Source organism: Rhodnius prolixus, unplaced genomic scaffold, assembly GCF_049639745.1.
Source record: "Rhodnius prolixus isolate KJV_2025 unplaced genomic scaffold, Rpr scaffold_3, whole genome shotgun sequence".
NCBI lineage: Eukaryota > Metazoa > Arthropoda > Insecta > Hemiptera > Reduviidae > Rhodnius > Rhodnius prolixus.
Window position 1 is genome coordinate 34,829,817 of NW_027411603.1, and position 72,089 is coordinate 34,901,905.

The window sequence follows — 72,089 nt, forward strand, 5'->3', positions numbered from 1 at the left end:
GAAAACAGGCAATAATACTTACTTTCCTTACATTTATAAAAAGTTACAGAAATTTATTTTATTTATAACATCTTTTGATTTGATGAAAAGTCACTTAAAAATAATAAAAAATTTATCTTGTATTTAAATATTTTTGAAGCAAAAATTCACAAATTCTTTGTACTCGAAGAATCGCCATAAACCACAATATTTATTTGGAAAAAGTGGACTTTTACTCAACTCATTATAACAAATTTGGAATTTTTCTGACATATTTAAATCCCTATTAATATTATACAGGTAATGTGGACGCACATTTCTCTTATTTGATACTATACAGGGAGATAATGCCCTACATTTATCACAGAATTGCCTTAAAAAGAATGTTTCTTGGCGAATTTTTTAAAATAATAGCTTTTGATCCACACATTTGCAATGAGCGAGCAAAATGCAAAAAAAAAAAAAAAAAAAATAGAAAAAGTAGTTCGAGCTATAATTCCAAAAAAGAAGAAGTAAAGTTGCATACTTTGTAAAATCACAAACTTCTCTGTGATTATGATGGAACAGCAATCCTCTTCCTTGTACAGATTTAGTGCGCTACCTTGGGCTCTTTGTAAACAAACGACTCACGTGGAACCCACACAATAGACTTAAAAGACAAGCAATGACGAACATGCGAAACTGCTTTACAGACTTCTTGGACGACGCTTCAAATTGCCCATAGACCTCAAACGCTAAATGTACAGTACTATCCTCAAACCTGTGTGGTCTTACGGACTAGAGCTATGGGGTTCAGTCAAACCTACAAACTTACGGACAGTGCAGACATTTCAGTCAAAACTCCTCCGACAGATAGTTGACGCTCCTTTCTACGGTGACTAACCTCACTCTTCACAACGACCTCAACATTCCCTTCTTACACCAACTCGCCAAGACTAAATATCGAAAATTCCATACCACTCTCTCGACTAGCTCTAATCCTCTCGTACTATCTCTCGCCTCCTCTGACATCCCTAACAATACTCCTCGCCTACTGAATCGCCAATGGCCCCGAGACCTCCTTGAGATCAGAAGACCATCACCATCATAATCGGTTTCCTATAGAGAGTGCTACCTCTGGGTAGTTTCTCTCCTCCTGCTCATCACAAACCAATATATCTCATCCACCTTCTAATTTATTTATTATATATGTTTATACAGATTGTAAATAAGTAAAAACATTTTTAAAAAAGGAGTATTACTTTTTTGAATGACTTTTTAACTGACCGCTGTAATTAAACTGAGATTTTATTACTGGTAACCGAATCCCAAATAGGGAATTGAATCTGATGCTTAATTAATTGCAGTAATTAGTAATATTTGTAGTAATTAGATTTTTGGGCATGTTTAGGCAGATCGTGCGTACCATTTTTAAAGTATTTTGTGTACATTACTTCATAACTTAATTTATTTAATTCACCTGTATGAAAAGGAGGTTTTAATGGCCAATTTTAATTTTAATAAACTGAAAGGTATAAACTTTAAATGGTAAATTTGGAATGACAATTCAGTAAATAATAAACATTATTTTAAAGTAATGAAATAAATGAACTCGACTTCATGTTTTGAAAGTTTGTATAAAAACATTGGCGTTACGAACCTAGTGGCGCCATTTAAAACTGAATTTCGATATAAAAGTTTGCGATAGTTGAATAGTTAGATAAAAGTCATGATAGTTTGTATGTTTGGCAAAGGAATCGTACGGTATGGGAAAGTGCCATGACCAATATAGTTAGCATAAGATATACATATCTATAAACTATACAAACAACAGTTGAAAATATAGTCATTACTAAGTTTAAAGCGGCAGTTGTTCAAAAAAAAAAAAAAAAACACAGAAGGGAAGCGAATGAATGCGGTACTGCATTGTGGACAGAGCGGACTGGTGCAATATTTGCATTAGAAATCCAGCCTAACTCAAAACATACTCTATGTGATTTAAATTTATGAGTTGAAACATACGAATAAATATTATGTGGTACACCATAACTAAGCGCATACAAACAATTCATATAATCTATTTCTTTGTGTGGCAGACTGTAAAGAAAGACAGAAATGTTAACCATCAGATAATAGAGATTATGTTTAATAAGTTACCGACTTGGACAAATCTATTTTGTACTGGCCAACTTTACTGGATAACAATTACCGTCTCATGTTTTTAGAGTTTTCTTTAACAAGTCTTTGTAATAACAGGTGTAATGCACTTGTTTAGGTTATATATATGCATTTTTTTTGCCTCGCTATACATGAACGTGTCTATCATTGATCTTCTTATCTATAAAATTTTGTATTTCTGACACCTAATATGTTACCACCCCAGGCGATTAATAATAATACAGAAGAACTTCATCTGGAGTAACGCTATTACACACAAAACACAAAAATTATAACCTGCATTGCATTCTTGGCAAACTTATTGAGGCTTTTGGTTTGGTTAAACAATGTTATTTGGCTACAGTCTGTGGTTACTGGAGTTTAGTGTGTAGTTGGCCACTTTCGCTTTGTTTTCTTACCATTTCCTAAAGAAGTGACGTACATAATAATGATTGGTGGGAAGTACTCATAATTATTAATTAAGTACTGTGATTAGGCTGTTTTTTAAAACAAAAAAAACTGCAAAATAAAACTCATGTATCTGTATTTTTTAAAACCTTACTACTACGACTATCTCATACTACTAAGACTTTGTCTTACTACTATTTTCCAAGTTCTAACACAAATTAGCTTCAAACTTTAAACATCTGATTGATATGATAATGGAACAAGGAAGCCTTCGAAAAAGAGTATACTAACGAATAATTAAATTGCTCTTTATGAGATTTGCAAAAGAATGCAAGATATCATGTTAAATTCTGAAACCGCAAGCTAAAATCGTACCCGTTGTCAAAAAAACTCAGAAAAAGTTGCTGTTTCTTACCATCCATCTCTTTAATACTTTCATTAATGTAGTCCTCTCGGACTGGAAGACAGGACTGAGCGTGAATAGTGTAAAACAAGCACTCGCTGCAGCTGCAGAGCAGGCGATCAAATTTTTCTAGCTAGAGACGAAGATGCTGAATTGGAGCTTAGAAGCTAGACGCCTGGCTATCAGCAGCATGGGAATTCAGAATTGGATGAGAATATATTATGCAAGGAAGGAAAGCTTTTCAATTATCGAACTAGGAACATAAAAGTGAATCGAATCACATGGATATTTAAATAAGGCTCTTCCCAAATTTACATAAAGTAACACCCCTCTACGAAGCTGAAACTGGGATCCTAACTAAGAAAGAAGGAAATAGGCTGATGGCACAGGTAATTCACGTTATGGCACATTCCTTACTCTGAAATCTGAAGATGTCTTAAAATACCAAAAAAAAAAAAAAATATATACAAACATGCGTTCCAGAAGACTTAATTTCATTCTCTGGACTAGAAGAAGGAAAAGAAGTCCTTGCGAAACATTGATGAAGAGCATCTCTTCAAAGGACGATAGGCGCCTTTGAAAAAGGAATTGAGAGAATAAAGAATCTTAGATTTTTGGGGTTTTGGGATTTGATTCCCTAGGGATTGTTGTCACCCTCAAAATAAAACATTCTGAAATGAAGTTAATGAAGTGTAAAAATCATTTATTTTTATTTTTTTTAAAGAATCGTCTGGAGTAATAAACTAAAACTATCATTGCAATGCAAAAATGTACGCAGCAACTGACTGCATTAACCGTGACAATAAACCATAAATCTAAAAATTAATAGCACTCTTGAGACTGTCTAACAGAGCAAAGCTTTACCTGTGATGCTGATATTTGAAGAACATCTCTATTTCTGTCTGTTTATAAATAATGAAGCGTCAGCTGTAAAGAATCAGAGATGAAATAAATGGTAATTTATAATGAATAAATATATCTGGGAAATTAACTTCATTTATTCTTCCAACAAAACAAATGTCAATGAAACCAAAAAGTTTACTTTCCATTGTAATGAACAGGGTCACGAAGAACAGCGTGCCAACATTTTAAATGTTTTTCAATTGGCCATTGGTTAAAAAAATAAGGTTGCACAGAACTATAATAAATACAGAAAATAGAACTAGTTTTCCTAATTTAGTCCATGATTGCCCATCTAAGAGAGTCATCAAAGTGGGCCTATCCAAGAGAATGGAGGAAGAGGGAAAGGAAAAAAGGAGAGACTTTTGGGGAAATTAGGGAGTAGATACGTTGACTTGCGCGGCTCTAACAGCCACAGCAGTAAAGTTGACTTATAACGCTCCAGGCCAGTGGTCGGCAACGTTTCTTACAAGTGGGTCATTTTTCACAAAATGTTTTGCTGGTGAGTCACATCACTTCTATTTTAGATTACATATTATCACAGAGTACAGAAAATAAGAAAAATATACAGTTGGGATAATCTAATATACTTTAAAAAAAAAGATAATTACAAGTTTATTATCATCAAATCCTAAATTATATTGTAACTTGAAAGAAGTCATCCACATTTTGCGACATATCTCAATACAAGTACACCTTATTTCGTTGGTAAGAATACCTACCGATCGTCGTAATTAAGATATGTTTACTGGGTCACTAAAATTTTTTCAGTAGGTCACTAGGTTGCTGATCTAGCCTCGAATCTTATTCTAATTCTGAATCCTTCCAACTTTTGGTCTTGAGTCTTGCCTTAATTCTTTCGATGCCTACAATCACATTGTACAACCACCCACATTATAATCCACGTTAGAGTTATTCTAATTCTGAATCCTTCCAACTTTTGGTCTTGAGCCTTGCCTTAATTCCTTTGATGCCTACAATTGCATTGTACAACCACCCACATTATAATCCACGTTAGAGTTACTCTAATTCTGAATCCTTCCAACTTTTGGTCTTGAGTCTCGCTTAATTCCTTCGATGCCAACAATTACATTGTAATCAACCAACCACATTATAATCCACGTTAGAGTTATTCTAATTCTGAATCCTTCCAACTTTTGGTCTATGACTTTTGGACTCGCTTACGATGCCTACAATTGCATTGTACAACCACCCACATTATAATCCACGTTACAGTTACTATAATTCTGAATCCTTCCAACTTTTGGTCTTGAGTCTTGCTTCATTACTTCGTTGCCTACAATTACATGCTCAACCTCCCTCTTTATAAAGCACGTTAGAGTTATTCTAATTCTGAATCCTTCCAACTTTTGGACTCGCTTAATTCCTTCGATGCCAACAATTACATTGTAATCAACCAACCACATTATAATCCACGTTAGAGTTATTCTAATTCTGAATCCTTCCAATTTTTGGTCTTGAGTCTCGCTTAATTCCTTCGATGCCAACATATTTCCGACTTCAGTCTTGGAGTTTTCTAAAGTGTTGAATAAAAAAATTGTATGGAATATGTTAGGAATCTGTCTTCGTTCTCGAAACGTAATCAAAAGTTGGACGAAATCTCCAATTTTATTTACTTACCAGTATTTTATTTACTTGCAAGTATTTTACTTACCTAACACGTTATTTGTAATAAAAACGTACTATGATTTTCTACCACAAGAATGTAAAATGCATTGCCTTGTAGTTGACACTCAACGCTCTGAGCTCAGTTTAAGGCAACTGGATTCGAGTTTAAGGCAGCATTACTTTATTCACTGGTAAGTAACTAATCCTTTATCAAAAATGTCATCTATTACTTTAAGTGCGCTGTTAGTAGTTTCATTGTAGTTCTACATTCTCTTTTAGGGCATTACACATAAAGACAAAATGAAAAAAATCACAAATTGAATGTCTAAAAAGAACAATTCCCATATATTAACAGTATAGTTAACATCATCTGTTTGCGTGAATTGTCACATTGAGTTAAAAATTTATTTAACTGTTGAAAGAAATCATTTCTTATTTTTTGGATGACTCTTGTATCCAAGATGTATGTAGTTTAAAGAGTCATGTATAGCTATTTAAAAGGATAAGAGAAGATATGAAATTATCTACCGTAGTGAACATAATTATTTGTCTGTCAGAGAGCCTGGACACCGGGGGCCGCTCAGAATGGAGATCTATCAGAACCCCGTGGCGCTGATAGCTGCTCAGTATCCCTTTATCTTGCCACCAAGTTATGACAACCGTTTCACTTAATATACTCTCGGCTGTGCTGGATGTTACTCTCTGATCTAATTTAATAATTTTTGAAATTTAATTTTATATTTTATTGAATTAAAGAAAAAGAAATTACTATTAAAATTCCTTTATGTAAAATAAATTTTGGCGCTGAGCTGTCAATCTATGATGTTTCTAGTACCTTTAAAGTTTATCCTAAATCTTAAATTTCATATTTTTCTTAGTGTATCTCTCTTTTTTTAAAAAAAACTTCTACCAGGAAAGAAGCGTTGCAATGGTGTCCAATTTTTGGAATTTTAAGTTTATATTGGAAACATTTGTTTAACCTTAAAGTGGAACAGTTTATTTTCAGCAAGCTGCATACAGACTTACAATATATAATTATGATTCTTCAAAAAAATTCAAATTGGTACTTAAAATGTTAAAATATATAACAACTACGTCACAATAATCTAATGAAGTCACAAAATCTAGAAATATTTCAAAATATTGTAGATCCACAAATTGTAAAAAATGGTTTTTAGCCAAATCTTTCTTCTAAGTTACAACTCCAGGATTATCCTTTATCGGTTGTCTCAAATTTATTGCACTCGAAACTTATTTATGCTCAAACAGTTTTGTCGGCCTGCAGCGGTACATTCTGGGGATTCTTTTTGCTGTAGAAGCGGTGATGGTGTACCTTTACTCTATTCAGTAACTGTGCATGTTAAGAGATGGCCAGCTTATTTCACAACTTCTACCTACTTCGCAGGGACGGCAAATTCTTCGTCATAGTGCCATTATCTGTTGCTACCTGGTCCCACCTAGTCCTTCTGTATTCTCTCTCACTTCGCTTTGTAGTGGTCTCTTATTAATGAAAAATGGGAGTTCAGGGTGTACAGAACCCTGTTCTTGAGATAATCGATCTACTAGGTCCTTTTTTTCTATATTGCTCGTTTATATCCCTTAACCCATTGAAGATGGAAAACCCATCCTTGCAGGTTGAGCAGGTGGTTCTAATTTCTTGTGTTAGTGTATCTGTCTGAGGAGTTTATGGTCACCATTAACTCAATGAAGAAAAATTATAGAAATTCTATGGGTATGGACATTACCTTTACTGCATCCTGTATACCGCTGATCATCCAATCCAACCCAACACTTTGATTTATTCTTATGCCGATGATGCGGCTTTCTATCCCATATTTCACATCCCGTAATCGCCATTCGATCCATCCAGCCTAAATTTCATATCCTCGATCTCTAATTTCGCTAATGGAGAAGGATGAATGCAACGAGGCCAAATCAAATTGTATAACCTTTACTATGTAACCCTCCGGCTTATAGAACACACTTCCTCGACAAACGCCTAACTTGGGACCCCATAGCAGACTCAAGGGACATGAATTTATCTTATTTTACCGAATGATCAAAAAATTACTTGACAAACAATCCAAATTGATTCTACTGAACAAAAAGAAACTCAACACATCTCTACTTAGCCCCAATCTGGATATACGAACTTGGAACTGTAAGGTACCACCCAACAATCGAAAAACCCACGCTCCCTCGTTAACGCACCTTTCTACAAGCAATCAGTTAGCAATCAGTCTCAACACATCGACCCAAAAATTTCTTTTGTCCCTTGACCTAGCAAAAACCTCGTTACGCCAAATTTCATTCCAGACTGTCCCCCAACATTCCACACACTTACTTCTAATCCTTCTCTCAAATCTTCCCCGAAGGCTTGAAGCGTCAAGACTTCGCAATCAACTGATTTCATGATAGAAAAGGCACACACTTTGAAATAACTTCAATCCTGGGCTAGCCGATTCATGCTGGCCACCAGTGAAAGGCTCTTATTCATATCTTTCAAGCCATTCTTACTTACTTACTTACTGCCAAAAGGAAGTGAAGTAAATTATAAAAAAGACAGCAAAAATAAAACCTTTATCTCCTTTTTCCTTACATTTCAGCCCGTAGGTCTTTAAAAGTTATTTGAAATTTGTTTCTAGTATTTTCATGGTGAAGTTAGTAGAACGATAATGTATGATGATTGCAGCGAATTTTGCGCATATCTGTGTTGCAATAGCAGAGGTCCAATGTAGGATTCATTGTGTTTAAAGTATATACGAGGCTCGTTTGAAAAGTCCATGCAAAAATAAAAACTACTTAATTTTTTGGGGTAAACCTTTTTTATTTTTCAACATAGTCTCCTTTTAGGCTTATACACTTCGTCCAACGCTGTTCTAGTTTGTTGATCCCTTCCGAATAATAGGATTTGTCCAAGTCTGAAAAATAGCCATTCGTTTCTGCAATCACCTCCTCGTTTGAATAAAATCTTTTTCCCGCCAGCCATTTCTTCATATTAGGGAACAAATAGTAGTCCGAGGGAGCCAAGTCTGGAGAATAGGGAGGATGTGAAACGAGTTGGAACCCTATTTCCATTAATTTTGCGGCCACAACTGCTGAGGTGTGAGCTGGTGCGTTGTCGTGATGGAAAAGGACTTTTTTGTGGGCCAATCGTGGGCGTTTTTCTTGCAGCTCGGTTTTAAAACGGTCCAATAACGATGAATAATATGCACCTGTAATAGTTTTACCCTTTTCCAGATAGTCGATGAGGATTATTCCTTGCGAATCCCAAAAGACAGTCGCCATAATCTTTCCGGCCGAAGGAACGGTCTTCGCCTTTTTTAGCGCAGATTCCCCCTTAGTAACCCATTGTTTAGATTGTTCTTTGGTCTCAGGAGTGTAGTGATGTATCCATGTTTCATCCACAGTGACGAAACGACGCTTAAAGTCCTGCGGATTCTTCTGGAACAGCTGCAAACCGTCCTTGCAACACTTTACACGATTTCGTTTTTGGTCAAGCGTGAGCAATCGCGGCACCCATCTTGCGGATAGCTTTGTCATGTCCAAATGTTGATGCAAAATATTATGTACCCGTTCATTCGAGATGCCCACAGCACTAGCAATCTCACACACCTTCACTCTTCTGTCATCCATCACCATATCATGGATCTTATCAATGATTTCTGGAGTAGTAACCTCAACAGGGCGTCCAGAACGTTCAGCGTCACTTGTGCCCATATGGCCATTCCGAAAATTTTGAAACCACTTATAAACTGTTCTAATCGAAGGTGCAGAGTCACCATAATGTTTATCAAGCTTCTCTTTAGTCTTCTGAGGCGTTTTGCCTTTCATAAAGTAGTGTTTAATCAACACACGAAATTCTTTTTCGTCCATTTTTTGAAAATCACTCGACTTCCTCGATTCAAACGAATGCCAAACACAAAGAAATAGACCGATCTGGCTGTAACTTGGTGTGTGTTCTTCCAAGAGATGCTACTAACTAAACATAACCTCGATACGCGCCACTGGTGCTATCTCTCTGACTTTGCCGGACTTTTCAAACGACCCTCGTACTTCACTTTGTGCAAGAAAATTAACTTACAATCAAGGGGAATATAAGTTAAGAATAGGTAAGCTCTGTATCATTTATGTATCGATTCTGATTGTTAAGTGAAATAATAATTACATAAATCTTTTCTAGTGTCATAATTATCTAACATTGTAATAATGGTAATGTGTAATTTTGCCATAAACCGAGGCATTACAACCGACGCCCACATGTGGAGTAACGATATAGCACCAAGATGGTCGGCCAATGATTTATCTTTGTCACAATATCCTACATGCACGTTGTTAAGAGTAAAAAACTATAAAGTTATCCCATTAAATGACCTGCTCATCTCTATGAAGTACTTAGCAACTAACTATAATTCTAGTATACTTTGTACTTTGCCGATGTAAAAGTTTGTTTTTTTTTAACTTGGTTCTACAAAGCACTTCTTCATTCGTATAAATTCAAAATGTACTGAAGTACATTGTTCAGTTAAGATTGAATAAATGTTGCCTCTTTTCCAATTATACTCGTACTAAAGTGATTGGAAATTCCTCAGTCTTTTAATTTGTTACTTTTCAATAACAATGCATAAATATTGTTATCCTACTCTTCTGTACAGTCCTCCATACCAGTTATACCATGGTTTTACAGCATTTTCCGAAAGCAGTGGATTTTACTGTGCCATGGGTAGGTTGAGATTCAATCACAACTACTCACCTCACCATTTGGTACTTATTGGCATTCAAATAGATCCCATATGCTCCTGTGACAGGGAATCAACATCCGAAGCCAATCATATCATCTTGGCCTGTAGCAAGAACACGAACGGTTAGAGATCAGCTTTGCAAGTCAATTTTACAGACGAACTGTCCCCTTCCGGCCAATTTAAACACTATACTAACTTACCCAAACATTCACCCAGACTTGTATAACTGCTTAAGGACAAATAAAATTAAAATATAATACGCATTCGCGCCACGGTAGCCGAGCAGGTTAAGAGGCGAGACCTCCAAAGCTAATATGCATTGTGGTACTGGCTTCGATTCCCGGTCTTGGCCTTGGATTTTATTTATGGTTAATGAGAAATAGTAAAGTACGTTTGCTTGTCACCTCCGTCCACGACACCCTAGTAAATGGTAGTTGGACGTTAAGCCCCGCCTGAAAAAATAGGCGATTACTTTTAGTTTACTTTTTTTCTAATACGCATTCATGCAACCATACTGTCAATGATTTTAAAACTATACATTTTACTTGACAAACTACCCTCTATTTAAAAACAGACCAATGAATGATGGTTAATTTGAAATAAAATATTGTAGTAACACTTCTCAATTTCCAGAAATTTTGCAAAATTGCTAGTATGCAATTATGCAACAACAACATCAACAAAAATTATTCAACGATCCTGCGATATACAGCGTGAACCAGTAAGTATAGTCAATAGGCCTACTGCGTGTAGTACATCTAAAGTGGAGTTCAATGACGTATTGGCCAATTTCATATTTTCCTCTGTTCTTGAGTGACGTCACTTTAAAGTTTTTTTCTAAAATCATTACTTTTTTCCAATAAAAATTGTTATTACTCAGAAAGTTTTAGTCCGAATTCGATTCTGATGACATGGTTAGAAAGACAGATGAATTTCCTAAAAATTGACACCATTTTGAAGCATAAATTATTCTCCAAACTGCCTTAATCTTCCACCGGAACCTAGGAAAATAAAAGTAATCGAAATTTTCTCATTATGCTCTTATGTGATCATTTTCAGACCTAGGTGCTAGCACTTTTTACAAAAGTTTCCTTGTCTAATGGGCTTTCAAACGGTATATCATTTTCCAGGATTCCTTTTATCCTCGTATGAGAAATTGCGTTTGTTTTGCAAGAAAACGTGTTCACGAACATACAGCAGTGATATTGTATTGTGTTGTTTAATTCATTAAACTCTTGTGGATGGAGCTGTAGTCAATTTTTAAAGTAGATTGTCTTAAAATAAGGTAGTCTAAGGTTACTTATTACACATAAAAAATAAATAAAATTAAAAAAAAAAATCTAAACTGAAATATTTGACAAAATGTTAGATTTTGAAACTAAGCAAATTAGCCTTCGATTATAAAAATAGTAGGTAGGTACTTGTTTAAAATATTTTCTAACATTTTGTCAAATATTTCAGTTAAGATTTTTTTTTTTTTTTTTTATGTGCAATAAGTAACCTTAGACTACCTTATTTTAAGACAATCTACTTTAAAAATTGACTACAGCTCCATCCACAAGAGTTTAATGAATTAAACAACACAATACAATATCACTGCTGTATGCTCGTGAACACGTTTTCTTGCAAAACAAACGCAATTTCTCATACGAAGATAAAAGGAATCCTGGAAAATGATATACCGTTTGAAAGCCCATTAGACAAGGAAACTTTTGTAAAAAGTGCCAGCACCTAGGTCTGAAAATGATCACATAAGAGCCTAATGAGTTTTCTTAAAAATTTCGATTACTTTTATTTTCCTAGGTTCCGGTGGAAGATTAAGGCAGTTTGGAGAATAATTTATGCTTCAAAATGGTGTTAATTTTTAGGAAATTTATCTGTCTTTCTAACCGTGTCATCAGAATCGAATTCGGACTAAAACTTTCTGAGTAATAACAATTTTTATTGGAAAAAAGTAATGATTTTAGAAAAAAAACTTTAAAGTGACGTCACTCAAGAACAGTGGAAAATATGAAGTTGGCCAATACGTCATTGAACTCCACTTTAGATGTACTACACGCAGTAGGCCTATTGACAATACTTACTGGTTCACCCTGTATACAATAAACCGATCGATTGTTTTTTTAATTCGATTTAATTAAATCGATGTTTATCTTGTTTAATTAAATAAACAGTGCCAAGAGTCTCATGGCAATGTTCTCACCAGGTTTTCTTTATAATCTGAAAATAAAGGGATATATTAATCTAAAAATATTGAACTATTTCGTTTAAATTTGGTATTCGCCAAATCGATGTCGAAATAAAGCAGTTTCTTTTTTCCATTAAATAAAAATAAGTTTAACGTAACTTAATTTTTTGCATCAGTAAACTTTTAAAAGTGTTGCAAATTCAATCAGTATCTTCCGCGAATTCTCCAGTATTACAAATGAAATTCCCTGTTGCCATCAGTATTGAATTATATACACACATTTTACACAAATCTTGGACAATACATCCCTCAGATAACTTAATTAGATACAACAGCCTCATGCTATTCATATTGTTCACACAATGCAAATTATTTTTTTTTCTTAAAGAAGTTAATTTTAAAAGTTGAAGATGACTTTGATACTAATTTCCAACTATATATTAAAGAATGAGTTATTGTTTATTTAATATTCCATTTTCAGCATTTGTAATGCAGTGATAATGTATTTATAGCGAAATATATATATTGTTACCAATGTATTGAGACATCAAAGGAAATGATTTATTACTTTAGTGCCAGTCGCTATAGCAACAACAATCGTGTAGAATAAATCAGTAAGCTATTCAGTGTTGATTCTTTTAGTTGTGTGCTTTCAAAAGCAACTGTTTATAAGTTCTTTAACATTCAAACAAAAGGTAACTTGCAGACAAAACGCGAGTTTTATTGATTACTAACTGTTGATTTCCATTATGTACATCCATATAAATGAAATTATTACTTCGCATTTTAAGAATTCAATAAAAATATATATTAATTTCTTATCTGCAAAAACACTTTTTTATAAATAACAAATCATGTAAATCAAATCATACTGTTGATATACGAATGTTTCTAAAAGAACAAAAAACAATTAATGGAATAACCTAAAATTATAAAATAAATAAATAAAACGCTTCATCACAAAGTTTTTAAAAATGGAAAAATAGAGATTAGACACATTTTGAAGAATATTCAATAAATAATCTGACTTGTTTGAAATATAAAACAGAAATCCGATGTTTTTCTATGCGTATTTACCAAAACATTTACCAACTTTCTTCAGTTCCGGAATATATACATTTTAAGAAATCAAAAACACCTGTTTTAACCTTAAAGTAATGGAAGATTTGAATGTTTTTTATCATCCTTAACTGTTTTTAATCATATTGAAAATGGAGAATGAACACCTTCATCGTTTCTAGCGCAACAGCCTTGGCCTCCTCGATACTCTTCCGTCAGTGCTCTCGATTCATGGCTCTTCCAATTCCTGATGAAGCACGTATGCTTCTGGCATCCTCTCTCACACCGCCAGCCCAACGTAGGCTAGGGAGAATTCCTTTGATTAAATAAACATAATACATTTAAAAAAACCAGCCTACAGACATGTATCCTTTACCATCCAGTTCATTTTGGATGATGTTTCTTTAAGATTAGTTGTTTTAATCACTTATAAGTTCCATTATCAGCAAGGAAACGATTGTCTTCTGTGAGTAAAGAAAAATTGGTATAAAAAACATGTGAAAGCAATTTTGAGCCAACAACTCCATGTCAAACCAACGACACTATTTTCTTGTTCAATGGTAAGGCAATAGGTCTACTTTTTCACGCAGTTCTCTAAGGCAATGGTCCTATTTTTTGCAACAATGAGACTATGCATCTACTTTCTCTTGCCATTGCTCAAATTTTCTCATTCAACTGTGAGACAACAGCCCTAATTTTTCTTCCAAGCTAATTCAGTGGCCCTACATTCACTTGACCGGTAGTGGTCAGTAAAAAAGCTGCCCTTGAGAAATAAATGCTCCAGTTTTGATATTTTAAAGATATTTTGGATAATTGAACCTTGTATACGAGGGTCGTTTGAAAAGTCCGTGCAAAGTCAGAGAGATAGCACCACTGGCGCGTATCGAGGTTATGTTTAGTTAGTAGCATCTCTTGGAAGAACACACACCAAGTTTCAGCCAGATCGGTCTATTTCTTTGTGTTTGGCACTCGTTTGAATCGAGGAAGTCGAGTGATTTTCAAAAAATGGACGAAAAAGAATTTCGTGTGTTGATTAAACACTACTTTATGAAAGGCAAAACGCCTCAGGAGACTAAAGAGAAGCTTGATAAACATTATGGCGACTCTGCACCTTCGATTAGAACAGTTTATAAGTGGTTTCAAAATTTTCGGAGTGGCCATATGGGCACAAGTGACGCTGAACGTTCTGGACGCCCTGTTGAGGTTACTACTCCAGAAATCATTGATAAAATCCATGATATGGTGATGGATGACAGAAGAGTGAAGGTGCGTGAGATTGCTAGTGCTGTGGGCATCTCGAATGAACGGGTACATAATATTTTGCATCAACATTTGGACATGACAAAGCTATCCGCAAGATGGGTGCCGCGATTGCTCACGCTTGACCAAAAACGAAATCGTGTGAAGTGTTGCAAGGACGGTTTGCAGCTGTTCCAGAAGAATCCGCAGGACTTTAAGCGTCGTTTCGTCACTGTGGATGAAACATGGATACATCACTACACTCCTGAGACCAAAGAACAATCTAAACAATGGGTTACCAAGGGGGAATCTGCGCCAAAAAAGGCGAAGACCGTTCCTTCGGCCGGAAAGATTATGGCGAATGTCTTTTGGGATTCGCAAGGAATAATCCTCATCGACTATCTGGAAAAGGGTAAAAATATTACAGGTGCATATTATTCATCGTTATTGGACCGTTTGAAAACCGAGCTGCAAGAAAAACGCCCACGATTGGCCCACAAAAAAGTCCTTTTCCATCACGACAACGCACCAGCTCACACCTCAGCCGTTGTGGTCGCAAAATTAATGGAAATAGGGTTCCAACTCGTTTCACAACCCCCCTATTCTCCAGACTTGGCTTCCTCGGACTACTATTTGTTCCCCAATATGAAGAAATGGCTGGCGGGAAAAAGATTTTATTCAAACGAGGAGGTGATTGCAGAAACGAATGGCTATTTTTCAGACTTGGACAAATCCTATTATTCGGAAGGGATCAACAAACTAGAGCAGCGTTGGACGAAGTGTATAAGCCTAAAAGGAGACTATGTTGAAAAATAAAAAAGGTTTACCCCAAAAAATTAAGTAGTTTTTATTTTTGCACGGACTTTTCAAACGACCCTCGTACTTTATAATTGATCCATGTACAATCTCTACATTTATAAGTACTAATGTTGTACAAAAGTTGACCAAAATTATTTTGTTATGATGTTTCATAAGACAGCAAATTCGTACAATAGTTAGAGAATGATTCATTATGATTTGATTCAGAAAAAATTTAGTTAATGGAAAAAAAGACGCACTTCTTTTCATACTGCATTGAAAATAAGGCGATTTAAAGTACAATTCTAATTTTTATTTACTTAAAGTAAACTTTCGATTGCTTAAAGTAAAATTTTGATTGCTTAAAGTAAACTTTTATTTACTTAAAGTAAACTTTCGATTGCTTAAAGTAAACTTTTGATTGCTTAAAGTAAACTTTTATTTACTTAAAGTAAACTTTCGATTGCTTAAAGTAAACTTTTGATTGCTTAAAGTAAACTTTTATTTACTTAAAGTAAACTTTCGATTGCTGAAGGTAAACAAAAGTTTACTAAAGTAAACTATGTAAAGAATAGTAAAAATGGTAGAATGTTCTTTAGGGAGATTGACCAACAGTATCAGAGAAGTTGCGTGTTCACTTACGATAAATGACCCATAACTGGACACTGCACATTAATCCTTTTAATTGACAAGTTTTAGCCAGTAGACGCCATACGTGAGTATATGTTTTAGGTAGGCGGATTGTGTGCATTGTTGAGAGAATATTCATTGTAGAAGTAGGATATTTCTAGTAGAAAAAAGGACTGCGAACGGCTACACAAAAACACAGCAAAGTATTAAAACCAACAAGACCAAGGCGCCTGCTATCAGCAGCACCATCTAACTGATAATCCCAGACCGTTGTGTTCTTCTAACTTCAGCTCTGTTCTTATGTTTATAGCCTATACTAAATAAATTCTAAAACTAAATGGAACTTTTGTCCATCTTCTGAATTCATGATCAAGTTTGCCTCGTGAGTTTCTGTTTTCTTTGTCGATTATTTAAATTTCTTCTTATATTTTATTTTCATTTCGTAAACTATCTACCGTTATCTTTTAAACTCAACCTCCTATCTTACATCAGGACTCACTTAAGGACAAAATTTTCATTTTTGGGTCTGTTTTAGAATATGATAGATTTTTTTTTATAATTAGATTATTAATTTAATACAATTTTATACTAATGAAGCAGTTTGATGATTAAGTACAGTTAAAATCACATGTGCCTCAACAGAAGTGTTGAAGAGAGGTCAGCCATTGCTGGCACATGATCATATCAGGAGATCACAGAACCATCGCCGTATTAAGCGAGTTGAGCTCTTAAGTAACAGCATCAGGATTATTGGATAAATTAGCGCGCAATGTAATGAAAATAAGAGCTCATTTGTTCAGAAATATTCAGGTTTTTGTGGATGGTATCTTCGGAATTGAAAGAGAGGCGTACTTAGCGCAGAAATTGTACACTTTCTTGGTTTATGGCAGTGACAATGGTCGACGTTGTTTAACTAAATGCCAAGCTCTTTTCCTTCTGAACAGGAGCTCAAGGAAGAAAAAACTGACTTCTTTTTTCTTTCTTTCACCAACTACTTTGTGCCTTAAAATTAATGAAGTTACAGGAACTTACGAAGTTACTCGTATTATTCTTGTGTTTGTATTCTTCTTAAAAAAAGTAATTATACTATTATTAGTTCTTGTTTTTTTAATGAATTGACAGTAAGTGATTTATGTTAAAAAACAAAAAATCATAACAAAAATTGTGTTACGAACAAAGTTAGATTTGTTCCCATAACTGTGATGGGTTTTCTATTAGAATTTGAGAACGTCTACACATTATTAGGCAGGTATTGAGACAGAGTCTCAATGGTAATATATCTTGCGCACAGACAGCCATTATTTTACATGCTATACGCGCAATCAGTTTTATTAATAAGAAGAATTAGCAGTTATTGAGCAATTGCACTTTGGCTATACATTGGCCAACTATGGTGGTTTACTATAGAAATTAAAACTATTTTCCTACATTTGTTGTTTTACTTAATATTTGATTTATTGCTTGGATATCAATATTTACCATTTTATGATCTACTCATCTGTAAAATACTAATGACGATTGCAAATTTTTTTGTAATGAATAATTACACTTTTATTTATTTTTGTGGCAGTGAATAACCTTTTTTCCTGTCTCAAACTTAATTTTTGAAACATTATAAATTATTTAGTAAGCAGTGATGATCTAGTGGTCAAGAGCTTTGTAAGTGGAAGATCCCAGTTCGAATCCCGCGTATGACTACTTTTTATTTGTTAGAAAAAGTTGTTTATAGTAAAGTATGAGTTTCCGCCTCCGTCCACGACACCTAATAAGATGTTAAACCCCGTCTGAAAAAAATAGGCGATTACTTTACTTATTTGTTCTAAGAATGTAAGAAATAAACATCTATAAATCCAAACTAATTACGAGAAGAAGACGGACATGTTCTTCCAAAGCATCAAGACAAATATCCTTTCTTGTGCTAACAAGAAGTTCTACAAACTTATTCTAGTTATTTTAAGTATGGAGTTCTCGCCAGCAAAGATAGTCTTGGACAAGTAAAGATATAAAATTTGCAGACACATTACAGCCAACTTATTTTGGAAACATAATAAAAACAAATTAACTATCAGATGATTAATGATTTCCAAACAAATATTAAGTATGTAATTTGCAAAATTAGAACCTAAAAAAATTATTTATTTTCTTTGTCTTGTTTTTAGTGTTCATTCATTTATTTAACGCGTGTCTATAAATTAATAAGTTCTCATAAGGAGGGGATTCTGCAAACTGCGAAGTACCTCGGGCAATTTGGATACGTTTGACTCCAAAACTAAAGTTATTTCACTTTCTCTATTTATATTATTTTTTAGATGGAAGGTAATTTTCTTTTGTAACTGGTTTTTAGCTACATCAGTAAATTAAAATGAATATCGCAAATATACTCATTACGTATGTATACTTCTTTTTTTCGCATTCTGTTGAAATATATTATTTGCATCTTAACATTTACATTAGACTACTCGACAACAGATCAATACTCACTCTGGGCAACAAAAGGCTTATATTGTATATGTAAGTATACTAAAGCCAGTCTGGGCTTATGACATCGAACTGTGGGGTTCAACCAAACGCTCAAATCTGCAAAGGATCCAGTCCTTGCAATCTAAAATTCTTCGCTCTACAGTTAAACGCTCCTTTCTACGTCACCAATCAAACCATTCACACAGATTTGAACATTCCTTTCGTGCAACACAAGTTGCAAAAACACGATACAGAAAATTCCATCTTAACATTCAAACACATCACAATCCACTGGTACAACATCTATCTTCCAGAACATTTCCAGACAACACTTCTAGACGTCTTAAAAGACAGTGGGCCTCGCGATCTCCTCTCTGATAAAGAGAGTCAGTAGAATGTAGAATGTTTTTGGAGTGCTACGGCTGGGTAACTTCTCCACTCTGTTATTCTGTTATTTATTGTTACCCTTGTTGCTTATAATGCAAAATGCGTTGATTGTAACTAAATAAATGATAAAACCAAAAAAAATATTACATTATTCAACACTTGTAAATAATTATTTAATATCAATTTAACCTAGTCCTAGCAAAAAAAACTGTGAAGTCTTATATTTTCGAACTCATCGGACATCAAATCAGGTATCCCCAGATAAAGTTCAATAATCTGAACTATTGCAATAATAATAATTTTTTTTACGAGTAAAAAAAGTAAAAAAATGATTTGAGAGTAATAAAAATTTAATTTACAATATAAAAGAGTAAAATTTACAACACCAACTTTTACAATAGTCTTGTTATATTAATGACGCCGTCTTATAATTTATAGACTTCAACATTTTTAATGATTATTGTCCGCCTAATTCATTATAGCTGGAAATTTCTTAATAAGTTGGTAATAATTGTAGGTGTTTAACTGATTTAAGAGTTTATTATATAGCTTAAAACATATTTTAAGAAAGGATAAACATCAATTAGACAACAATTTGCCTTTATTCTGTACAAAGGTTTGACTTTCCATTGTTAGTGGCCATTTTCCAAAGATATAAAAATTAAACAAAGCAATATTGAGCACCAATGAGCAGCTTTAACAAAAAATAATAATAACAAAATAAATAAAAGATAATTTATAGTTACGACGCTGAGTGAAATATGGGGTTAAAAAAAATTGGATGTCAATGTAGCACTTAGAAGACATAAAGAGAGCGTGTTTACAAGCAAGATATTTTAACGATATATGTTTTTTTATTTCGAACTTTGGTGAAGAGCAAGCGCTAGGAGTTTTCTGCAACAATCTCCTTGTGTATTTGGTAGATCTTTTGGTATTCTTAAAGTTTGAATTTCAAAAATGTTTAAATCATTGTTTTGGGCGACCACAATATGTTATTCTATTAACTGGCCCTTATACGAAACTGAAAAGAAATAAAAATAGAATCTTAGAGAGCAAAACAAACCGACAAAAACCCAAAATTTGGAATTTACTCTTGGTGGAGGATCAAGAATTTAACAAGCTGTTACAAGAGCCGTTCACTGCACAAATCGATTAACTCCAATTTTTGAAATATCTTAAATTTAAGTGTCAAAGCACTTGGTTCAGTCATAGCTTTTTTGTATTTATAGTAAATTTCCCATAAAATAAAGATTAACACCATTAAACGGCAATAATTTTTATGGGCTTTTTAGCTAAATTTTATAGTCATCAGGCTTTAGATAATATGCTATGTTTTCATATATTGCTAGTAATGTGTGTAAAAAGTAAATCTATCAACATAAAAGTAATATATATTACGTAAAAAAATAAGAAGATATTATCTATAAATTAATATAAGTATATACGACACTAGAAAGTACATTGCAGCTATAGATTTATTGTTTATGCGATATATTGTGGAGGTTGAATGTCCTTAAGAGAAGAGATCGCTGGTGCAAAGTCCACCATAACCAATTAGAAAGGCAAGAAGTATTTTTTTGAATGCGTAGTTGCTCCACTCAAATTGTCCCAGCATTTGTGTGAAAGATATAGTTCAAAGAAAAAGCATTAGACACACACAGTCAATTAATTATACAAATAGATGTCTTAAGAGATTTACCGAACTAGTATGCGAACGTCTGATTCATTCCAGGGTATGTGTTTTACACTTCATATTGATTTAGAATGGGTCAGGAAATATTTTAAGTATTATGGATGGCTAAGATCCGTTGATTGTATATATACTAAGACGGTGTGCGCGTCTGTGTGTTAACAAAAGGGGAAGTACGAGTAGTGCTCCTAGTTCCCAGAATGGCCACCTGCCGTTCCCCAGTGTTGGTGTACAGTTCGCCAAGAGCTGGTTTTGGTTCTTTCTGACAGTATACCAGAGGCTTTTGCTTTGTTTATTGTAACACCGGTTTCTGTTAAGACGATTGTTGCTTCCATTTTAAAACACACCAGTCAAAAAAAGAAAAGTAAAGTAGCATTTAAATAAATAATATAAAAGAAAAGACATGGTTTGTCTAAGTAAGTTATATATGAGATTGCGGTCGGGTAGCCCAGAAGCAATTACGTATTGGAACATTAGAACTAGAGCCTCTAGGTAGTAGAACATATTGAAATTAGCTCTGTATATGTGTATATCTCACAAAGTTACATACATATGTTCTAACATTCTAAAAGCTTTTTGTTCAATAGAGGAACAATTTCATTTATTTATCTCTCTTTACACAGCCTCCTAGAGAGCTTAAAATTGACAGCGTACTTTCTATTGGATGATTTCCTACAGAGTTTAGTAGTTTTTAAACGCTCTTGCTTGCTAATAGCATGACGTTATTATTCTTACTAACTCCACAATGCTGTCCACCTATTTTTTAAAATATCCACAATGCAAGAAAACCTTTTGAGACTGATTTTTAAATTTTTTTTATTCAAAAAGAATCACAATTCTATATTGTCACCTTCAAAATAACTTCCTTCTAAAGCCACACAGCGCTGGAGACGTTTCTTCCACTCCTCATAGCAGTGCTCGAACTCCGATACTGGAATAGCCTTCAGCTGGTCGGTTACAGCCGTTTGAATGTTTTCGACTGACCCAAAATGAGCTCCCTTGAGGTGATTTTTCAACTTCAGGAAGAGAAAAAAGTCACAAAGACTCAAGTCAGGCGAATAAGGAGGCTGAGGAGCCACAGGAATGTTTTTACTAGCCAAAAACTCGTTTATTGAAATTGCTGTGTGACAAGGAGCATTATCGTGATGCAACACTCACTTGTTCTTGATGTTTGGACTCACACGAATGAACCCTTTTTCGAAGTTTTTCAAGAACCTCTTGGTAAAAGTGTTGATTGACCGTTTGACCTTGAGATAGAAACTCTTTGTGGACGATTCTGCGGATATCGAAAAAATCAAATCAGCATGCATTTAATCTTCGACTTCGCCATCCTTGCTTTGTTTGGACCTTGGAGAGGTTGAAGTGTGCCATTCCATGCTCTGGCGCTTGGTTTCTGGGTCGTACTCAAACACACAAGGACTCGTCGCACGTTCCAGAAAATGGGGGTCATTTTCTCATTTTGGGACAGTCGAAAACATTCAAACGGCTGTAACCGACCAGCTGAAGGCTATTCCAGTATCGGAGTTCGAGCACTGCTATGAAGAGTGGAAGAAACGTCTCCAGCGCTGTGTGGCTTCAGAAGGAAGTTATTTTGAAGGTGACAATATAGAATTGTAATTCTTTTTGAATAATTTTTTTTAAAAAATCAGTCTCATTACTTAATTTACAAATATTCGTATATTTGAAATTTGTGTGAACACTCGTACTACTATCTGATGGTATAATTCTCCGAATTCTAGCTTAACCGAAGGAACTTATACCTCAATGTGTCTAAAACAAATTTTCTTTGAAACAATATTAAAAAAGTTTCCTGGAAACTTTACGATGTTTAGTGAAAATTGTAGGAAAAACTTTTAAGGACAATTCAAAATTAATTAATTTAACCACTTAATTTTGAATACCACTATTTCCGGTCAAACCCGGAATATTAACAAAATAAACCCCATTAAAATATAATGTAATACACAAATACACAAAAGTGTACATTATATAATCACTCGTGTGGTTAGGTTAGAATGTTAGGCTAAAAAAAAAGCCTAACCTTTATCTCAATAATGCTTGTCTTCATAACTTCGTTTACTGCTTTGTTGTCGTTAATTGCAACCAATAGTCTTGTTAGGCATTATAAGTTTGCTCTAACTAGGTATTCCGCTGTTTTGACTTCATGGACATTTTATAGAGTACCATTAAATCGCGAACTACCTATTCTTATTTCTTCTAGTAATAGTTTGTTTAAGACAATATTGTAAACCGCACCAATTAGCTTAAAATAAATGAAATTGTCATAATAAATATTATCCTTACAGAACTTCGGTTACTACTTTGTTGTCGTTAATTGCAAGTAATAGTCTTGTAAGGCATTATAAGTTTGTCAAAACTGGGTTATTCACTTTCTTTCGACTGAATTCATTTTGACTTTCTATCGACTAACACATAATGATTTAAGCGATTTATTAGATTAGATTATCGGTGTGTGACCTAGGCTCCACGGCACCGCAGTTAAAAGAGACTTATTGTACCTTCCTCTTTTCGGATCTAGTAGATGAATCCTCCCCTACTAAAGAGTTGGAGGACTTTCCCTACTAGTTCTTTTTGCGCTACTATCTACTTTGGTCTCAAAGATCCAAAGGTTTCTTAGGGCAATCGAACAGCCAGTGAGAGGCAATTTCCCCCTCATCATGATACAATCTGCACAACGGTTCCCCGAGCTAATAAGCCCCCAACTTGACAGATGGCTATGCCCTTTGTGCGCTGTGTAAATGTACGTATTGCGGTGTAACAGTATATGTTGCTCATGTTCATGTTGTTTGGGCTGGGATACCCGCAGGGACGCCAAGTACCCTGAAGAAGTGGCTAATCCACTTCTCCTTAAGGGGTTAGAAATGAGGTAATAGCACAGAAAACTGCGTAACGCGGCGGCGGGAAATATAAAAAGAACTTCCAAGAGAAAGCTCTGTGAACGACTGAACATATTTCAAAAAATTGAAACATATTGAAAAATTGAAGTTTAGCAGGGCACCTGCGTATTAGGCCCGCAAAGCTAAGATGTATTGTGGTTCGATTTCCGGTCTCGAGGCCTTGAATTTGATTTAATTGTTATTAAAAGGACTCATTCTAAGGTATGTTTACTAGCTGTCTAAGGTGTACGACAATTTTGTTGTAGGGGACGTAAAGTAAGCCTGAAAGAGTAGACGTTACTTTACTTTATCTTTACAATTAAGTATTGTAAATTGTTTAGTAATCTGTTAATTTGATAAACTTATTATTTCGCAATAGTAATATTGTTCACTGCACAACTCGATTAACTCCATAAAAAAAAACAAAAAAGTGGAGAAATGCGATGAAATAATGTACATTGTTTTTTATAATTCCAGTTTATAATATTAATTCAAATACATTTACCGTTACCCTTCAGCCGCCTGCTACTGAATTTGAGTTGAATTATTGCAACGATTTACATTAGAGCACGAAGTTAATCAGAATAGCTTCTGAAATAAATTATTTATTATTCATTGGCCAAAAATGTTTTGCTGTTTAACTGTATTAAACTTATTTGGGAAATTTTTGCTATAAATATAAAAAGCTATGACTGAACAAAGTATTTTAATATTTAAATAGAAAATGGGCAGCAATAAACTCGGCAATATTCCTAATTATGTTACGTTATAACTTAGGTTACACAATTTCCATCTAAAAATTGAATAAATAACTTTGATTTTATCCAACACGGCGGGCCTAACCACATTTTTAAAAATTTAATGTGAAAATTTTGTATCATTTTAACACAACATAATTCTGTGATTGATAATCATCTTCTACTTTAACAATCATGTCCTAAAATAATGTTATAAAGAAAACAAAAATTTAGAATTACCTTTTAATCAAAAATTTATTGAGAAATTAACCAAAAAAAAAATAAATAAATAGATTTTTTCTGCAACCATGCAGGGAAGTTCTCATTACTCAATTAAAATCAGCTGTGTAATGCCCAACTTCCCACACTAGTGGGGGGAAATTCCCATTAGTGTCACTTTCCACACAAGTGAGTGGAAAAACTTTATTGTGCTTCCTTGATATAAGAAGTTTTGTTATTAACATAAATATTTTCTGTAAAACTCTAATAAGCTTATTTAAATTTATTTTATTTAAATAATTAAAAAACGAATATTAAAAAATAAAATAAAAATTGAAAGGAATATAGAAATAAAAATAATACTTTAATAAATAATTAGATATTTTTAATTATAAGAGTTAAAAAGGTTATAGTGTTACCTTATAGAAATTTAAAATGGATTCTAGTGATGCCTGTTTAGAAAACACTCCTCCATCAATAAAAGAAACAGCAGAAAATGTAATAAGTAATGTAAATACGTAAGTAATGTAAATAATTGTAATATAACAATAAATGTTTATAATAAATAAATTACTTTTTGTAGACTGTAAAAATGAAATTTTTAATTTTATTAGTTAATAAATGGTTGCAGAAAAAATATAATATTTAACTCTAGTGTAAAGTATTTTCCTCACACTCGGCAATTTGCACTTGCACTCGCATCGCTTCGCTTGATCGTGCGTGCAAACCCTGCCTCGCGTGAGGAAAAGTACTACTTTCCACACTTGTTAAATAAATAACTATTCTTCAAATGGAATTGTATTAAAAAGAACGTTCTGCACTGCTTCACTTATTCATAAATCTTATTTTTGCAAAAGTCTTGTGGAAAACATAATTTTGCAACTTCCAGATTGTTCAGGTAAATCACCACTGCCGATAATATCTGGCCCGAATGTGCAATCTATAATTTTATAAAAAGTAAATATTAAATTACATATAATGTACCATTCCAATTTAATATTATATGCAGAAAAGGAAGTATATGATGATTCATTGAATCCATCAGGTCAGGTTCTTTTTTTGCTTAACACAGTTCCTTTCATTATAATATAAGAAAACTGAAAAATACGTAATGGAAGAAATCTATTATCCTTGAGAAGGACAAAGAGATGTGAAAGGTAATCTGTTAGTGCGTTACAGATATGGAAACTGGGCCGTTCAGTTTTACTCTAGTTAGATATTAAGTGAAATACCGACAAACAGACAGTATATCGGAATAAAATCTACTTGTTGCCTTAACTTCAAATTTACTAGTAACTTATTGAATAATGGAATTAGAATGATATAGATTTCGTTATGACTTTCTAATACTAACCTAAAACTGATATGGTCATGTTATATGGATCCATAGAATTGCTACAATTGAATGATAGATTGATATTTTTGTAAAAAAATCTGGTCAACCCTTTCCAGAATATAAAATTAGAAATTTTTTTTAACCTTTCCAACTCACATTTTATTTAAACTGATATAAATAAATATGAGGGTCGTTTGAAAAGTCCGTGCAAAGTCAGAGAGATAGCACTACTGGCACGTATCGAGATTATGTTTAGTTAGTAGCATCTCTTTGAAGAACACACACCAAGTTTCAGCCAGATCGGTCTATTTCTTTGTGTTTGGCATTCGTTTGAATCGAGGAAGTCGAGTGATTTTTAAAAAATGGACGAAAAATAATTTCGTGTGTTGATTAAACACTACTTTATGAAAGGCAAAACGCCTCAGGAGACTAAAGAGAAGCTTGATAAACATTATGGTGACTCTGCACCTTCGATTAGAACAGTTTATAAGTGGTTTCAAAATTTTCGGAGTGGCCATATGGGCACAAGTGACGCTGAACGCTCTGGACGCCCTGTTGAGGTTACTACTCCAGAAATCATTGATAAAATCCATGATATGGTGATGGATGACAGAAGAGTGAAGGTGCGTGAGATTGCTAGTGCTGTGGGCATCTCGAATGAACGGGTACATAATATTTTGCATCAACATTTGGACATGACAAAGCTATCCGCAAGATGGGTGCCGCGATTGCTCACGCTTGACCAAAAACGAAATCGTGTGAAGTGTTGCAAGGACGGTTTGCAGCTGTTCCAGAAGAATCCGAAGGACTTTAAGCGTCGTTTCGTCACTGTGGATGAAACATGGATACATCACTACACTCCTGAGACCAAAGAACAATCTAAACAATGGGTTACCAAGGGGGAATCTGCGCCAAAAAAGGCGAAGACCGTTCCTTCGGCCGGAAGGATTATGGCGACTGTCTTTTGGGATTCGCAAGGAATAATCCTCATCGACTATCTGGAAAAGGGTAAAACTATTACAGGTGCATATTATTCATCGTTATTGGACCGTTTGAAAACCGAGCTGCAAGAAAAACGCCCACGATTGGCCCACAAAAAAGTCCTTTTCCATCACGACAACGCACCAGCTCACACCTCAGCAGTTGTGGTCGCAAAATTAATGGAAATAGGGTTCCAACTCGTTTCACATCCCCCCTATTCTCCAGACTTGGCTCCCTCGGACTACTATTTGTTCCCCAATATGAAGAAATGGCTGGCGGGAAAAAGATTTTATTCAAACGAGGAGGTGATTGCAGAAACGAATGGCTATTTTTCAGACTTGGACAAATCCTATTATTCGAAAGGGATCAACAAACTAGAGCAGCGTTGGACGAAATGTATAAGCCTAAAAGGAGACTATGTTGAAAAATAAAAAGGTTTACCCCAAAAAATTAAGTAGTTTTTATTTTTGCACGGACTTTTCAAACGACCCTCGTACAGTTCAATTTAGTTTTTTTTTCTTGTTTTTCCTGAAAAAGGAAATAGTATTACATTGCCTCTGCTAACTTTGTAAAACTTAAAACGCCAACTTTAAAACAAACTTTTTGTATGGGATTTGTCTTCGTGAATTTTCGCAATAATCTGTAAAATTGGACATACACACTCAAACGATTTGAATAACTAATACAAAAAAAGTAGTTACTTCCCAAAATTTGACGCTCTAAAGTAGATAGATTAGAGTAGGGCTTCCTCAAGGCCTACGCCACTGCGACCCCTTTGGATCTATTGTGGCTCCTCTCACTCTAAAGCTCCGCCCTCCAGAACTGTCCATTTGATCAGATTCTTAATTCTGGAGAGCGACTCCCTGAGTAAAGCTCACAGGCCTTGGTTTTTCCTCCCCGAAAAGTAACATCCTTAGCCAGACAAGCCCCTTACACTGACACAACACGTGCAGTACTCCTCTTCCTGACAGAACCTACAGAGGCCCATGCGATGCATGTGTTTTTTGAGCCTGCAGTGGCCAGTTAATAGGACTACAATCATCCTTATAGCCCCACGGCCTTGACGGATTAATTCTGCAGTCAGCCTCGGCGAATAGCCTTTAATGGACTCCTTCGCCTGACTCTCTGCCCAACTGGTGGCAAGCCACTACTCCTGAGACCTACTCCGCACCCATAAGGTAATGGCCGCAGACTTAACACACTTCGAAACCCCAAAACAGGGCTCTGGGCCAACGAACTGTCCCGCAGAGCCTTCCCGGGCCAATAAATCTGCCACTTCGTTTCCCTTATGTCCTGAATGACCAGGTACCTAAAATAAGATGGTAATGAAATTTTAAAATAACTTTTTCTTTTCCTTTGAATTCGATGCAAAAGTGAAATTTCTAATCACTAGAGAATCATGCAACGTTATCATGCTAGATAATTTAACTCCTCACTGCAAGTAAGCAAGTGCAGCTCATTATTGAATTCCCGTAATTTCCTTTCGGTGCACTTTTATTCTCCTCCAATGCACTTAGATTTTCTACTTATATTGCAAGTTTTTCTATAGGGGAGAGTGGGGTAATCGTACGCGATGGGTAATCGTGCGCATTGAGATATGCAACAATAAGACTGATTTTGGCTAATAATGTCGGTGCTGTTCTCTATCCTTTAGTCTTGGAAACATAAATATGACAAACAGTACAGGTAGCGCATTTAACACATGAATTATTGGCGCGCAAAGGTTTTGTGTTGGTTACGTCTAAGTACTTCCCGTGCAAAATTAAGCCGTAAGTTGGAATTATATAATTATTATTATTTAAAGTATATGTCATTGAAAAGATCCACTCTAGGGTCTATGATCCATCTCTGTTAAATTCCATTATCTTTTTTTAAACATATTTCTTCACTGTTAATTTTATAGGTTATGCTATCGGGGTAACTGTGCGCAATATTGTAGGGGTAACCTTGTGCGCGTACGACTACTCCGACATTATGAAGCTTGGGGATGCTGAAGAATCAACAAAGGGTCCCAATATGGGAAAATCTCCTATTTTTTTTGAGCAGCAAGAAAAGGAATTATCCGAACATGTGCTGAATCTTGCTAAAATGTTTTATGGAATGACTAGCATTCAGTTCCGTAAACTGGCTTTTGCCTACGCTGAGGCTAACAACATTAAACACAGTTTTAATATAAACAGAAAAATGACCGGCAAAGACTGGTACTATCAGTTTTTAAAACGACATCCAGAAATAAGTCTCCGCAAACCTGAGATTAAAAAAAAAACAGAAGACGTCGTGCGGTTGAAGAACGATTAAAAAATAAAGTGAAATCAAAAGCATCCTTGACAAAAAAAAAATCGTTATAGGCTCAAGAAGATTTTAAACAGCGACAGTTCATCAGAAGAAGAAGTTGATGTGAATCAACTATGCGATGATGATGAACTGGACGATTTGCCGTCAGAGGATAACGAGAAGTGTGTAATATGTGACGATTTTTCTCGAAAAAATGAGTTATGGTATAGATGCACACAATGTTCTCGTTGGGCACATGCTCTATGTTCTGGTTGGAATACACCTGAAAATTATGTGTGCGATTTTTGTGACCACTAAAAATATAATTCATTACTTGTATATAATATAATTACTTGTCCAAGGTATTGTTTTTTCATTGTTTTTCAATTCATACAAATGCCACAGTAATGCGTACAGTTACCCGACTATTGCGTACAGTTACCCCATATAGGATGGGTAAGGGTGCGCAGTGCAGCTTTTAGGCGAAAAAAATATAGGACTTTATTAACTTACTTTTGATAGTCTTACTCCTCAGACAATATAAACAAAGCTTTTTTCAACTCACAAAAAAATCCTGGATGTTTTTACATGTTCGCTGAATTTTTTATTATTTTTTTGGGGAAAATGCGCACAGTTACCCCACTTTCCCCTACTATAAGAACTATCAATCTCGAGTTAACGAAAAGAACTAACCTTGCTTGAAAAGAAATGTAACATATCCACTCAACAACCCCAAACAAAATTGTAGTAAATAATCAAAACTACAAAACAAAATAAAGAAAATATAAAAATAAAATAACGACGAGGTTACAGTAAAATGGGTATGGCGTACATTATTTATTGCCAATCTAAACATGTATGAAAATAAAATTTACACAGCGATCACCTGTGGAGTTGTTGAAATTCATATAATAAAACATTTATTTATGTCAATTAAAGGCGATATAAAAATAAAAATAAAAATCTGGTAATTGGGTTGGTAGTACTTTTGAAAAATATTGCATTACCATGGAGGTTTTTATACTTAATAAATTTTATTAGAATATTATATATTCCAAGCACATTACTGTTAATGTTAGAACTTATTATAACTTATTTACTTGATATTTTAGAGAAAGCAATCGAAATCGCACCTATATCTAACTGATATAACGAGACCTTTCAAATGGTTGAAAATTTATTAAATTTATAAATTATAGAGTTATGAAATATCGTAAGCCATATAGTCTTGTAAGAAAGCTAGAAATGGACTAAAAACTATGCCGAAACTATAAACAGTAATGTAACGGTCTCATCTGTTGCTGATTGCAGCCTTAGAAAGTGTTTTTGAAACTAATATTAGGTGTTTTTTTTTACTTTTATTCCTAGCCTGGGCCTCAAAGTTCAATAGTTTAGGCGCTCACCGCGTGAAGACGGCTTTGCTGTCTTAGAGGACAAATGTTGTGAATAAGATGTACGAGGAGTGGCTATTAAATAACGAGACAATTGCTATAAAACATTTTATTTTAAATTTATACATATTTAGTTATTATCACCTTCAATATACACCCCTAGATATACAGATAAAAGTCACATGGGGCCAGGTCAGGCGAATAAGGCGAATGACCTAAAACTGGGATGTTGTATTTGGCTAGAAACACAGTCAATGTAGTGGTGAGCCGGCGCGTTGTCTTGATGGAGAACCCATGACTTGTTCTTTCACAAATCGGGTCGTTTTTTCCTTACTCTTTCACGTAGTTGAGCAAGCACAACACGGTAGTAATGTTGATTAATTAAAACTGTCCGGTAGGACAGTTGTATAAGGGTTGACCATCAAAAACTGCACGAAAAAGCGTAACGTTGAAAAACACCCAACTTTGACAATTTTTTTCTCTTTTTCTATAAAAGATAAAATTCCCAAATTTTCTTTAAATCTTACTCCAAACCCTCCTTCATAACTGTAATTTTTTTGCAACCACCCAGATCTAATAGGTTTCGAGAAAAAAGTTGCCGAAAATGAGCAAAAACCGCTTTTTCAAAAAATGTTCTTGTTCTTGTTCTTCTTCTTGTTCTTGTTCTTGTTGTTACCTTTTTTGTAAACAACGTAGCGCCTAAACGCGTGAACCGATTTTCATGAATGAGGTGTCATTCGATTCGGAATTTTATGTAGATGTGCCTTTTGGGGGTCTCGACCCTGTACATCGTATGGGAGAGGAGTTAGCCCCCTTTATGTAAGGCCCCCTCCAAAATTATTATTACTAATTACTCTGTAAATCTTGGCCCGATTTTGATAAAATTTGGTAGGATGATAGGGTTAGGGCTCCCCTACGTAACATTAAAGCGGCGATCAGCTCTTACACTTGTTAAGGGGAAGTATAGGAATCGTTTCAAATTATCGACACGTGAACCGATTTTCATGAATGAAATGTCATTCGAATCGAAATTTTGTACAGATTTGCACTTTAAAAGTCTCGACGCCGTGCCTCCATAAGGAGGGGAGTTTGCCCCACCCAAATAAGGCCCTTTCTAAAACTATTATTACCAATATTTCTATAACGCTTAGTCCGATTTTGATAAAATTCAGCTCGAATAAGTGGTTAAAGCTCCTCTACATTGCTGATGCTCTTGCACCTACTAAGAGGAAGTACTGCAATCGTTTAAATTATCAATGAGTGAACCGATTTAAATCAATGAATTGTCGTTCGATTAAAAAATCTTTGCCTCTTTGCCTAGAAGTTCTGCAATCGCAGTTTATTTTTCTTACTCCTCTTAAAAGGAAGTAATGAAATCGCAGTTTAATTTTGCTATTCACGCACAAATACCTTCCTATGTTATTCAAAACGCTTTTTCAAGAAAAGTTGTTACTGAGGATGGTTTGGGGGACCTTAACGATAATCATTCTTTAAAAAGATCTCTCTAGTGGTAGTTACGGTTCCGACTTACCATCTTATCAGGTTATAATGATAGAATTGCTTATTCCAAATTTAAAAAATCTGTAAAGTAGATATGTAACTTTGTAAAATAGACAAAAAGGAAAATCTATCCAAAAGGTACAAAAATCTCTTTAACAAAAACTTACAGTTTAAAATGTTAAGTATAAGGGTTGATTAAACGCCAAAAGGTACACAAATCAGCAAGCACTCAAAATTTCATTAATTCTTCATTAATATTTAAGTAATTTTACTGCATTAATATTCATTAATATTTTTTAGAATTTATTAGATGTCACAGACCCTTATGCTGGCCACTTCATTTATAATATTTTTTTGTTAAAAATTATGATAAATCACACATATGTACATACATGTTAAAGTAGAAAAAGACAAACTTAGAGTAGGCTACTGTCTTGAATTCGTCTTACCGAAATATTCGAGAGCACAAATAACACACAGTTATAACAAGTAGATTATTCAACAACAATTATTGATTTCTCTATTTTAATTTAATTTTACTTATAGTAAAATACTGGAATAATTAGCTGTCCTAAAAATATACATATCTTATTTACTTTATTTTACATATTACATTTTTTTTTATAAAAAAAAGTTTTGAATTTTTTAGCCTCATAATTTTTTTTTATTTTTTATAACGTTTTTCTTTTTAACCTGTATTTAATAGTTTGATTATTATAAATAACTAGATATTACAGTCAATCTACAGTGCTACTTGAACAAATATTTTGTAGACGAAAATGGCCAGCATAAGGGTCTGTGACATCTAATAAATTCTAAAAAATATTAATGAATATTAATGCAGTAAAATTACTTAAATATTAATGAAGAATTAATGAAATTTTGAGTGCTTGCTGATTTGTGTACCTTTTGGCGTTTAATCAACCCTTATACTTAACATTTTAAACTGTAAGTTTTTGTTAAAGAGTTATAATCGATATTTTCAGCCGTTTTTGGACGTGGAAGGGCGACCTGGGCGGTCATCATCTCCGAAGTCTTCTCGGCCATCTTGGAAACGCTTGAACTACTCAAAAACTCGCGCACGTGATTAACATTCATCGCCATAAACTTCTTTTAATAAAAGATAAGTTTCAGTAGCGGTTTTACCCAGTTTCATGTGAAATTTCACGACAATTCGTTGCTCTACTACATGTTGTGTAGTATCATGTTTTCGGCAAAACGAAACTAACACCTCTTACACAAACGACGGTTTCGGTCAGACAGTTTTCTCTACAAACACGTGAGACGCTGCAATCGAAAGAGAAGGCTTTACGCTGCACAGCTGTCGGTCGTTAGGATTTGGCGCATGCATAGTACTTCTGTAGCAGCATAAGTCTCGTTATTTAATAGCCACACCTCGTATAATGGGGTTTTATAAAAAGGGCTTCCTCAAGAAACAATGTAGTATCCAAGACAATCCAACTGACGAGGTAAGGATCAAGTTGCACCCCAATCTCACATAAACAAGAGTCCTGGAAATTAAAAAAAAAATTATAATAAAAAAGTCAGTACTGGCAACAAGATGTGATTTACAGTAGGACTGAAGGAAATAGTGGACAAAGCAGGGTGCAAAAGGCTACAATAAGGGAGGTTTTAAAGGGGAAAGTGGAAATGGTCGTGCTATAAGGCTAGGATAACCTCACGGATGGAAGTGGCTAGTCCAACTACTCCCAGTGGGAGTTTACATTATAGAACATCAAGTTTTTTAATTAATAACTATTTATTCTTTAAAAAACAAACAAATTAAAGGAGAGGAAATATAAATTCTTTAGGTAACTAATAGCAACAACAAGAAACCGTTATAAATACATTAGTTTAAGGAATTTTTGTTTTACCAATTCCAAAAGTTAATTGTAGTCTGATTACTACAAAAAATAATTGACTGATAATTAGCCAATATGATTAATAAAACCACACGATGCTGATTACAAGTATATTGAAGAATTTCATTGATGAAATACTAAGTAATTGAATTCTACGGTAACAAAGTTATGATGAACAATTATGGGCAACTGCCAGTTTTGTGGTTTTTAACTGGTCAGTTAACCGTGGATATAAAAGGAAATTTATCCGTTAAAAACAAAAAAAAAAGGCTGCGGTAATCAAACGCAAAATATACAAAAGTTCGTAAAATTGAATGAACTACTCGTGGTTTAAAGTAAAAAAATAACTAAATATAATGTGATTAAAATTCTTTTTACTGATATAAAATAACAAATTATTAAAAAACTACATATTTCTGGAAAAAATTACTACAGGATATAGTTAAAATCTTATTGGGTTTATGTCTTTAATAGATGTAGAAGTTTTAGTACCAAGATCAAGTATTTAATTGAGAACAAACACTCAAGTACTCCTATTAAAATTACATTAAATGCTACGTATTTGTATTTAATTGGCTAAAACTGTTCTTGTTTGTTTAAAGTATTCGTGTTATTGAAAATATTACAACTATCAATAGTCTCCTGTAAATTTTAATTCATTTTTAGAATAGAGATTGTTCTATTTATTTACTTAATTTTTACTATAGAGTAACATGTTTGTGAAGAAAAAGTGCAATTATTTATGAATGAAACAGTTTTATAACCTTCGTACAGCATCAATTATTTGTCTCTTAATTGAAATAGAAGGTTTCAGCTTATTCTAATTTTTTGTTTTTTAAATTAGGGTGTTTCAGACATAGAATAAGTCATATTTTAAACATAAAACATATACTTTAACCACGAGATTAAAGCACATGTACCAGAGAATTCAGAAAATGTTGGCAAGGTAAGCTTTACGAGACGAATCCTTACCGAAGGATGTGCATCAGAGAATTTAATCATTAAAGAAAAAGTTCTCTCCACTCAATGGAGTAGAAGGATAATTCTTAAAAATGAGGACGCTTCTATGAGAGGACAAATCCTACAAGTGTAGTATCAGCAAAACATGAAAACTGAAAGTATGTAAGGGTTAAAACCAGGTTGGTTTAGAGCAATTCCAGCTGGCCAAGTTCCAGAGTACATAACGTTTGACAGATCTCCGTTCTGTGCCATTCTAATCATAGTATCTACATTTCTCTGGCCACCATCAGATGCGTTTAGCGAATTTTTTGTTCTATTCATATTTACAATAGTTGTTATGCCCTACTTTGGCATTGCAATATCTCTCGAAGAAGTTATTGTTTATGCTAGTGACTAAACTCTTAAATACTACTTGTATCTTTTATTCTATTCAGCCTTTAGCCATAACTAAGTAAATTTAAATTGTCCACTCGTAGCTATTTTTAACATAATAGCTACCATAATCTAATTTTGAGTTGCTGTTATCAACACCTGGCTCATACAAAGCTGCGTCACGAACAAGATACTTTTTCAAATTATTTACCGATCGACATAAGATTAATATTAGTAATTATTAAGAAGCAAAACAGGACTGACGGAACGCAGACATTTCAGGCCTTAAACACCCTACAATACTAGAAGATGACAATCAGATGCGCTATCTGTTCAGCTTATGTAGGAAACGGTATACTTCTACTTAGATGACTACAATTGACGCATAATTTAAAAAGCCTACAAGAAATTGGATGGCCATCGAATAAATAACGAACTATTGAATGAATTACCTATTGATTCCTCCACTGGTGAGCAGAGATAGGCGAAGAAGTTATGGGCTATTCACCAAGGCAAACTGCAGATTTAATCCGTCAAGGCCATGTAGTTATCAGGCTAAATTGTTGGCCTATTAAAACCGGCCAATGCAGGCTCAGGAAACGTCACTCGTGGACCTGTGGCAGATGATTGTCTTTGTAGGTTTTGTTAGGAAGAGGAGGAAACGGCACTGCACGTGTTGTGTCAGTGTGAGGGGCTCGTGTGGCTAAGGTTGTTACTTCTCGGGCAGGAAAAACCAAGGCCTGAGAGCTTTAATCCAAGAGCCGCTCTCTAGAATTAAGAGTCTGATTAAAAGGACTGATTAATCTATCAATTCTATAGACTTTCTTAAATTGTAATTATGTTGTTCAGTCTTGAATTAATTTGTTATCTAGTTTAAAGCATTAATTGTTCTCTTTTGTTTAGTTGAATTAGGCCAAGGTTATAGCCTTAAACCTTTTTCTAGAAACCACTTTTTGAGATAAAAGCGGTTATTTTCGGTGACAACCTAAAACCAAAAGTTTGACACGTTTGGTATAGTACTTTACTTGTCTAATAAGAGAAATTATTTATTTGTTTTTAAATGTATCCTAAATTTAAAAAGAACTTCTTCTCTATAAAAATAAAAAATTAAAATTAAGGGAGAAGAATAAAAAGCAGTATTATTTATGAATGGGTTTATTACACTGTACTATATGAAGGTTTCTCCTCAATAAGTTGGTAATTTTGTAGTTTGCATACCCTTGGGCTATTGTATGTGATAGCCATTTCCTCAGAGTTGGTACTATCCCAGTTCTACCTTACAAAACATCTAGCGCCGTATGTTGAAAGCAATTTACGACTGGTGCATGGGTTGACGTATACTTCTTAGGAGAATCTAATCCTCTCCCCAGGTTGGCTTTTTAAGACGTTAAGGATTTAAGCGAAAAAAGTACATATATATATATACATATACAGACGACCGCCTGTGTTCCGTATGGTGTGGTGAATAGTAGTGTAGTTAACGGACTGAGGTCAACGCTAAATGTAATAAAAAAACAAACTCTTGTCTACATTTTAAGCTAAATGAGTAAGAGGCAATGATAGATTTAGGAGAGGAAAAGGAGAATAATGGGTTGGAAAAGAGAGAAGGATGTGGAATGGTGGTTAGAAGAGGAATGAGGGAAAGATGTTTAGTTTGGGTGGTAGAAGGATGAAGAAGATTGAAGGCGGATGACTCTTCGCCTCGTTCTTAAGCTAATAGTTTAGAGGAAGAAGAAGAAGTAGGAAGGTTCGTGAGAAGTGCCTGAGGACATCTACTTTACACACATACTGCACGTATCACATCCTTGTAGCTAGTAAAGGATCTGCGTTCATAATACCTTCGGGCACTCTCGGTCTGGGACGATCTTTGTCGGCAACTATGACCTACGACCCTCCTTTACGTCAACTTACTGTAAAAAGTTTTCTTTAAAAAAAATATGGGTGTGTTTGGTGTACGTCTCTTGCTAGTGAAAAGGCGGATGATCTTACCTAAATTGACACTACCTACTTTTAGGTAAAATTTAAATGATTTCTGAATAAATAAACGAAACAAGAATTTTTTTTTAAATTACAAGGTCTTTAAAACTGCATTGCCAATGCTCGAATTTAGTCAGGTATTGCCAATGTGGAGTCATATTGACTCCATAATTTATTTTTATCTTTTTTTTTACATTGATTACAATTTTAATAATAAAATTTGCATTAAAGGATGAGAAAGAATTGGAATTAAGAACGAAAAAACAAATTTTGTCCACAAATCGGCTTTAACATTTTCACGCAGAAGGAATTAACTTCAACTTAGGATCGCAGTAATTTCAGTATTTTCTAGAATTGACTGGACTGCCTTCTGATCAGGGGCTTTTTCATTTTTTTAATTACATTCACTATTTTTTCAATTACTTTGCGCTGTTGACACGGATCGGAAATGACCCAATTCGCTGCAAGTTTTTGCTGCAATTCGGACAGAAAATCAATTCTAGAAAGAGGTTATTTTTTTGTGCCTTGATACTTTCTATGAAAATTATGTAAATTTATCAAATAAGCATTTAGGCAATAAATGTTGATCATATTAAAAAAGAAACACAATGACTACCTTCAAGTTTTTACAAGATTAGCACACGAATTTCGATTCACTGAATCATTATGTAAAGATGAGTGTAGCAACACAGTTTGAGCTTCCCTTTGTACGATACCACTGAAACATTTGGCTCAAAAAAGAATAGACATGAATGAATCTTGCTTTCCATTTTCATAATCTGTGGAAATATAAATTTTATTACACTCAAAATTATCAAGAGGAAAATCTCAGAATTCTTCGCGAGAAAGGAAGTAGAAGTAAATTTTCCTGTATGGACAGACCAAATTGGTAATCTGGAGTTAAGTTAATAAAAGAAAATCTACTTATATTTCCAATCAGTGTATTTACTCCGATATATTTATACAATCTGGAGTTAAAATGACTCTTATGATTCAAGTAAACTAATCTGCAAAAAGAAACTAAGAATTCCACGGTCTTCAGCTCGTGACTAACAAATGGTGAGAGAGTGGGGATATCTAAGAGCATTTCGGGATAGCTATGAGATGTGGGGAAACCTATTTTTTTATAGGAAACCCATTCCTATTTTTTTGGAGTCAAATTGACTTCGGATTGGCAATGCAGTTTTAAGTAATGTGCAACGAAAATTTTAACTGTTTAAGATACTTTTAATCAATAGAATTGCATGTTTAATGATTTAAATATTTTGTCTTTGTTACAATATGAACTGCAATATTTTTGACTGAGGCATGTAACGCATTTTTTTTTTGCAATGCACTGAACGAAACAATCGACATTGCAAACTAAAAAACTGTCAGTACTAGTACTACAAAACTGCGCCTTGACCCTTCATCCAACTTCTCCAGAATTTTCCAAACCATTTGGAACGCCTTCTTTCTGAATCTATTCACTTCCATCTTCATCCTGATTCCATTAATTTCATAAAGCAAAAAGGCGTCATCATATTTTTATTTATTTTATTTATTTACTTTTCATTATTTTTGGTGACTGATTCATAGTTTCAATAGGTTGAAAAAATAACTGCCAGTTTCAGTCATGATATATTTTTATTATGTCGAGCTTTCGACCTAGAGGCTAGGTCATCTTCAGGGCTATTGTTAACGTAATTAACAATTACGTAATTGTACAAAAAACGTAATTAGGTAAATAATTTTGTAAATTTCGTCACATTATACATATTCATTTTAATATAAGTATTGTTAACACTTTGTAAATATATTCCACAGCCCCTTAGATGATCTAGTCCCTAGGTCGAAAGTATCGGCAAAATAAAAATACGAGGGTCGTTTGAAAAGTCCGTGCAAAAATAAAAACTACTTAATTTTTTGGGGTAAACCTTTTTTATTTTTCAACATAGTCTCCTTTGAGGCTTATACACTTCGTCCAACGCTGCTCTAGTTTGTTGATCCCTTCCGAATAATAGGATTTGTCCAAGTCTGAAAAATAGCCATTCGTTTCTGCAATCACCTCCTCGTTTGAATAGAATCTTTTTCCCGCCAGCCATTTCTTCATATTGGGGAATAAATAGTAGTCCGAGGGAGCCAAGTCTGGAGAATAGAGGGGATGTGAAACGAGTTGGAACCCTATTTCCATTAATTTTGCGACCACAACTGCTGAGGTGTGAGCTGGTGCGTTGTCGTGATGGAAAAGGACTTTTTTGTGGGCCAATCGTGAGCGTTTTTCTTGCAGCTCGGTTTTCAAACGGTCCAATAACGATGAATAATATGCACCTGTAATAGTTTTACTCTTTTCCAGATAGTCGATGAGGATTATTCCTTGCGAATCCCAAAAGACAGTCGCCATAATCTTTCCGGCCGAAGGAACGGTCTTCGCCTTTTTTGACGCAGATTCCCCCTTGGTAACCCATTGTTTAGATTGTTCTTTGGTCTCAGGAGTGTAGTGATGTATCCATGTTTCATCCACAGTGACGAAACGACGCTTAAAGTCCTGCGGATTCTTCTGGAACAGCTGCAAATCGTCCCTGCAACACTTCACACGATTTCGTTTTGGTCAAGCGTGAGCAATCACGGCACCCATCTTGCGGATAGCTTTGTCATGTCCAAATGTTGTTGCAAAATATTATGTACCCGTTCATTCGAGATGCCCACAGCACTAGCAATCTCACGCACCTACACTCTTCTGTCATCCATCACCATATCATGGATTTTATCAATGATTTCTGGAGTAGTAACCTCAACAGGGCGTCCAGAACGTTCAGCGTCACATGTGCCCATATGGCTACTCCGAAAAATTTGAAACCACTTATAAACTGTTCTAATCGAAGGTGCAGAGTCACCATAATGTTTATCAAGCTTCTCTTTAGTCTCCTGAGGCGTTTTGCCTTTCATAAAGTAGTGTTTAATCAACACACGAAATTCTTTTTCGTCCATTTTTTGAAAATCACTCGACTTCCTCGATTCAAACGAATGCCAAACACAAAGAAATAGACCGATCTGGCTGAAACTTGGTGTGTGTTCTTCCAAGAGATGCTACTAACTAAACATAACCGCGATACGCGCCAGTGGTGCTATCTCTCTGACTTTGCACGGACTTTTCAAACGACCCTCGTATATCATGACTGAAAGTGGCAGTTATTTTTTCATCCTATTTATTTATTTATTTTTTTATGAAACCATTCATTATTTCTTGACTTATTCTTTTTATTTTTATATTTTATTTAAAATATATACGAACAATTACATTGTGATTTAACCTTTGACTGCAACATGACCTTTCATTTTCACTACCTTCACAAAATGGGAGTCGTAATTCTGTACAATTAATATTAAATACATACGTTTCTATTTTAATTTTAAACTTCATTTGTAGTTGCTGATGAAGGAAACCAGAGATGCCGATTAGGTATACTTTACTTCATATTTGTCATAAACTATTAAATAAAATCCAAGGTGAAAAAGCCATATCTTAGCCCTACTTGGACTCTAATCGCTCAGCTATCGATTCAGTGCTTGCGATAGTGGCGTACAAAACGAATTAAGCATGATTTTCGCAAGACGTGTAAAGGCACAAAGTGGTGGCTGAAACACAAGTTGGAAGTATTCAGTATTTAGAATAGGATTTAAGCCAATTTCTCTGTAAGAATGTGGGCGGCCATTTAAATCTTACTTCCAAGCAGTGTGTACTTGCGATTGTAAAGGCTTTGCGAGTCAATGTTTCTCTGCCATTTTTCTTTCATTCCTTTTTAGATAGGTCCACTTTTATGACCCTCTTAGATTAGCAAAATTGAACTAAATCATCATTTTAGTTCTCAAAATTGTCCTACTACTTTTACTTCTTTTTACTTCTACTTTTACGCATCGATAGTTTAAAGGATTCGCTAAAAAGACTGTTATTCAGTATTAAGAGTTCAGTATTTGTTTGTTTAAATTAGTAATTATCGTAAATTGTAATTCCTAATTTGGTTCTTTAATAATAAAACATGAGTTAAATAAGTGATTTAACTCTAATAAAGTAATCTCCATGATTCCATCTATAAAACAATCCTGACTTTACCAGCCTCAATAAATTAATTTCATTAAACCATTTAAAAAGCAATTTAAATAAATAATTCCCCCAATATGAAAATCGGTTTCCAACTGAGAAGGCCGTAGACCTTTAGACAAACATTAGCGAATAGTTGGCCACGTACAGTAGAATTTCTATCTGTTAACGGTCTAACGGATCTGATGATTTATCTCTATATAAAATTACCCATTTAAATGTTTATTGCAGGCAATAATTATATATTTAAAAAAAAACGAAAGAATGAAAGTAACAGTTGTTGTACTGCAGAGGGGAAGTGCTTCGAGATTACTCCTCTCGGAGAACGCTTCTCTCGATGAATGTGTTCATTCTCTCAAGTCACTCTCTCTCTTCAGGCACTCAAGTCGTGAGAGTATTGTTAAGGATAAAAAAAAAAAAATAAGTTCCCACTATTAGAGGTATGTTTGTAGTCAGTCAGTTAGCTTGGTGTGCGCGTGCTAGATATGTCTGTGAGTATTAACCGACAGCCAAGAACCTACTGCATTGTTTGTTGATTGCAAAGCACTGATTGCTTGGTGATTGATGGATAGATTGTCCGGAACAGAAGCAAACTCTCAGTCTATAGAATGTACCATCTCCTCGGTGTTGACCTTACTTGCTATGTTTCTAACCTTCATTAGCGCATGCTATTCCTAACCTATTGTTGCCGTGGTAACGAATATTTATTAATTTCATAGTTTCAAATAAATTAAGTAAATTTCAGGATTTATCTAATGGGTTGGCAACTAAGTTCCTGCCTTATTTTTTTTTTTAATTTTAACATTCCGCGTATTATTAAATGCTTTTGGCATAATGTTTTAAATCATCCGATTAGGGATATTTTGTTCTACGAGCAATTGTTCCAATTACAATGTCTATTACAGACACATGCCATTTTAAAAATTACGAGGCGTAGCTATTAAATAACAAGACTATTGCTATAAAACATTTTCTTTTAAATTTATACATATTTAGTTATTATCACCTTCAATATACACCCCTCCCCAATCCCTACAACGCTCCATGCGAATTTACCATTGTTCGAAACAGTGCTGAAAGTCTTTTTTCTGTGAGCTCCTGCGTGACGCGTGCCACTTTTTCTTTCGCAGCTTCAAAGGACTGAAATCGTGTTCCTTTTAATGCAGATTTGACTTTGGGGAACAGATAAATGGTCAGATGGGGCCAGGCCAGGCGAATAAGGCGGATGGCCTAAAACTGGGATGTTGTACTTGGCTAGAAACGTCTTGACAGGGCAATGCAGTGTGGAGCCGGCGCGTTGTCTTGATGGAGAACCCATGACTTGTTCTTCTACAAATTGGGTCGTATTTTCCTTACTCTTTCACGGAGTTAAGCAGGTATCTCACGGTAGTAATGTTGATTAATTATAATCGATATTTTCATCCGTTTTGGACGTGGAAGGGCGGTCATCATCTCCGACGTCTTCTCGGCCATCTTAGAAACGCTTGAACCACTCAAAAACTTGCGCACGTGATAAACATTCATTGCCATAAACCTCTTTTAATAAAAGATAAGTTTCAGTAGCGGTTTTACCAAGTTTCATGAGAAATTTCACGACAATTCGTTGCTCTACTACATGTGTAGTATCATGTTTTCGGCAAAACGAAACTAACACCTCTTACACAAACGACGGTTCCGGTCAGACAGATTTCTGTACAAACAAGTGAGACGCTGCAATCGAAAGAGAAGGCTTTGTGCTGCATAGCTGTCGGTCGTTAGGATTTGGCGCATGCATAGTTCTTCTGTAGCAGCATCAGTCTCGTTATTTAATAGCCACACCTCGTATTCTGATAAATATTTTTATAATTCATTTAATAAACATAGTTCAATACTTTCATAGAATTGAAAACTGTGCTGCCACTGAAATGGAGGACATAGTTCAATAAATCCTCAGTTTTCAGATGTCGTAAGGATATAAAAAAAACCTCAATAAGGATAATTAATGGCTGTAACTAGTTTTATTGGTTAAAACAATGAGTTATGTTACTCTAAGTACCTTTCTTATGTACATGGTTTGAGAAACGGTTAGCGTTTGTCTTTGGCAGCCGTGGGAACCTTTACAGGAAGCCTGATGCACACTGCACTTTTTTTTTTTTTGCTACACAAGTATGGTGCACAACAATTGTATAGGGACCCATGTACGCTTTCAATGATGCAACATCTATCAGCTGTTTTGGTGCGTGTGCCCAGTTTGGCTGTTTTGTTGCTTGTAAGTTTGTCTATTCGTGCGCTACCAGTTCTCTAAACACTTACATTTGCAAATGTACACTTCTTTGCTCAAGCAAACTCTTTAGGAGCATTTAGTTACTCACTTATCAATTGCATTAGTGTTTAATGTATTGTATTGCAAATTAACTTTCCAAACTTTTTACGATATAAATAATGGAGTCAATAAATTGAGGTATTTTTAATGAATTGTTTCATTAGTCTAATATACTTGTATCTTATGAACATTGTTTTGCTTAAAGTAAGAATAAATTTAATTTTACTGACAGCTTTAAAGAATTCTACAGATGGAACGTTAATATAAAACAAAATTGACTTCCTAGCTGTTAAGTCCATTGATTTATTTTTTGTTAACAGTGAAATCTTTACTGGTACAAAATAGACTTTTTTTATGCTCCAGGAGAGACCTCTAAACCTACTGCACCCCTAGATGATGCAACAACAAATCTAGGTAATGTAGTGGAGTTCTAGAAATAGAAGTGGGAGCTGGTAGACCCGAATAACCACACCCCTGTGCAGCTAATTCTCCCCTCAGCACCAACGCCCTCCTTAAGGATACCTAAAAAAAGTTCCTTTAATCGGAATTCTAAGGAGAGTCTCTTATAAGCTCAAGCAACTGTCTAGATTCTGCAGGAAAGTCCAGGAAGAGCGAGGAGTTTGGGCATTTGGGATCCTTCTCGCCCATTTTCCAACGTTTTCCAGTTATTTTGAGGTGGCTTCTTCAGATTAAAGAGGATATAGGTTCTGCAGAGAAGTTTTAGTAAGAAAGGGGGCTGGAAGAGTAAGGGATAACATCCCTACTGGAGTCCAAGGCAGGTCTTCCTGCAATGCCCTTCATGATATTCCAAGCATGGCATTCCTAATTAAGAAGTTTGGAGGGTTTTAGGGAGAGTATCCACTTATCCTGATAACTAGGATCTAGAGAAGTTTCAGGGATTCGAAAGATTGTAGATAAACACCTCATAGAGCCGATAAACCATCTGCTTCAATGTAGTATATTCTCCTCCGTCATGTAGTAACTGCACAGATCTTTTGGGAAAAGATAAGAACAATAGTTAACGCTCCCTTCTACGTCTCCAATCATACAATACACTCTGTTCTAAATATTCCTCTCGTCTCTGAAATAGCCCAATCTCGATACCCAAAACTCTTGTCAAATCTACACAGTCATTACAACCCTCTGATGGATCATGTTGTGAACAACATGTCCTCCAAGTCCTCTTTAGCAAAGTAATGCTACTTACCGCGACGGAGTTCTACGAATACTTCTTTAGGCAGGTTACTATGCTCTTGCTATTTTGGTGGCGTCACAGATTGCTGTCTGCAAGGGCAAATTAAACCCCATCCAAGATTGTTAATAGACGCCGTACCCCTACAGGGACGGTCCTATATCTTATGTACTGTTGACCAGAGTTGAAATGTGATATCAAAATCACGTTCTCAATAGATTGTTCAATTTCCCAAAATGGGCTTACTTATTATGAAAATTCGTGTTGATTGAGGCTTCTCTGTAAGGTTACATTTCAGTTTAATGTACGGTTTTAGAAACTATATTTTGTTGAGAATCATATGGTTTGCTAAAATAGTGATATTGATATGGTTAAAAAATTTTTTGCCTTAGCATTAAGTTCGACTTGTAACCAATGTAAATGTTGATATGTTGTGGAGAGGATATAGGCATAAGGCCTGAAACCTCCTTTTAAATATATTTGTATAAAAATTTTTAAATTGTAAATAAACATTTTCAAATTCAAATTCAAATTGTTGAGAATTAATAAGTGCCAATAATCCCTTAGTTTGAAGAATATTAATGAATTCGAAGCTTGGCAATATCGTCATAAGATTATTTACATCAGATTTGGTTGTTGTATTGGTGTGTTATTTCTTTTAATAGTTGTTTTTGTTTACTTATTTGAAACTGTAATTAATTATAATAAGAAAAAACGATTAGGGTAAGGAAATGGTGCAAATACATATGCTCGCGTATATATGCATTTACAATTATATGCATGTGCGCCAAAGGCGTGAGTGGAATGAACGACGATCATCCAGTGATGGAAGCCGTTAGTTCGCCAGATTGGCAAGCTTGCGCAGCATTCATCCTAGGAGGTCGGCGTTATGTGTTGAGATGATCACGTGGTCACCGATTCTTTAGTCTACGCTGTGGATTTGAAGGTAGTGTTGTAGTAGACATGTTGTGGATCAGATGGTTGTAATGACTGTGTAGATTTGAGTGGAGTTTTGTGTATCGAGATTTGGGCAATTTCAGAATCGAGAGAAATATTTAGATAAGAATGTATTGTGTGATTGGAGACGTAGAAGGGAGCGTTAACTATTGTTCTTAGAATTTTAGACTGTAAGGTTTGAAGTCGGTTAATGTTCGATTTTTTGGCACTTCCGTACGTCCATATTGGGGTCAGTAGGGCTGTATACAGTTTTCTTCTGTACGTCAGGGTCAGTTATGAACGTTTGACGAGTAGTCTTTTCAACAATTTGTACCTGAGATTGAGGTCGATTCGTTTTAGTCTCGTGTGGGGGTTCCATGTATCTTAATTAGGTGAAAAATGACGAGATCTTTGACAAACGAACCCTCAATAGATTCGTCATATTTCTTCACCCAACTAAAAATGTTTTAAAACTAAGAGAACTATCCATAATTTCTCTTTAAATATGAAGAAAAATTTGGTTATTTTTAAGTTTTAGTTTCAAGTTTTGTGTTTTTAAGTTACTGAAAAAAGTTTTTGAATTTCTAATTTAATTAAAAATTTTACAAAGAATTCCTCCGAAGTGAGGCATCTCCTTAACATGACCTCATGACCTGTATTTAACGACCATGATTCCGAGCTGTTTTACAAGTTACAAAATTGGAGGTTTACTTTTACCAAAAGCTCCAAGATAAAATATCCATGCCTCACTATTTTTTTTGTGTGGCTTTTTTCGGCATTGGTTTTCGCCATAAAGCCCAGCATCGTTTAGGTGCTTATCACAAGATTATCACTTACTTATAAATACATTCGCTTCACACATTCGTCCCTCTACTATAACATATACAACTATTAACAACTAACCTTACAACTAATGGATGGATCAGTACTCTATATTCCTGCCATCCTTGTAGCTTAACCGAAATTAAAATCACGTAATCCTTCTCTAATCATTTTCTTACATTCATTCTAATCGGCTATAACGTTTAAATACATTCATATTTCATTGCTAGCTCTGCTATAGATTTAAGCACATAGATGTTGGTGGAGAATATTATGTCTTCGTAGGGAAATGGTGCATCTAAATACCTGTATATGTCGTCAAACATTCGTTTCCTTTCTACTGCGTAACGAGGACATATCATTATTATATGTTTGAAATCTTCCTCCTCATTGCAATCTACGCAAAGAGGAGAGAGGACCTTTTGTTGATCCTGTGAAGATACGATCCACACACCGCGTGGTTCGCTCTCACCTGCTTATTGTCGTAACAACCCTTGTGACAGTACCCTTAAACCATGGTTGTCTAGGTAACTGATTAGCCATAGTTTTATAGAATCTCCCTTTATTACCATTACTGTAATCTGTCAGCCATTTTTGTAGTGCTGCTTTTGCAATTATGCGCTATTATTCCTTACATTCTATTTTTTAAGCAATTGCACGAGAAAATGTGAATAACTTCAATTTAAATCTGCAAGTTACGAGCTGTTTAAGAATAATTGATAGTGACCCAGAAATTGAAAGTTGAACTAAAACTATTATACCAATTTCAAAATCAATAGGCCATTTTTTGTTACTAGAGAATATTTATTTTAATTTTTACAGAATTATTTATTCCTGCATCCACCTTTGCTGCCACTTCCTCCAGATTCATGGCAGCAAGGTCCTTTCTTACTTCTGATCGCTTTTGGTGGGCAACTCATTGGTAATGGTTTTTCTGGTTCTTTACAGTAACCATACTCATACGGTGGGATTTCCTTTGGTCTTAAATCTGGCGCTTTGCATACAGTTTCTCTTTTTTTCTTTTGTTCCAATGTTTTGCATTCGTCACTTTTCTTATTCCATAGAATTGCCGGACTGAGTATTAGTTCTGAATGAGGACTTTCTAGTAATGTTGGTAGTTGGTATCCTTCAGTGTTAGTTGAAGGTGTCCAGTTACCGGAATCTAGCCCGCGCCACAATGATTCTCCCATATGGCAGGAAGATAAACATTTTGGAATTGTTGATGGGAAATCCATCAAGTACATGAAGACATTTCCCCTGCAGTGCGGGATGAAATTCTGCAACACTCTCTAAATAACGAACAAAATAAATAAATCATTGTACACTAGAAATTAAAAGATATAATTCAAGATAAATATAATGATTGCAATAATTTCTATTCACTCAATCAAAAAGAATCTATAGATAATAATTTATTCGGGAATCAGAGAGTACGGAATCGAATTCAAAACAAGATTTGAATACTTCGAACTGATAAACTGATTCCGCAAGTTCAGTTTTTGTTTCGTTAATAAATTATTAAACGCATTAAGTTTCCATTATTACTTTTTTTTTTTTTAATATTAAATATTTTAAAGTTCTCTCTTGGTCATGTATTTGTTGTTAAGTCCCGTATAAATTGGGTGTGTTAATGTATCTTGAATTTGATTTAAGCTAAAGCGGTTTAATTTATTGATTACAATTATAATGAAAGGGTTTTAATTGATTCCTCGATGCAGGTTACCCTGCTTACCCTTTATTGTCTTTTTTATTACATGCTAACATCAACCCACTCTACGTTTTATTGTACGAGGGTCGTTTGAAAAGTCCGTGCAAAGTCAGAGAGATAGCACTACTGGCGCGTATCGAGGTTATGTTTACTTAGTAGCATCTCTTGGAAGAACACACACCAAGTTTCAGCCAGATCGGTCTATTTCTTTGTGTTTGGCATTCGTTTGAATCGAGGAAGTCGAGTGATTTTCAAAAACTGGACGAAAAAGAATTTCGTGTGTTGATTAAACACTACTTTATGAAAGGCAAAACGCCTCAGGAGACTAAAGAGAAGCTTGACAAACATTATGGTGACTCTGCACCTTCGATTATAACAGTTTATAAGTGGTTTCAAAATTTTCGCATTGGCCATATGGGCACAAGTGACGCTGAACGTTCTGGACGCCCTGTTGAGGTTACTATTCCAGAGATCATTGATAAAATCCATGATATGGTGATGGATGACAGAAGAGTGAAGGTGCGTGAGATTGCTAGTGCTGTGGGCATCTCGAATGAACGGGTACATAATATTTTGCATCAACATATGTACATGACAAAGCTATCCGCAAGATGGGTGCCGCGATTGCTCACGCTTGACCAAAAACGAAATCGTGTGAAGTGTTGCAAGGACGGTTTGCAGCTGTTCCAGAAGAATCCGCAGGACTTTAAGCGTCGTTTCGTCACTGTGGATGAAACATGGATACATCACTACACTCCTGAGACCAAAGAACAATCTAAACTATGGGTTACCAAGGGGGAATCTGCGCCAAAAAAGGCGAAGACCGTTCCTTCGTCCGGAAAGATTATGGCGACTGTCTTTTGGGATTCGCAAGGAATAATCCTCATCGACTATCTGGAAAAGGGTAAAACTATTACAGGTGCATATTATTCATCGTTATTGGACCGTTTGAAAACCGAGCTGCAAGAAAAACGCCCACGATTGGCCCACAAAAAAGTCCTTTTCCATCACGACAACGCACCAGCTCACACCTCAGCAGTTGTGGTCGCAAAATTAATGGAAATAGGGTTCCAACTCGTTTCACATCCCCCCTATTCTCCAGACTTGGCTCCCTCGGACTACTATTTGTTTCCCAATATGAAGAAATGGCTGGTGGGAAAGAGATTTTATTCAAACGAGGAGGTGATTGCAGAAACGAATGGCTATTTTTCAGACTTGGACAAATCCTATTATTCGGAAGGGATCAACAAACTAGAGCAGCGTTGGAGAAGTGTATAAGCCTAAAAGGAGACTATGTTGAAAAATAAAAAAGGTTTACCCCAAAAAATTAAGTAGTTTTTATTTTTGCACGGACTTTTCAAACGACCCTCGTACTTATTAGAATTATTTTATACATCAAAATTCTGATCTTGTGTTTCTGCTGCCACAATATCTTTGATTTCAGGTTTCTTTTTCCTACTGGATAAAAGCAAGTATTGGAATCGAGGTCAAAATTTTGCTTTCTCTACCCAAAATATCCGTTTTCTAAGTGACCATCCCTTGGTGTCCAAGGAAAAGCTGATCAAGAGAAAATGAGTAGTTTAAGCTAACTTAAAGCTGAGTTTCAAGGCCATTTAGAAATGTCAATTGAGCGTTTAAAAATAACCAAATCTTTCTGTTTCTAATTTTATCGAAGTTTTCATTTATTTATCGAGTAAACAATACACGAATGTCGGTTAATGTTATAGTGAATGTCAAATAGTTGCATACTTATTACTGTCAATGGTGAACCAAGTCTTAAATGATAAGTAAATAATGTTATAATAGTGGAAGGTATTTATTTGTAGGTGGGAACAGCAATTTCGTATTAGAAATTAAACCACGAATACCGAATTGCGTTCACAGAACTTCCCCTTAGAAGAGCAAACAAAGTTCAAACTGCGAATAACTAAATTATTTAAAGTATTTAAACAAATAAAAAGAGTTCTAAATTAACTGATTAATTATAGTCTACACAAATGTTTTGCTTAAAATAATTATAAAATTTACCAGCATTTTTTGTTTTATTTTTTGTTTCCTTGATTCTTGACTCTGACTTGAACTTGCTTGCACTTGGAATTTTATTCGATGTTTATTTTGTTAAACAAAGGAATATATTATTGTCACATGGTAAACAATAATGTTTAATAAAAATAAAATTAAAAATATTTTATCTGAAGCATGTGTAATTATTACCATATCATTTTTAGCTATTACAGAGAATATTAATTTTGTAAAGCGAAAATTAGTTCAAAAAAAATTAATATTCTGTTAATTGCAAAAAAAATGTTTAATTCTATGTAGAATTTTTCTAATGCTATTAAAACATGAATGACATGATTTGTGTGCACTTTAATAGTTTTTTTCTTTTGCAGGTTTAAGTAATGCAATCACAAAATCTTCGTAAATGAATAACTGTGTATTTTAGTTTGATCCCACAAGTAATTTTGAGACTCGACTGTTCAAAATCCTGGATATTTTTTTTTAAAATTTTTCATTATTATCTCAAAAAGAAAGGCTTCAACGACTTCCTACACTCATTGCAGTCATCGTCAGTATAGCTTACTGTCTTCTGTCTTTTGTTGTTTTAAATGAAAGCTAAATGTGCTGGTAAAATACTAAATTTAAAAGAAAAATGAACTAAGTAAAGTACCATTTGCAGTTATCTTTTAGTTATCTTTTTTCTTTTTTAGATTGATTAGATTAAATTAGGGTGGCCTCAAGGCCTGCGGCACCGCGACCCCTATGGATCTATTGTGGCTCCCCGGCTTTAGAGCTCACCCTCCAGACCCGTCCGTTTAATCAGACTCTTAATTCTGGAGAGTGGCTCCTGGGTAAAGCTCTCAGGCCTTGGTTTTTCCTCCCCGAGAAGTAACATCCTTAGCCATACGAGCCCCTCACACTGACACAACACGTGCAGTGCCGTTTCCTCCTCTTCCTGACAGAACCTACAAAGGCTATCATCTGCCAGGCCCATGCGATGCATGTGCTTTCTGAGCCTGCAGTGGCCCGTTAATAGGCCTACAATTATCCTTATGGCCCCACGGCCTTGACGGATTAATTCTGCGGTCAGTCTCGGCGAATAGCCTCTGATGAACTCCTTCGCCTGTCTCAACCCAGTGGTGGCAAGCCACCACTCCTGAGCCTTACTCTGCACCCATACATTGATGGCCGCAGACTTAACACATTTCGAAACCCCAAAGCAGGGCTCCGGGCCGACGAAGTGTCCCGCAGAGCCTTCCTGGGCCAATAAATCTGCCACTTCGTTCCCCTTGTGTCCTGAATGACCAGGTACCCAAACTAGAAAGACCTTATTCTGGTCACTAATTTCCTTCAGGGCACCCAGACAGTCCCAAACCAGCCTTGAATTGACCTGGTAGGAACTAATTGCCCGTAGAGCAGCCTGACTATCCGAGAAAATTACGACCTTAGAGTTAATAATTCTTCGCTCTTTAATCTCGGTAGCACTGAACCTAATTGGAGCTAGCTCAGCCTGAAAAACTGTAGCTAGTTTTCCTAGGCTAACCGAAAAGCTACATTTCGGTTCCCCCCCGTACACTCCCGCTCCTACTCCCTCCTCCATCTTGGAGCCATCTGTGTACCACATTGAATCTTCCACAACTGGGGGTCCACTTTTCCAAGCCTCCCGGTCCCCAATACAGACTTTGAAAGTTTTTTTTTTTTAAGATTTTCCCAAATATAGCTCAAACAATTTCCTTTAAATTTTGTAAGCTCATTATTCTCGTATAGATTATCCATTTTTTATTTGTAACGTTTTTCGAAAAATTTGTTTAAGGCAACTTTTGGGAAATAGAAGTGGGTAGCTTTCCTCTAAAATTCATTTCAGTAAAATCTACGATACTTTTCTTAAGTATTATACATAAATGTATTGTTGAATTTTGGAGTTAAAAGAATAATGAACGCCTGGAAGTACAATTTTACAGAATTTATTGTTCCCTTTTTTAAGAATGTTTCATTTTTTTTCAGTTTTAAAACTAGAACTAACTCCTAAAATTTTTTCTGAACTTATTTAAATTAAATACAGATAGATCAATAAGTTTTTATTTAAATAGAGAAATTCTTTTTATGACGTTTTGTCGTCCTTAGTAGAACCTGACGTAGAATATCTCAGTCTTGCTATTTTCGTAATTACTACATGCCAATCGATTTATCGAACTTATCTTACAAAATTTAACAGAATCTATCAGGTATTCCTAGGAATGCAGTATACTATCGGTAAATCGATATTGCAATATCAGTATCGCAATCAGTATTCAACTGAAGTTAATTGACTACTGACTTTTCTCTTAAAAGTTTATTTAGAGCCACAGTTCAATGTTCTATTTTAGTGAACTATGAAAAGGAGTGCAGGCTAAACTGGTATCTATCTGTACGTTACCGTATTGGATTCCCACGCTGAGATCCTTAGATTTTCTATTCCGAGCTTCTTACAGCTCACTGTCCGGTGATGGTTACAGTGTTAACTGTACGAGTGAACACTGTCTGGAGGCCGACAGTGCTCTGAGGAAAGCTCCCGGGCGCCAATAATCTAAGATGTTGACGCGCCTTAAAAATAAATAAATAAATCCGAGCTTTTTTTTTTAAGCTTGGTAAAAAGAGGGTACAGGTTAGTTTTGTTGGAAGCGAATCCCAGTGAGGTTGCAGTGGGATGAAGGCTCAGTAAAGTAGAGGATTGACAGAGGCGGCTGAGGAGCTTGGAGGCGGAGCCGCCATCGGACTACGTAATTCACAGATCGATTGGGCAAGTGGTTATTATGGAAATACTACGAGTTTTATCGCTATTTGTTGACTTCACCCTCTTAATTTGTCTCCATCTTTACCCAAGATCAGAGCTGCGCAGTAAATCCTGTATATTCTGTCTCAAAAAAAGTAAATTTAACAGCAATTTGATACAACCATAGTGACCAGAAGTCAAAGTTTTTCCACACAAACCGCTGATTCAATCACATGAAATGAAATAAAACCCGAACTAGGTTAAAATGAAAGAATACAAGCTTGCTATTACGTAAGAAATCATTGATTCCTGTTGAAAATGTTTCAAATTCTTTGCAAGAAAACTGACATTAAGGGGAGTACCGTGAAGCAGACGCTTCACGACTGCCTTGTAGAGGAACTTTTTGAATTAGTGAAAATTTGAAGTACAAGAAAAATTAGTAATTTATGATTGAGGCAAGAAAATTACTGGTAGGTTCTACTAAATTGTTCTATTTCTCAAACATGTACAAATATTTTGACTATTTACACTGCAAATGAGGGAAAATTAACTCAAAAAAAAAAGTTATAGAAAATAAAGACAAATTATGGAGCTAATGTTACCTCAAATTGAAAACAAATCGTACGTAGTATGTTCAACCAAATATTTAGAACACAAAACTGGTTATGAATTCAAAGAATGCTATCATTAACAGCGTTTAACTCTGTAATTTTTTTTTTATTCTGAATAAAAAAAGAAAAAAAAATACGAACCTAATTTTAATGAATATTTCCAGAGCTGAATGTGTGGCCATCAAACATATTATATATATAATTTTGGTGTGTGTCGAACATAGTTAATGTATTGTTTAGGGTACATGTTTGCCGGTCATTAAATAGATTTAAGAAGATTCTCATGTAATCCAAGTAGCACTTTGTGATCAACGTATTTCATATCAGATCCGAAATCCAGTCTTAGTTGGTCTAGTATGGCCGACAGAAAGGTAATTAATAACTTCTCGCTTTTTAAGAGGACATTTAATATTCAAATCATTTTACCTTCTTTTTGTTCCTTTTTTTTTTAAATTTACTTAAATCTCCACTATTGCAGGTTATAAAATCAAAGAAAAAATACTCTTCATTTGTAAATATTACAGTCAATTAAGTTATTCCTTAAAATGTATTGTGTTTGTTAACAAATTTAACAAAATTACGGGCTTGTGATTAGATTTTTTTATTTTATTTACAATTGCATTGAAAATCAGAAGGTATTATTTCTATTGCTTACTCAATTTTGAGTTTTTACTTGCAGTATCCATTTTGAGACCCCTAAGTTCAAAAAAATGATTTATTTGAGTCCCTAATCTAAAAATTTGACATATGTTTAGATTAATAATTGCTAGCCAGTTAGAATGTACCACTGCCCATTTGATACAGCAACCTTTAGTTGAAATACTATAGCTTCCAGAATAAAGCTTATGTATTTCTTCCTCAAAATGCGGAACTCTGTGTCATATACACCCTTCATACTGTCGGGAAAGTATGAATTGCATTGTTTCTTGTATCTTTTTTGACGTATTTAATCAGTTTGCAAGGGCTTATGTGATCGTTAGAATGGAGAAATGCCGTTATAAACTTACAACAATGCCATAATAAATTCCACAACACCTCATCTGCACATCGCAATCCTTTTAGTCTGTCAACTCTCTTTCCGAGCAATTACTGGCCATCCAATGGCCAATGGCCTCCAGATTTGTTCCAGTGAATAAATCCAAGTTAAAGCTATTAAAATCCCTTATATTGAGTGCTACTGAGGGTCTCTTAATTCAATTTTTAGTGAATAACACTATAACTTTTTTTTTTTGGCGCTTTAATGCGATTATTATAACAGAAACAATGAAGCAAACGAGTGGAAAAGTTACCCAGTGGTAACACTCCAAAGCATTACGCTGTTAGTCTAACTCTCCTTCACTTGAGAGGAGATCACGAGGCCACTTTTTCTTAAGGCGTCTTGTCCGGGTTTTCAGGAAGAGTTCTTGAAGGAAGATTTTGAGCTAGAAGGTTTATATGAGATTGCAGGTTGAAGTGGAGTTTCCTGTATCGTGTTTTCAGCGACTTGTGTGACAAAAGGAATGTTAAGGTCAGTGTGTATAGTCCAGGTTGGAGACATAAAATGGAGCGTTTACAATAGTTCGAAGTATTTTAGGTTGTAGAGATTGAATCCTTTGGAGATTGGAGCGTTTGGTTGAACCCCACAGCTCTATTCCAAACGCTCAGGTGGGTTTTAAAATAGAAGTATAAATTAGTCTTTTGTTGTCCAGAGAGAGTTTTGATCTTTCGTCTAAAAGTCTTTTAAGTAGTCGATAGCCTCTGTTTAGTTCTGTACTTTTAAGTCTAATGTGGGGATTCCAAACTATAATTAAAATAACTTTTTCAGTAGTTGGGACTTGATGAGCAGGATTCAACAAGAATTCTTTAAAAAATCATTCTAAATGTGGATGTACAGTGGAGCTCCACAAACTATAAAAGAATTGGGATGCACAAAACTGCATCTAAAATGCAATAGAGAGATCAAAAAGTGGTGACGTATGAATTTAATCCAATTATGAAATATCCAACCATCATAAAAAATGTGCATGCTTTTTTTTACACTATTTCTGTCATTTATAAATTTTACTTTTTTAAAATATCTAAATTATTGAAAAATAAAAAAATGGTGAAGGTAAAATACGAAATAAAATTGACGGTTCTTGTCCAATTCCCAAGCGCGTATGAGCTGCAGAAGTAATTGCTGATTATGGAATGTATAGGCGACCTTAGGCTTTAGCTCGTTTACCATATCGCACTAATTACCCATTACAATCTTTTTACTAAGCAGCACAAATTAACTTAATACTTATTGCCAGTAAAAAGTGTTACAAGTGAAGCTGTAATCGGTTATTTTAATCCCCAGATTGGTCTGAGCGTTTTTTTTTCTCTCTTTTATTCAATAGGAAATTACTAACAGAGTGCGTTAGGTTGGCTAGCTTGAAACTAACTGATTCACAACTAAAACTGCCTTCAGCGATGCTAACTAATAACAAAAAACACTGGCTTACTATTACCATACACTTTAGTTTCAGTATTTTGAGTGGTGATTGCAGCCAAAGGGCGTGATAATGACCGACCTTCTTCGCACTCTACTATGTAATATGCAGCAGTAAGTATTCAAAATCGCCTATCAATAGGTCATATCTTCAGTTCTTTTCTTTTTTATATTATTACCCAGAATGCTACTGCGTATTCATCATTTTTTTTATTTATCTTTTTTTGTGAACGATGAGCATTGCCTAGTTTTAGTGGAAGATTTAAAAAGTATTTACCTGTAAACATTGACATAGTTTTTGGGCACGTAATTGAACATGGAATTAAGTAATTCTTTCGAGTTTCACTTGGGTAGAAACCGAATTATTGGACAAATTCGTGAGCTTATCTCATCATATTGCTGCAATCTATAATAATTTATTTTTAATTTTAGACTTTTTCTTATAATATACCAACTAAGCGGAAGAATTATCATCGTTTCAAATTTGAATTTTGGGTATTTACAGGTAGTATCCGTTTTGATGTCCCCCGCTCTTCATGTCCAAAATGAACACAGCTTGTTACTCCTAACGTATTATTTTTCGTGTACTATAAATAGAATAACCATTTTCAAGGCATTATATGTTTATGAATTCGAATAAGGGAATTAGTTCTGCTAGTGGTTAGAGAACAACAAAATAGTAAAGTAATCGCCTATTTTTTCAGGCGGGGCTTAACGTCCAACTACCAATTAGGTGTCGTGGACGGAGGCGACTAGCAAACATACTTTACTGTAAATTTCTTTTATTAACCATTAAATAAAATCCAAGGCCTAAGACCAGTAATCAAATTCATCACCACAAAATATCTTGGCTATGAGGGCCTTCGTCTCTAGTTGGTTGTTTATTTTATATCCTTTGTCCCAAGATGTGGAGGGTATAGACGTCACAGAAGGATTCAGGCCAGTTGGTGTCTTTAAGGATATTCCCTTCAACAATCCTTCAGCATTTCCCACTTTATTGAATTGATAATTTACTTGTTTCCTGGCGATTTTCTTTTAAATAGCTTTGACTAAACTTTAAACTTTCTATTCTCATAGCACAGGTGTTAGTATAATAATAATTATTATTATTATCACTATTATTATTAAAAGAAGTAAAGTAATTGCCCATTTTTTCGGGCTGGCTTTACGTCCAATTAGGAGTCGAGGACTATAAATCGAGGCGACTAGCGAACATACTTTACTGTAAATTTCTTTTATTAAATATATTAAATATACTTTTATATTAAATAAAATCCTAGGCCTAAGACCGGAAATCGAACCCAGTAACACAACACATATTAGCTTCGCAGGCCTCGCCTCTAACCGCTCGGCTACCGTGGCGCCTTTATTATTATTATTATTTATTTCTTTTCAAGAGGTTTTATTTCTACAGGTAGTAGATCCCTCTCAACCTACTATCCGAGCCGATCCTTTCAGTTCTCCTTACTCGTGGCATCAGCCTCTCGTCAAACCTATCCCACCAGGGATTCCAATACGGAGTCTTTCCACCTAGTCCTAGGTCTTCCCCTTCTTCACCCCTCAACCGTCATCTCACACAGTCTTTGAGATTCTCTCTTCTCCCATCCTTAACAAATTTCTCCACCATTTTAGCTGCTTTAGCTCTATTGATTGAAGGATATTTTGTTGGTCATTCAAAGCTGTTCTAATGTCCGCATTTCTTATTTTTCCCCTTCTGGATATTATTATTATTATTATTATTTATTTATTTATTATTTTTTTGGCGCATCAACAGCTGAGGTTATTAGCCCGGAGCTTTTTCCAGTGCACTGACGGCCTCCGGACAGTGTTCACTCGTTACAGACAACACTGTCCATCACCTGACAGTGAGGTGTAAGAAGCTCCTAAGAAGAGAAAATCTAAAGGTCAGCTGCTGGATTCGAACCCGGGACCTCCGCGTGGGAGTCCAGTATGCTAACCTCATAGCTAAACCCTTCCCTTATTATTATTATTATTATTATCAATTTATCCAGGACTAATCAAATAATAGAATCATGGTAGAGGGGCTATTCTTCCCTGTGAAATAACATTTCACTACGATGTAAAACTCTGCGTGCTTGCCTGATAATATAAATGATGGTTAAATGGCTGGATTAAGTCCGAATAAAATTCCTAAACTACCAAAAGAATCAAATTATTCTACCTTTTTTTAAGATTTTTTTTTTTCTCACGAAAATTTGTCTTCTAAATTTTCTGTTAACTTTGTATTTATATCAAAAGTTTTTTTTTTTTAGATATATTTTGGGAAAATACTCAGTTTTTACTCTTTTTTTGGGCATATTGAGGTGTTTTAAATTGTTCCTAACAACGCGAGAGTTATAGGAAGATAAAGCCGTTTGTATTGAGTACGTGTGTTCATTTTTATAGTAGAACTTCTTGAGGCGTAATTCCTCCAATCTTCACTGTACCAGCTCTTTCGGCTATTCTAAAGAGGAATGTGCTGCGGGCCACCTAATCTTCCTTCTAAATATTTATAAAGGCTAACTACAGAAATTTAAAAACTACCACTTTTACAATCATTTTAACCTTTAAGAGCAATGGAATCTACATGTGAAATAACGCCACTTCTTTTACTGAATACTGATTTCATCAATTTGTCTTCTCTTTCGTCAAAAATACTGAAATTTCCAAAAAGTATTCTACACCAATCATTTTTATTGAAGAAACTGTAAGGAGTTTGATGTTGGTCAAGTGCAAAGCCAGGAAGGTTATGATGAACATTGGTGCTTTAAGCATCTTGCACGTGTCATTACCTACTGCATCATCGACTTAATTGACTACTACTAGATGACAGCTTGTTGTACAACCCTTTATAGTCCCAGTAGGAATACCGTAGCGTTTCTACAAGGTTCGAGGTTCCTCACCAAATTGGCGAATTAGTTTTTCCAGCCTCCAATCGCTTGGAGGCCCCATATATCATATTAGCTTTTGCGATATAAGCTCATGGGCTGTTATAGACGTTCCGTTTTCAACTGTCATATTATCTACAAACTCCTAAAATAAATATTATTTCCATCTAGGAGGGTTCAGTAGATCTTTAAGGATGCAGTGCCCTCTAAATTACTCGACAATCTCTTTAAGTTATTGTGTAAATTAACTGTTCTCACAGATTCCTTTTACGAAATTCGGAAGTGAGTAATTTATTATTTTCAAGTTAAATAGAACTAATATTCATTAGCAAGATTTTGTAAGAGAGAAGTAGTCTGCTAATGGATATCGACATTTAAAATGCCCTTAATTATAAAAGGAAATCGTTGTAGTAATAACATTGCACAGGATAACATCTTAAGTAAAACTTAATTTGGTTTTAACTGTAGTTTTTAGAGCGTTAATATGAGCTAAGTTAGAGATGGTAATGGAGAAATGTTAACTAATTCTGTTAGTGGATAAGCAGAATGTTAACTAATTCATTGATCAAACTTTAATTATGCAGTTTATCTGCAATCAATTTTATCGCTATTCTATAGCACAGAAGAGCTATGCATGCACTAAATCCTAACGACCGACAGCTGTGCAGCGTAAAGCCTTCACTTTCGATTGCAGAGTCTCACGTGTTTGTAGAGAAATCTGTCTGACCGGAACCGTCGTTTGTGTAAGAGGTGTTAGTTTCGTTTTGCCGAAAACATGATGCTACACATGTAGTAGAGCAACGAATTGTCGTGAAATTTCATATAAAACTGGGTAAAACCGCTACTGAAACTTATCTTTTATTAAAAGAAGTTTTTGGCGATGAATGTTAATCACGTGCGCGAATGTTTTGAGTGGTTCAAGCGTCTCCAAGATGGCCGAGAAGACGTCGACCGCCCAGGTCTGCCCTTCCACGTCCAAAACGGATGAAAATATCGATTACAATTAATCAACAATACTACCGTGAGGTGCTTGCTCAACTCTGTGAAAGAGTAAGGAAAAAGTGACCCGATTTGTGGAAGAACAAGACAACGCGCCGGCTCACACTGCATTGCCTGTCAAGAGGTTTCTAGCCAAGTACAACATCCCAGTTTTAGGCCATCCGCCTTATTCGCCTGACCTGACCCCATATGACTTTTATCTGTTCCCTAAAGTCAAATCTGCTCGTATTCTAAATTTATATTGATCATAACGAACAAAAATATTTTAACTTTGAAATTAAACTGATAAAGCATATTGTGGCGACCAATATAATGGGTAAATTTTCAGAATTAAGGTCTGGGCGTGATTATCTCGAGTCCTACCATTTTAGGGTCGTCTACGCGCAGATTGGCGTCTTTCCTTTAAGCTCCAACAGAATTATGTTGAAAGAAACGGAAAAGAGGGGTTATTGGACCTCGAAGACTAACAGATAGTATGCAGAGATCGTATGTGCAGGGTAAAAAAAAAAACAAAAAACATAAGGGTAAATATCAGTAAATCCTGTATAATACATAAATGGAATTATGGTAACCGTATTACAGATTTCAGCTACCTGATAAAACAATACCAGCCTGTAACCACATGATGCTGGTCATCGAGTAAGGTCTGTCTTTGTACACTTTATTTCCAAAGGAACTTTAGCAGATGATTAGTCCGCACTGCCACGAAGCACCCAGTGAACTCAAAGGCTGCCTACAGCAAAGTGTTTCACGAACTACTTGGAAATAGCGTCACACATCAGTAAAGATACTGCAGAATGCTCGTATAATTATAGACTATTCCATATTTGTCCACTTTACTGTATTTATAGTTTTTTTTAAGCAGACATAGCTACGAATTCTGATTGAGATAAACTTGAGAGCAAAATTCTAGAAAGTATAAATGAGTTTCGTTCATAATATCCTATAGACGACTAAACATGGCTTAGTTAAATACTTTAAAGAATTACAGGAATGCGTCACAGACATTTATGGAGGAACTGATTGAAGTAGTTGACCTAAAAGGAGGGCTTACTGATCAACTCCTGGAAATGATAATGGGTAATCACTGGTAAGCCTTGGACTAGATCAACAACTTCTAACAATTGTCCAGAAATTACTGTCTAATAACACTTACTTGATTACTTGCATAACTAGATAAATACACGTATTACTTTGTTAAAATATTTATAAAAATGAAAATTATAATTGCGAGTGAAAAATTTTAGTAATTATACATTTCTATCGTTCTGAATACATTAAGAATCGATTAAACGTCTCAAAACGAAATTAGACATAAACCTGTTTAAATTCGTCAATTCACGATTCCGTATGTGCGACTAAAACTCAGTGAACGGACAAACAAGGGTGCCTCTCTACTTTACTAAAAACATCTTTTCAAACAAGAAGTAGCTAAACGCGGGATCGAATATAGGATCTCTCATTTAGAAGTCCACGCATCATAACCACTAAACCAACACCATTCATTTTAATTTGTATTACTATTTTATTATGTCGGCTTTTAGAAAAGTTTTATTATTGATAAGAAATAGTTTTATATTTACACTATATATTATACTTTGATCTATTTTACTTAACTTTGAACGGTTTGAACTCATGTTTCTAATAGAATTTAGTTTTATTAACCTCACCTTTGAACAATCAATTTATAGTTATTTCAACTATTAATTATTTTTATAGTGTACCTGATTCTCACTTTTTATCTACGGTTTGTTTTTGTTAATTTAAGCAAACTATTTGTATAGAAAATTTGCCAAAACTAATGAAGAATTGAGTGCTTATTTCAAGCACATGTACGAGGTGGGGCTATTAAATAACGAGACTATTGCTATAAAACATTTTATTTTAAATTTATACATATTTAGTTATTATCACCTTCAATATACACCCCTCCCCTATCCCAACAACGCTCCTTGCGAATTTACCATTGTTCGAAACCGTGCTGGAAGTCTTTTTCTGTGAGCTCCTGCATGACGCGTGCCGCTTTTTCTTTCACAGCTTTAAATGCAGATTTGACTTTAGGGAACAGACAAAAGTCACATGGGGCCAGGTCAGGCGAATAAGGCGGATAGGCCTAAAACTGGGATGTTGTACTTGGCTAGAAACGTCTTGACAGACAATGCAGTGTGACCCGGCGCGTTGTCTTGATGGAGAACCCATGACTTGTTCTTTTACAAATCGGGTCGTTTTTTCCTTACTCTTTCACGGAGTTGAGCAAGCATATCACGGTAGTAATGTTGATTAATTATAATCGATATTTTCAATGGTTTTGACATGGAAGGGTGACCCGGGCGGTCATCATCTCCGACGTCTTCTCGGCCATCTTGGAAACGTTTGAACCACTCAAAAACTCGCGCACGTGATTATCATTCATCGCCATAAACTTCTTTTAATAAAAGATAAGATTCAGTTGTGGCTTTACCAAGTTTCATGCGAAATTTCACCGACAATTCGTTGCTCTACTACATGTGTAGTATCATGTTTTCGGCAAAACGAAACTAACACCTCTTACACAAACGACGGTTCTGGTCAGACAGATTTCTCTACAAGCAAGCTGCAATCGAAAGAAAAGGCTTTACGCTGCACAGCTGTCGAGGCGACGTTGGCTGCACGATTTTCATGGCTAAGGGAAGAAAATAAATAAATATTGCTTTCTGAGAGTAACTCAACTGGATGAATTTTCTATACACTGAAGAAACGATTAAAAAATATGTTTTTACGCTGTAGACAGCTATTTTTCACAAATCGATTTAAATTTACGTTGAACTACGAGTCATATCGTACATTTATATATAAGATACGGGGCCAATAAAAGTTGAAGATAGCCTCATTGGGCTGGTAATTCCTATAAAAATTATAGCAGATTCAGAGAAGTTTAGCCTAATATTCGAACAACCCACGTATACCTACTATGTTTTGCTTACAAAATTCTACTAAAATAACAGATAAAAAAGTTAATAATTGTGCGACGTAGAAATATGCTTCCATTAAGCGTTTAAAAAAATATTGTAGCCGAGAAAATTACTAATCAAAGATAAAACTACATTAGTGTAAAACTGAATAGAAAAAGCCAAAATAGAAGAAGTCATTCTGGCTAATTATCCTTAATAATAACGAATCTTTGTCCGACGTGTTTATCTATTTTTAAACCTGATAGTATTTCTATTTATTTTAGTTTTTTAAATCTAAGTTTAAAACTACAGTCAATAACTAGAAAGAATCTATTCAAGCTACAATATTATTATAAAAATCTTTGGGAATAGAAATGGTAGTAAGTTCAAACTACTAAGCAATCCTAAACTAACACAAATACACACATATGTACATATATATTAATACGGACAAACATCAACTGACAGAAATTATCGGTTTATATTTATGATAGGCTGAAATCCATTTTATATTTGGGTGGTAGAAGCAACTTGAATAAGAGATTTCTGTTCTAGTCTTGGCTTCTTGCTCCCATAAGAGCGAGACAGAATGATTTCAATGTATTAAAAGAACAAGATAGGTAGTGGGTATTCATGTTCTATAAGTTAGGACCTCGGTTGATTTTAGTTGAACTATGGACCCCCCTGGGTGTTCTGAAAACATTTTCTCCTTTTTATAAGCCCAATAATGAATCAATATTTTTTTTTTTTGTTTTATTGGTTAGTCTACTTTAATTATAACTGGAACCAATTTCGCACTTCCATGTAACATCCATCATGATTATACGGTTACTTCGCTAACTATCCTAACTTCATCATAAACATTAACCTTAGCTGGTTTCCACCTTCTAAATAAAATAAGTATAAACACCCGAGCTTCACAAATATAGACACAATATTAAAGAATGCCTTCTTGGTGCTACTGTTGCGTCCCATCGCAATAGAATTGCCTTTTTGAGAGTGCACATAATTCCAAAAAGTGTGGCACTGTCCGAATCCAAATAAAAAAGTTGAGGTAAAAAATTGTGATATAAATTAAAGCCTGAGATTTGAGATAACTTTTGACAATGAAGACGGTCTGTGTCTAACAATGGCCCCTTATTCCCTCTACCTTGAACTTTTTTGATAAATTATGTAGTCTTAATTATTGTTTTGGAAATTAAGGCTTCGACCAAACAATTGTTGGAGACCCAATTCATCAAGAAATTTTCTGTTGCGAAAGTTGATTGATATTGTTTGGAATGTAATATTCATTTCGTTGTGGATGGTGAAGTTAGGGATTTTGGATTGTAGGGATTGAATGCAATATATGTTTGTTCGTTACACAAGTTTTCTTTTAGGGGTAATGAACAAGCCTGCATTGGTTACGATATTGCCTCTGTGGAAGAATATTACCTTGGTTAGCCGAAGGCGAGGCCCCTCAAAGCTGAGAGTACTAGGTTCGAATCCCTGTCTAAAAGCCTTGGATTTTATTTAATGATTAATAAAAGGAATTAGCAGTAAAGTACGGTTTGCTATTCACCACCGAACTCAACTGCCTAATTTGGCAGTTGAAAAACAAAATAGACATTACTCTCTTTTTATCTTTATGTTCGTTCGTTAGGCACTTCCGTACAGTTGCGCAGTTCGCGTCCACAATTCCTTCTGGGAGCTGTTAAGTAATGTGCACGTGCAGTGATCTTTTAATTTGCAATATAAGTGTAGAGCGTTTTTGGTGCACATTCTGTGATAGTAATTCCGTTCAGTTCTTTTTAATCGATGAGGATTTCAAGTTGAAAGGAGATCGGGCTTTTGGTTACAGATCAATAATTTTTTTTTTGGAAAATATTTAGAAGGTAATCCCCACTTAATGCAGTTCTAGGCTTTTGGAACGAACATACATTGCATTCAATCTCTACAATCCAAAATGTAAGGATTAGCTCTCTTCAAAATGTTAAAATGCTTTAACTGCATAATATTTCGGATTTATAGGATTTAATAAGGATTAAAAAATTAGTCCAAAATTTGAAGAAATTGGGTAAAGCAAAAGTGCCATTTTTCGACATAAATTTTGTGATTTATGGCGATTTTGCCGTACAAAATTTCAAGAATATTTTATTACTAAATAGCTGTAATGCAATCACTTATTATCAGTAAAGTAATTGCCTATTTTTTCAGGCCATCTTTACGTCCAACTACCAATTAGATGTCGTGGACGGAGGCGACTAGCAAGCATACTTTACTGTAAATTTCTTTTATTAACCATTAAATAAATCCAAGGTCTAAGACCGGGAATCGAACCCAGTACCACAATACATATTAGCTTTATATGTCTCGCGACTAACCGTTCTACTACCGTGGCGCTTTCAATCATTTTTATTTACTTGACTATAATTTTAATTTTTGGTAACTAGCTACCACAATTGCATTGTACCGTAAATGTTATTCTTTTTCCTTTGACTTTAATTACCAATCACTGATTAGAATATTTCACTGGCTCAGGAAAGTATGTTCATAGGAGGAGAGTGGTTTTCTTACGCACCTAAAGCCACCAAGGCCCAAAAAGTAGATTGTAACGCTATTGTGCGTAATGCTAGCTCAACACTTAAATTAATATGATTTTTTTTTTTTTTTGTAATAATGATTAACACCGTTTGGCTGAATATTTAATGAAAAACAGTTAACCATCTGTTTGTGAACGAACTTCCAGATGTATGTTACTGTTTGCTCTCTCATTAAAAGTGATTGATGATAAGTTACTCAAGAAGCACACTCTCTGGCCAATGGCCAGCGCCTCTGGCTGGATAACAGTCTACAGGTGAGGCATCCATTTCGCATTTGACCGTAATATTTCATTGTGCACACCTTTTTCTTTCTTATTAATGTATCGGACATCTTAGGTTCTTCACAATATTAGTTACTTACTACTCTCCCAAAGTCCAAAATAAATCAATAAAAAAGAATTATACTAGTCAATTTTAAATGTTTCGTTCAACTTCATTTTTTTTTTTTTCAGATTTCACGCTAATCAATCAGTAAGAAAGTGTTAAAAATAATAACTGAGCAGAAGTTTATTTACCCAGAGGCCTAGCTTGATCAGCTGTGGAGTTAATTTATTGGTCAGAATCTAGCAACTTCAAAATAAACTGAGTTACACTTTAGATAGCAAAGCGTAGCTGTTTAAAACTATGCTTAGTTACTGGCAAATCAGCATTCTGGCAGGTTTGTGAGTTTGAAGGTGAAAAAAAAACGCATCTCATGCAGAGCATTTCATCAAGGATTAAACACGGAATAAGAGGATCATCATTCTTCGTATAATTGATCAATTATCCCCCAGCGAATCAACTGTGATTGATTCCATTAGAAGTGTTACGCTGCGAATCATTTGAGAAAGCCGTACTTTAATTGGAGTTAATGATTAACCCTTCTACTGAATCTCAAGCTTCGCATCTTATATTTTCTGACCTCAAACTTCTGTTTGTAAAAGGTATACTCTTGTAATAAAATATTTCTTTTTTTCCCATCCTAGGTGGACATTTATTGCTTGCTGTTTACCGTATTACCCTAAGGCTTAGCGGACTGTGCGGGTCATTTGATTCATGTCTCCAAGTTGTCGCTCTTAAAGGCAATATTGTCAGCATTCCGGGACCAGTCTTCTTTGTCGAATCAGTCTCATCGAATCATTCGTAATCTTTATCCTTCTATCATCATAAACCATCCGTCAATAAATTGCACGACGCATAAAATCAAAGATATTATTCTGCAGTTGCTTAACTAACAATATTTTCAATTACATTATAAGTAATACTTTACCTTTAATAAAGTTGAGTTGTGATACTTCACAGATGTTAGAAGAAGCTGTAATTTCTTGTCTTTTGTGAACTAGGCTGTCTGATACGATAATAGGCCGTTGCACAACAGTTTCTATAGAACTAATTTCATTTTATTTTGACATTTATACCAGTTAACTGCATTGAAGTAACCATACTGCCGCCATTGCTTCTTACTAATTAAGGGTTAAAAGTTAGCCTGCAGTAAGATTCTCTCTTCCGAACAACTCCTCTTCATCAGAGGATAGCAAATCGCGAGGTCACTGATGATCTGGTATTTTACAAGAAGATCTTTATTTTACCCTGTGGTGGCGGTAATTGTTGAAGATGTGAGAACATGGACTAGTGTTGCAGACTCTCTGTGGCAGATTAGAGCGTTCAGACATTTGTGGATAGAGGGGATTATTTTGAGATTATATGTTTGTTGTAACAAGTCGCGGAATATAACTAACAAATGGAATTTTAGGTCTGCGAGCGGTTAGTTAAGTTAGAAACTATGGAGGTTTAATAGCAGTACAAATTCAATTTGTTGCATATTAGATCGTTTGGTTTAACGTCGCAGTTCTACACCGCAAGTTCAGAAAGACTATCGTATGTGTCAGATATTAGCTCAGTAGGTAAGTAGTCTTTTGGGTATTTAAAAGAACCAATTAAGTTTATTTCGCTTAAGTTTTCCTTAGGGGGAAGTGGATTAGCCACTTCTTCAGGGTACTTGGCGGGTGTCCCAGCCAAACAACATGAACTTGAGCAATATGTTGCGTGAGTATATGTACACACCAATACATTTACACAGTACACACAGGGCATAGCCATCTATACAAGGAGAGGCTTATTAGCTCGGGGAACCGTTGTGCAGATTGTGTCAGGATGAGGTGGAAACGGCCTCTCACTGGCTGTTTGATTGCGTTGCAATCGAGCGGTTGCGCTATGAAACCTTTGGAACTTAGAGACCAAAGTAGGAAAGTAGGAAAAGGGGAAAGCGCAAAAAGAACTAGTAGGGAAAGTCGTCCATCTCTTTAGTAGAGGAGGTTTCATCTACCAGAACCAAAGGGGATGGCACAATAAGCCTCTTTTGGCTGCAGTGCCGTTGGGCCTAGGTCCCACCCCAATAATCTAGTCTAATCTATTTCGCTCAAGTCGAGATGGTTCTAAGACAGTCTTTGGTCTAACCACAAAAACCCAAAATATCGAACAACCATGAAAGAAAATTGCGTCAAAGTAGTCTGAGAAAGAAGAGTGATATTTTATGCAATGTGACTTACTTTCATTTAGTTTGAACAATTCCTTTATGGAACTAAGATAGGAATTGGAAATTTCTATGTGCAATTACACTGGATCATGGTTAGAAGATAGATGTGTCACCTGCATTGGTAAGAAGGAACAGTTTCTGTGTGGATGGAATTCATGAAGTTTAAGTCTAGAGTTTGGATTCCAGGCTCTAGACGTTTGTTCGTGAAGAAATCCTGGTACTTTACACAACCTTGTAAAAGGTGGTTGTTTTGGGTTAACGGGACGAAGGATAGTTTAGGATAGATTGTGAAAAAATAATGCAATAAAGCTTAATGTATTCTAAATGACATTAAAGAAAGAATTGCTGTGGCTTAAGTAAAAAGAAAAAGATGAGGATTGGTACGGAATTCACCAGTGCAAGTTTAGAGTACAGAGCCCGAACACTCCCCTCGGGGACCGCGGCGTGAACTTAAAAAGATTGAGAGTAGGTATTTCAACAAAAAAGTCACTTAAAAAGCGTCCGGATTATTCGAGGATTAGACAATATTTATTGTGAGGATACTATTCAGTTTAGGAATCAATCCAGGGAGCCAGGGGCGGTCAAATGCCTGAGTAACACTGTGAAGAATTGCTCATCCTCAAGAGAGTTCAAATGATTAGAAAAATGAATTCGTTGAAGCCTTTAAAGATTTAAATAAACGGTCGAGATTAATGGGTCAATAAAATATGAAGAATATAAGTTGTTAAAAAAGTTATAAATAATATGCTAATTTTGGATATTATCACTTAAAGAGTGGGATTATTTCCTATGTTAAAATAATGCCGATAGGTAGCACTTAACTTGCTAACAATCAGCAACAACAAATTTAAACTAGAAGGAGTATTTTAGTAGATGAGGCAACCAATATACTATCAAACTCATTACTATTGGCGGGCCGCATAATGAGCATGCAGTTAAATCATAAAATGGAAATGAAGGGCTATAAGAGCTAGTCGCATCTCTATGAGTATTATATTATTTCTTAGTAGAAGCTTCTTTTTTTTAGTAATAGGAGCGCTGCTCGTTGTTTGGCACATTCATTTACACCAGTTTAGGCGCTAATCATACATAATGAGAGCGCTGTAATGAGTGGCTCGCAGGCAAGAATGTAAGCTAGCCACCATTCGGGAAGAAGGGGAATAATATCTGTATGTAAATATGGGGAAGAATCTATGTTTTTTTTATGTATTAGATATTGTTTCAGAGAATGAGGACCTTGAGAGAATAGATAAGGTTCGGCCAGTTCTAAAAATGTAGCCGACCCAATTCAGTGGCCAATTAGACAAAAAAATTGAAACATCGTTAATTTTTACTCAGTGAACATTATTTTGTAACTAATCACCCTCCGCTATATCCTAGTATAATACGATCTTGAGCACATTGTTCTAGAACGTTGACTTTGGCTGTCGGAACAGTTTTTCTATTATATAACTGGGCTAACGTTCCAATGGTGCTCTTGATTTCGTTAATTCTAATATTTCAACGCTTGAACCAAGTTACAATTTCAGTGTGATGGTTTAGTCCAGTGCTTCCCAACCTTTCTCTGGTCATGGCCATTTGACTGGCCTACTTTTGTGTTAATATTTGTGTTACGTTGTTAATTTTATAATTATCAGAGCAATTGGAAATTAGGGATAGTACTTAGTGTGTGTTAAAGAAATGTAGTTTTGTTATTAACTGGGAAAGCTAACTTTTAATGATTTTAATGACTTTTGTACTAAAGCATAGAGTAAGTATAGAAGCTGGAATCAGTGAAAGAGTTGTTGGAATCGATTCCAACCCTGGAACTGATTCAAATCCAACGACTCCAAAGGCGGACTCGTTCTGCCCACCACTATTGAAATTGTTATGGAGCGCCACCACCAAGCAGAACTGATGAAGTGAGGTTTGTTTTGTTTAGAAACTAAAGGTATTTCCCCATCATTTTGCGTTTTACTTCATTATAGGAGTATGAGGTTTTACTATTTTAACTTGTTATTTATTATTTTATTATTTTTTGCCACGACACACTTCTACCGTAGCCGTGGCACAGTTGTATGCCGTGCATAAGTTGGGAAGCAATGGTTTAGTCAGTTTTGAAAGACAGTTTTGAGAATGATTTTATAAGGGAATTGTAGAATTTTGGATGTTCATTGGGTGCATAGTAGAGGGTTTAAAATAGTTTCTGGTCCTCAGAAGATTTGTAGAGCAGAATTTGGAGTTGCTTTTTTTTTAATTCTCAGAGCTGGGAGGACCGATTAGTGAGGTAGAATTTGTGGATCAATTAGTATTTGGAAGGAAGGATTTTGTTAATCTTGAAGCGTAAGCCAGAATGTTAATCTGAGATCAATATCTGAATTTAAGGACAGTTTTTGAAAACTAATTCCATAGCCTTCCATCTTGGTTTAAATTCCATCACATCATATAATTAAAAAATTAATAAATTTTATATTTCCTGGTATACCAAAAACAAAATTTCACTTTTTTCACTCACTTTAAACTCCCATCTGAATACAAATGATTTGACTTAATATAGTACTCCTTTAACGTAATCGCTTAGTTAAAATAAGGAATTCTGTTTATTCCTAATTGCTCATTAAGGACCCATCTCAGGTTGCATACTAAGAGCGGTAACTGTGACTCCTTGATGTCTCATTAGAGCGCACCAATCATTAGCAAATTGACTGGTTTGACTGATTAATAGAACGGCCAATAGAAAGAAGGAGACAGCCTAGTGAGAACGTCTTGTGCCGGAATTATACTCGTAATTACCAGCTATTAAATAACATAATTAAAGTTATTTATTGGAGCCGAAGGCAAAGTTAGCTTGTCTAAATAGGCACGTCTTTGTGAAAGAGTATAAGGTCCAAATGAAGCCGACTCGCGTACTATTTGTTTCGCTTTATAGCGAGTCCTAGTTCCTAAAAGAACTCTCTATCTCTGGCAAGGAAGTTCTTCAACGCTTATCTTGCACTAGCTGTCCAAACTTGTCCATTATTGGCCAAGGAGGCTATAGCCTACATTTCCGTTTAGTAAAGCAAATTTAAGTGATGCGCATAATTTTTAATTTTAATTTTTCTGAACAAAAATACGTACCAAATATATTATGGCACTTTCCTTTTAATAGTGACGTAACACATAAAAAGTTAGCTTCTTAATAGTGACGTAGCTTCCATTTAGGCTTCAACGCGGAGCCATTATTTATTTAGTTTTATTTTTTAAAACAAACTTCAATCCAAAATTCTTTGCAGAATCACTAATGCTCCATTTTACGTTTCTAACAAACCATTCACAAAGATCTCAATGTTTCTTTGGTCCGCGACCTCATCACATCTCGGTACAGAAAATTTCATATCTCTCTCTGTCTCTCCACTACAATCCGTTAATCCAAGAACTTTCTTCCCACTTCATTCCTGGGAATCCCCGTAGAAGATAGAGACGCCGTTGGCCAAGAGATCTACTGATGGAGTAAAATTGATTTATGATTTTTCCTTTGCAAATATGTAAATATCCCTCTGTCTTATCATTAAGTCACTATTCTCACTCAGCGCTATTACCTTGCTAATCACGCGCATCTCGCTTATCTCAAGTTGTTCACCATTCCTTGTCATATTCACAATCTATCGCCGGCATATTTCTCATTCCTCACAGCTTGACAATATCTCGGAGGGTTGTCAGTGGACAACTGCTCCACTCTTGTGCTCATCTTTTCCCTTCATCTTATTTACTAGATGCTAATTTTGCAGTTGTAAATTTTTCAATTAAAAAAAAAATTATTAATATTTTACAGCTAACTGAATTGCAGTATTAAAATGCAGCATTAAAAAAAAAAATCAGTTTTTAGTTGCGAGCTTTACGAATAAACGAAGCCCGAAATTATATTAAAAGCCTTGAGCTTTTCTTAGCCTTCTGCACATGCGCTATTGTCGCTTTCTGTTGTCCATTCTTGTTATTACTTTTTGTTAGTATTGAGAGTTCCGAAGTCTGGTTCTTTCGGGTATATTCGGAAGTTGTCGGAGAGATGAGACGATTTTATTCGCACTTACATTTCGAGTAGAAAATTTTGTTAAATATTTAAATGCCTGGTTACTATTCATTGTCCAGTAGTTAGAAATTTCGTTCGTCGATTCCAGACAATAGTTATCACTGCTTTCTTTCTCTATT

The 72,089-nt window shown here is 35.0% G+C and overlaps 1 protein-coding gene and 1 long non-coding RNA gene across 2 annotated transcripts; both read right to left on the bottom strand.

The window, feature by feature from the left end:
• Positions 1–24,639: 24,639 nt before the first annotated feature.
• Positions 24,640–45,039, bottom strand: LOC141453612 (uncharacterized). The gene is made up of 3 exons (XR_012458093.1): positions 44,745–45,039; positions 37,771–37,933; positions 24,640–25,441 (listed from the first exon to the last, which is right to left on the bottom strand). It is a non-coding gene; the product is annotated as an uncharacterized lncRNA (long non-coding RNA).
• A 2,231-nt stretch (positions 45,040–47,270) lies between these two features.
• On the bottom strand, positions 47,271–50,383 carry LOC141453133 (uncharacterized). The gene is made up of 2 exons (XM_074125906.1): positions 50,224–50,383; positions 47,271–47,776 (listed from the first exon to the last, which is right to left on the bottom strand). Exons 1-2 carry the CDS (start codon positions 50,227–50,229, stop codon positions 47,312–47,314), a joined length of 471 nt encoding a protein of 156 aa, XP_073982007.1. The 5' UTR covers positions 50,230–50,383; the 3' UTR covers positions 47,271–47,311.
• Between the last annotated feature and the right edge of the window lie 21,706 nt (positions 50,384–72,089).